Below are 72,089 nucleotides of genomic sequence, written 5' to 3'. Positions count from 1 at the left end.
GAGCATAGTATTAGATAGACATCGTGACATTATATCAGTAGTTAGAAAAGTCTATCCACCCGCACATTATGCTTTTTGTTGCTACCGCATGTCTTGCAACATGGTAACAGATACTAGTAGTAGGTCATCTTTAGGCTTGTTTTAGGCAGCAACACGAGCAACCACAACACTAAAGTATGATTTCATAATGCAGTCCATGCTTGAAAAATATTCAGATGCCCATAAGTGGCTTCAGAACATTAACCCTAAAAGATGGGCTAATGCATACTTTAGTAGGAGAAGGTACACAATGCTAATCACTAATTGCATAGAGAGTTTAAATGCTTTGTTCGTATACACGTGAACTTTTCATAAACATGTTAATTGATAATATAAGAAGAAAAGTAGTTCAATAGTTCTATAACCGGAGTGAGACGGGCTCGAAATGGGAGGGTGCTTTGACACCTAATGCTACTATAGAAATGGATTCAAGGAGAGATAAAGCTAGACCATATAAAGTCTACCCCTACTCTCAATCTGAAATAGTAGTAGAGACCCGAGGTGCTTCATACATTGTTGATTTGAAAAGAAAATATTGCAACTGTGAAGAGTTTCAAAATTCTGGATTGCCTTGCCCACAGTTATTGCTGTAATAATTCATCAGAACATGGAGAAACTCTCATATTATGAGCATTATTTTCATTCATAAAATTGGAAGGCCACCTACATGGCTCATATTTATCTTTATCAAAGCAATGAATTTTGGCCTTGTGGTGTAAATAACTTTATAGTTCTATGTCCCCATAGCCTTGTGCAATCGGTAGGCAAAAGAAAGCACAGATTGAGTCAAAATATAACAGGAAGGTAAAAATCAAATGCAGTCGCTGTAAATAACTTGGCCACAATCGAAGGACTTGTAGAATGTCACCAACCCCTACTAATTGACTTACTGTTATATGTATGCAGGAATATTTTGTAAGCAGGAATATTGTGCTTAATTTATATATTTTATATGAAGGCAGAATGGATCCATATCTTTTGTATGTAGTACATCCTAGAAAATTTTGTATGTAGTACATCCATATATTGTTTTTACTGGTATATGTTTGCATGAATTTGAAGATAAATAGTTGTGTTGAATTTTGTAAATTTTATATCTCTAATATGAGAAGTGTCAATTGTCTAGATATTTCAAAGTGAATGCTTGTAAATTGGGTTTTATCTGTAAGTTATGACTAAATTAAGATAAGTTTCAGCTAGAACGTGTCAGGCCTATGGTGGGCCCGATATGGGACCATATCAGGACCAACAGTGGGCCTGATATCAGAAAATATCAGACCCACGGTTATTGCTGATGTGAGAATTGAATAATTGAATAATTTCCTGAATAACAAATAGGGTTGTAAATTGAGTTTCAACTCTAAGTTACAACTTAAAAAATAGGATTTGTTGTGCTTGTAAGTTAAAACTCGAAAGTATGTGATGTTCATTGAATTCCAGTAAGTGCACTGTTCCGTGCCAAATGACATGACATAATAACTTCATTGGCAGTGGTTATAACCAAGGTTGGACACCATATCTACCTTCTCCTCGCTCAACTCTTCCCATTGATCGATATTTTGGTGAAATATGACTACCCTAGGTCGATTAGTGGGTTTTGGTCAAAATCCACTAATGGACCTAGAGAGATTAGATTGCACCCAAATCAATTCCTATGGCATTCTCATGCATTAAGGACTCTGATGTTACCATCTATTGTTAATTTAGATCTCTCCGAAGGTGATGTAATCTTATGATATATTTCATCTAGAATGTGGGCCTAATTTGGAAACATATCAGGCCCAACGGTGGACCTGATATGGAAAAATATCAGGTCCACGGTTATTCCTAATAAGAGAATTGCATAGTTGAATAATTTCTTGAATAAAAAATAGGATTGTAAATTGGGTTTTAACTCCAAGTTACGACTTTAAAAAAAAGGTTTGTTGTAAGTTAAAACTTGAAAGTGGGTGTTGCTCATTAAATTCCAGCAAGTGCACTGTTCCGTGTCAAATGGCATGACACAATAACTTCATTGATAGTGGCGAGAACCTAGGTTTGACACTATATCTACCTTCTCCTCGTTCAACCCTTTCCATTGATCAAAATATTCGTGAAATCTAACTACCCTATATCCATCAGTAGGTTTTAGTCAAACTCCACTGATGGACCTAGAGGTCAGATTGCAGCACACAAATCAATTCCTGCGGCCTTCTCATACATTAACGACTCTAATGGTGCCGTCTATTGTTGATTTAGATCTCTCCAAAGGTGATCTAATCTCACAATACATTTTAGCTAGAATATGGGTCTGATATAGAAAATATCAAGCCCAATGGTGGGCTTGATATGGAAAAATATCAAGCCCACGATTATTTCTGATGTGAGAATTGTATAGTTAAATAATTTCCTGAATAACAAATAGGGTTGTAAATTGAGTTTCAACTCTAAGTTATGACTTAAAAAATAGGGTTTTGTTGTGCTTGTAAGTTTAAACTCGAAAGTGTGTGTTATTTATTGAATTTTAGCAAGTGCATTATTTCGTGCCAAATGATACGATACAATAACTTCATTGACAGTGATTAGAACCTAGGTTTGACATCATATCTACCTTCTCCTCGCTCAACCCTTCCCATTGATCGATATTTTGGTAAAATCTAACTACCCTACATCTATCAGTGGATTTTGGTCAAAATTCACTGATGGACCTAGAGAGGTCAGATTGTACCAAATCAATTCTTGTGCCTTTCTCATGCATCAAGGACTCCAATGGTACCATTTATTGTTTATTTAGATCTCTCCAGAAACGATCTAATCTTACGATAAATTTTAGCCAGAACATAAGCCAGATATGGGAAAATATCAAGCCCACGGTATTCCTGATGCGAGAATTATATAGTTGAATACTTTTTTTGAATAACAAATAGGGTTGTAAATTAAGTTTCAACTCTAAGATATGACCTAAAAAATAGAATTTTGTTGTGCTTGTAAGTTAAAACTCGAAAGTGTGTGCTATTCATTGAATTCCAACAAGTACATTGTTCCATGCCAATTGGCACAACACAATAACTTCATTAACAGTGGTTAGAACCTAGGTTTGACACTATATCTACCCTCCTCGCTCAACCCTTCCCAATGATCGATATTTTGGTGAAATCTGACTACCCTAGGTCTATTAGTGGATTTTGGTCAAAATCCACTAATGGACCTACAGAGGTCAGATTGCACCCAAATCAATTCTTATGTTTTTCTCATGTATCAAGGACTCCAACGATGTCATCTATTGTTGATTTAGATCTCTCCTAAAGTGATCTAATCTTACGATAAATTTTCTCCAAAACGTGGGCTTGATATGGGAAAATATCAAGCCAACAGTTATTCCTGATGTGAGAATTATATAGTTAAATAATTTTCTAAATAACAAATAGGGTTATAAATTAAGTTTCAACTTTAAGTTATAACTTAAAAAATAGGGATTTGTTGTATATGTAAGTTAAAACTTGAAAGTGTGTGCTGTTCATTTAATTCTAGCAAGTGCACTGTTCAGTGTCAAATTGCACGACACAATAATTTCATTAATGGTGATTAGAACCCTAGTTTGACACCATATCTACCTTCTCCTAGCTCAACCCTTCCCATTGATTGATATTTTCATGAAATCTGTCCATCCTAAGTCTATTAGTGGATTTTGGTCAAAATCCACTGATGGACCTAGAGAGGTCAAATTGCACCCAAATCAATTCTTGTGGATTTCTCATGCATCAAGGACTCCAATGGTGTCGTCTATTGTTGATTTGGATCTCTTTGAAGGTGATCTAATCTTATGATACATTTTAGCCAGAATGTGGGCATGATATGAGACCATATCAAGTCCAACAAGGTATGAGATCATATAAGGTGAAGTCGTGCCTGATATTTTCTCATATCAAGCCCACGTCGAGCCCGATATGGGCTAATATCAGGCTTGACATGATTTACATAAGACATCTCTTTCGGCGCATCTTCTTTCTTGAAATTAGGTCAACTAAATTGCTAGTGAGGCGAAAACTTAACATTTTACGAACCTCTTGTGGCTTAGGACAATCATCATCTTTTGTCTTGAATGTACGTAGTTGTATCTCCAATGCTTATTTAGTTTTTATTTCACCTGGGGTTATCGTTAGTGTTTAGAGTGACCAGATTCGTTTTGATTGTGACTGCTGGTTTATGCTTGCTCAGTTCGAGATGACTTCAAAAATAGAGTCCTCAAGTGGAGGTGCTGCTCGACCCAGTTATCCTAGTTATAGATTTAATTCTAGTAGAGTCTGAACTAATTTTGGTACCAAATTAGTCTCCTCCAACTCAAGGACCAGATCTAAATCAACAATAGACGACACTGTTAGAGTCCTTGATACATGAGAAAGTCACAAGAATTGATTTGGGTGCAATCTGATCTCTCTAGGTCCATCAATAGATTTTGACCAAAATTCACTGATGGACCTAGGATAGTAAGATTTCACTAAAATATTGATCAATGGGAAGAGTTGAGTGAGGAGAAGGTAGATATAGTGTTAAACCTAGGTTCTAACCACTGTTAATGAAGTTATTGTGTCGTGCCATTTGACACAGAATAGTGTACTTGCTGGAATTCAATGAACAACACATACTTTTGAGTTTTAACTTACAAGTACAACAAAACTCTATTTTTTAAGTCATAACTTAGAGTTGAAACTCAATTTATAACTCTATTTGTTATTCAAAAAATTATTCAACTATATAATTCTTGCATCAGAAATAACCGTGGGTCTGATATTTTTCTATATCATGCCCACCTTTGGGCTTGATATGGTCCCATATCAGGCCGAGCGTGGGCATGATATATCACTATATCAGGTCGAGCGTGGGTTTGATATATCACCATATCATGCCCACGGATGGCCCTGATATGTTTTCATATCAAGCCCACGTTCTGGCTGAAATGGATTGCTAGATTAGATCACCTCCGGAGAGATTTAAATAAACAATAGACAGTACCGTTAGAGTCCTTGATGCATGAGAAGGCCACAGGAATTGATTTAGGTGCAATATAACCTTTCTAAGTTCATCAGTGGATTTTGACCAAAATCCACTAATAGACCTAGGGTAGTCAAATTTCATCAAAATATTGATCATTAGGAAGGGTTGAGCGAGGAGAAGGTAAATATGATGTCAAACCTAGGTTCTAACCATTTTCAATGAAGTCACTATGTCGTGCCATTTGGCACGGAATAGTGCACTTGTTGTAATTCAATGAACAACACACACTTTCGAGTTTAAACTTACAAGAACAACAAAACCCTATTTTTTAAGTCATAACTTAGAGTTGAAACTCAATTTACAATCCTATTTGTTATTCAGGAAATTATTCAACTATACAATTCTCACATCAGGAATAACCTTTGGGCTTGATATAGTCCTATATCAGGCCCACCGGTGGGCCTGATATGTTTCCATATCAGGCCCATGTTTCGGCTAAAATGTATCGTAAGATTAAATCACCTCCGAAGAGATCTAAATCAACAATAGATGACACCGTTGGAGTCCTTGATACATGAGAAAGCCACAGGAATTTATTTGGGTACAATTTGACCTCTCTAGATCTATCGGAGGATTTTGACCAAAATCCACTGATTGATTTTGGGTAGTCAGATTTCACCAAAATATCAATCAATGTTAAGAGTTGAGTGAGGAGAAGGTAGATATGGTGTCAAACCAGGATTCTAACCACTGTCAATGAAGTTATTGTGTCGTGTCATTTGGCACGAAACAGTGCACTTGCTGGAATTAAATGAACATCACACACTTTCGAGTTTAAACTTACAAGTACAATAAAACCCTTTTTTTTTTTTAAGTCGTAACTTAGAGTTAAAACTCAATTTACAACCCTATTTGTTATTTAGGAAATTATTCAACTATATAATTCTTGCATCAGGAATAACCTTGGGCCTGATATGTTCCCATATCAGGCATACCATGGGCCTGATAGTTTCCATATCTTAAACTTATCGTAATTTAGTCATAACTTATAGATGAAACCCAATTTACAAGCACTCACTTTGAAATATCTAGACAATTGTAGCTTTACATTCCCTACTGAACTTTTTTTCATACAACAATGGATGTAATACATACAAACATGATCTAAGTAACAACACTATATAAAAATATAGATTTACATTAGAACACTGGATGTACTACATACAATACATACAAAGATGATCAAAGTAACACCACTTTAGAAAATTGTAGCTTTACATTCCCTACCCAACAATTTTTCTTACAACACTAAATAATTAATTTGATTTTATCCAGAACCTGTCTCTCAAGATTGATGCTAGTACATCAATTCTAAATTTTTTCATGTCTCCTTGTTTGAAGTTCATCTCTAATCATATAGTAGACATCGAATGTATTGCATCACAAAGAAGCCACAATCAATGTTGTAAATAATATCAGCAATTTAATCTTTGATATTTAATATGTAATTGTTATGTTCATATTATTTCTCATTTACTTACCTAGTTTTTTATTATAGACATTCTATTGTGAGACAGACCTATTTGTCCAATGGATGATGACTTTCTAAATATAGATGAATATCAGCAAGTTGCTTATGAGTATATCATTTTGTCTTTGACACCTGTAAGAATGAACAAACAATTTATCAAATAAACATTAACTATATTTTTTAATTTATACTGCAATACTAATATACACAAGGGAATTATAACTATTGGATGTTCATCGCTGATTCAAACTCATATGTCAATTTAGAGCTACTTGCAAGAGAATTATAATGATTAAAAATTATTGCTTTGGCGTCCACCACCATCAAGTGAAAGTGTGCACTATCAGTGGACAAAGGTATAAAATTATACTTAACCCCTTCATCTTCAATATATGTCTTTATCACTTGTTGTTGCATGCCAAACTTCATTGTGGACTTTATTGCCAACTATAAATATGAAAAGGCATATTTACTTAAGAAAATAATAGAATATCATAAGATATTATATATTATCAAATCATTAAAATTCATTACAGTGAAGAAGGTGGAACAATATATAGACTTGTTATATGACCTACCAAACGAGGATGCCCCCCTAAACAAAATTTTACAATAGGTGCCAATTAACTCCCCTTTTGTAAATACCTCTCCATTCACACCAGATAAGAAGGAAGTCATAGTTAAACCAAAGGGTGTTTCCTCCCAAACAAAATTAGTTGTACACTTACAAAGTAAATCAATTACTATAATAAATAAAGGAAGAAACCATATAATTTTCATAACTTTTCACTGAATTAAATAGAGTATGTATTTCAGAATTCACACTTCGAAGAATTCTGAAATACATCTTTAAGTTTTCCAAGTGTTTTAACAGGTAGACCACATCTTTGTCTTGTTTGTACTTCTTCGAAGTCTTAAATTGCTTCTTCGAATACTACGACCATAAACATTAAACACATTTAATTAATAATTTAAATCTAACATCTAAAACTAATTAATAAGTATATACACACTTATGATAATAGCTTATTTTCTCATTTTATTGAGTTGTGCAATCCTAAGTGCATCATTTTCTGTCTCTTCTTTAGAATTGCTTTTCAATATTGAAATAATATCTGTTTCTTCTTGCATATCATCCCCATCAAGTTTTTCTTTGCCATTGTACATAACATTTTTAGCTCCACCTTCTTTTACAATTTTTTCAGTCTTTTACTGTTATGATACTCTCGATAGACTTGCATATTTGTATTTTGCTCCACTTCCTCTTAAGTAAAAGTTTTTGCCATAATGGACTATCACTTGGAGTATCCCTATAATCATATCAACTATGATCACGTACTCTCCTACTCCTTGTTCCAAAAGCAATTGGGTCTTGTGGGTCGACTACATGCTCACTTGATTGACCTTGTATGCCTTTATTTTCTATTATTTTGATTAATTCTTTCACCCTTTCATTCAGATGCATGTTCTCTAATGTTAGCTCCTTGATTCGGTTTGCTTGAATGATGCATTTACAACATTCCTTATTACCTTGCCATCCAACTTCAGTGTCATCTAATTGTGGTGTCTCCATTGGACGTGGAATATCATCAGCCTAATCAAGGTTCTCAACCAATATTTTTTTAAATTGGGTAAGGATTAATTCAATCATAAACTGTATAATTATAAAAAAAAATGTAATAAACTGTATATTTACATTGAATAGGTGACAATCTTCAATATTTACCTCTTCAGGTGATACTCGGTCTAACAAGGTCCTCACCTTACTAATATGTGAAGGAATATTTTTCCACTTATTTATTCGTGCTCCTTCAATATTATATGATTTTTAGAATAGAACATGCTCCAAAACTATACTTGATTCATCATAATAAGTGTTACATAATCATAAATACCCACAAAATATTATCAAATTTAACATAAAAAATATACTCACAGGCAAAAGACCAGCAAATCCCTTTAGGCAAGGGAATGTGGTGGTCTTGAGGCCATATGTCTGAGTTGATGAAAATAAATCTTCAGTCGTAACTAATTGTGGAGCCATAAATTGATGGATAATTGTTGGTTAATACTCGGAATATCGTACCGGTTCCCCTGTACAAAAATTTTGTACAAGTCCTGAACCATTCCTAACAACCTATTGTGTTCTTTAAAAATTAAATTTGGAATCGCAAACGGAACTTAACATTATTGATTCCAAATTCAACTTATCTGTTCTTAGAGGTTTAAACTTGGATCGCAAACGATACTTAACATTATTGATCCAAATCCACCTATGTTACAAATTCAATTAAATATTAATTTCAGAAATCGGCTTCCAGGTTAAACATGGCGAGACACTAGACCTTCTTGGGTATGAGAGCATCCACCACTTCCTAGACAAAGCCTATCAATGAAATTTAATATTTAATTTCCTTATAGTAACTCTAGGTTTAACCAAAAAGAACAATCAAATCACAAGATTGAAAAAATAAAAGAACACAAACTCAAATCACAAATTCGAAACCTAGAATCATATGCCTCTTGTGTTTGGTATTTCAAAATCTATACAAAGAAAACTAGTATGATGCAGAATAGAATTACTAGTTATACCTTTCTTTGTAAGCAACAATCTCTTGATCTTCTATCGTATTCCTCTTCTTATCTCGGACGTTGTGTGGGCAACGATCTACCAAGATGAGAACCACCAAGACACCTTCCTTCTTGCAAGTTTCGACCACCAACCTTCAAGCTCCAAGGGATGCTAGAACAAAGCTTCCTTTCTCTCCTTCTTCTCCTAGCAAGAACCGACCACCACAAGAACTCCAAGAGAGGGATGCACCGACCACTAAAGAAGAAGAGAAAAGGAAGAATATAGGGCCGACCACACCAAGGAAGAGAAGGGAGAAACAATAGAAGATATGTTGTGAGGTGAGGCACCTCTACCCTCTTTTTTATATTCCTTGGTCTTGGCAAATAAGGAAATTTAATTTTGATTAAAATTCCCTTATTTTCCTTGCCATTGGTTAATAAGGAAATTTAATTAAAAATTCCTTTTAACCCTTCTCATGGCCGACCCCTACAAGTGCTCCAAATAAGACAAGTTTTAAACACAAAATTAAAACTTCCTTATTTGTTTCCGAAAATTTTAAAAATAAAATTTCTCTTTAAAAATTCCCTTCATGGTTGGTTATAAAAGGAAACTTTTATAAATTAAAATCTCTCTATTAAAACATGTGGGTGATTACAAAAAAGAAAGTTTTCTCAAAATTAAAATCTTCCTTTCAATCTACAAATAAGAAAAGATATCAAATCTTTTTTCTTAATCTTTTGTAGAAACTATAAAAGGAAAGATTTAATTTTAAAACTCTCTTTTAAAATCATGAGGATGGTTACATAAAAGGAAAGTTTTCTCAAAAATTAAAATCTTCCTTTTAACTACAAATAAAGAAAGATATCAAACCTTTCTCTTAATCTTTTATAGAAAACTATAAAAGGAAAGATTTAAATTTTAAACTCTCTTTTAAAACCATGGCTTCCACATAAGAAAATATTTTAAAAAATAAAATCCTTTTATTTTATATGGCTGACCACACCAAGCTTGGGCTCCAAGCTATAGCCGACCACCCTACTTAGCTTAAGCCTTTGGCTTGGCCGACCCAAGCTTGGGCTCCAAGCTTGCTTGGCCGACCACTTAAGGGTGGGTAGGAAGTGGGTATTTGGTGGATATAATTCTTTATAAATAAGAGGTTACGATAGGGACTGAGAGGAGGAATTGGTTTTGGTCTCCTGATGAAATTAAGCTTCCCGTGTTCACCCCGAACACCCAACTTAATTTCATCAATAATAATTCATACCACTAAAGAATTATTATTGAACTACCGTACCAATCCCAAATTACATTTTGGGCTCCTTCTTATCATGAGTGTGTTAATCTCTCTGTGTTTAAGATGTTGAATGCCCACTAATTAAATGAGTTACTGACAACTCACTTTAATTAATATCTTGCTCCAAGAGTAGTACCACTTAACCTTATCGTCATGTCAGACTAAGTCCACCTACAGGGTTTACATGACAATCCTTATGAGCTCCTCTTGGGGGCATTATCAACCTAGATTACCAGGACACAGTTTTCTTCTATAATCAACAACACACACTATAAATAATATCATTTCCCAACTTATCGGGCCTCTTGATTTATCGAACTAAATATCACCCATTGATAAGTCAAAGAAATAAATACTAGATATATGTGTTTGTTATTATATCAGGATTAAGAGCATACACTTCCATAATAACAAAGGTCTTGTTCTTTTATTCAGTCAGTATAAAAAGAACTTACCTTTAATGGTCCTGCTCAATACACTTAGAGTGTACTAGTGTAATTTTATAGTTAAGATAAACTAATGTCAAATTATACTACGACTATTCTAATGGTTTGTTCCTTTCCATCTTAGTCGTGAGCTACTGTTTATAATTTATAAGGAATTGATAACATGATCTTCTATGTGTGACACCACACACCATGTTATCTATAATATAAATTAATCGAACAATTACACTTAGCATATAAATGTAGACATTTGACCAATGTGATTCTTTATTTCTAAATAAAATATTTACAAAAAGCTAGGCTTTTAGTATACACTCTAACAATGACTTCAACCCAGTTGAACCTACCAAGATTCTCAAAATCATCTACTATATCTATAAGACTTAAAGGAAGTTTATATATACTAGAAGAAAATAAGACATAAACAAATATATACAAAATGTAGAATTTGTAAAATAATAAATATTAGCATGTGTTTCAATGCTATTGGAATAAAATTTCATTAACTCCTTAATTCTTGATCTGGTTATGGGTTTGTTATTTGAGAAGTGAGCAAGAAAGAGGTCATCCGATGCTTGATTTGAATTCAAAGGAACCGAAGCACCTTGGTCTGCAATACCAAGCAATAAAGATACGTTAACAGGTACACCTGAAAGTTACAAATTAATAGTTATATTGTAAGATATTTTTTTGCATACCAAAATGCAAAAAAATAAAACATTAAATTTCTAAAACTATTTGATACTTAAGATTAAAAATTGGGAGTTGCACATAAGAATCTAAAGATTTGAGATGTTAAATCCCAATTTTCAAATATATTGATCAGTATACCACGGATATGATGGATTTCTTGTATGTCCTTGAAAACGTAAAAGGGAGACTGTTTGATCATTGCTATTTGTCGATCATGTAAAATAACAGCTCCATAATGCCTTCCTTTGATTGTGGATGGTCGAAAAAATTATTAAAGTGACCTAACACACTGTTCCAATGTAGTTTCTTTTTAAAATCAACTATAGCCTATAATTTTTACAAATTAAATTTATTAATAGCAAAATTAAAATGGGTGGAATGTTTTACAAATCGAGTTTCACACATTCTCGAGGGCCTGATATATAATCATATCAGGTCCATGTTGGGTCTGATATTTTACCATATCAGGGTCATGTTAGCCCTGATATTTTACCATATCAGATACACATTGGGCCTGATATTTTACCATATCAGGTCCTAGTTGGGTCTGATATTTTACCATATCAGACCCATATCATATCAGGGGCAATGTGATGATCCTATATCAAGCACTTTATGGATATATCCTATGATTTCTGGATATATCCTATGGGTTTCTAAGGTGATCAATAAGTTCATGATACTTACCTTTGCTGTAGCAACTTCTTGCTTTATTCTGAAAGGAGAGTATTTTTTGTGAACAAAACTCTAAACACTTGAATGGACACCTCTATGTGGATTTTGTTGGAGACCCTTAACGTCTGTTACCTTAGATGTGTAGATTTCTTCGAAAAGCCTTGACATCGCCTTAGAGGGACACACTATGTGGATTTCATCGAAACCCTGGATGTTGGGACACCAAGCCAAGGTCTTGGTGGGGATGATGACCATGGATTTCCATGAGGTAAGAAAGAGGGGAATGAGTCTCGCATGCATCCGAACCATTTCATTAATTTTAAATTTAAAACTAAACAAATGTGGCTCGGATGCATTGGAAAATGATATTTAGAGGAAGGAGATTTAGGAGGTTGGTGGGAAAGGTAGGAAGGGAATAACATTATTTTTGGTGCTCTTTTTGGTAGTTTTAAAACTAAGGTGTTTGTTTTCGTAAATAAGAAAATGAGACCGCTCCTTTTGATAAAAAGCCGGTAATACTATGATTCAAGTAGACAAAAACTAATTAGGGGGTGTAGCTAAAGCAGTCTGAGAAGCTTTTAAATTAAAATTCCTAAATTAAAATTCCTAGACGAGGTTATTAGAATTGCCGCTCAAGGTAATAATGTACTTAACTTTGCTATGCAATCTACTTTTGCTATGTAATCGGTAGACTTTTAACCATCAGGATGCAAATACAGGATTAGACTTATTAAAAAAATGCTATGAGAAATTTAAAATAACTCTAATTTTTCGATTGGAATTGAATAAAACTTGTTTGTAATGGCTTCTTAGTACTTACCGTCCTTACTATCGTATCATATAATTACTATAATCCTACCTTAAAGAGAAAGACTTTCAATTTAGACATCATATAACATAATCACTTCATCTTCTAGACAGAGGAAAAAAAGAAATTAGCAACGACACTTTTAACTGGACGACATAATTATATATCGTTAGGATTAATAATGTTTGAATTTAAAGGTCTATCTAGATTAAGAGTACGAGGGAAAGTCCTACTTTTTCTCTATGAGTCTTGTTTCTCTGACAAATATTTTCTAATAAGATTTATAGAACTTGACATGAATAATATGTAAGTACCCTGGTTAATTTTAGTATGGTTAACTAAGTTAAGTTAGATCCAGTCTATATTTGATTCTTATGTCTAAGTGTGCAAGAGCTTAGAAATACAAGAAGTCGAGAGGAAGACGCAACTAGCAAGAAAGATGACATGGGAAAGGAGTCGACGAGCTCGATCCATCTGAGGGATGAGGTGCTGCGAAAGAGTACATTGGCTAGACGAGAAGGATGCACTCCGCGGTTCGAGGGACGAGAATTCGGGGAGGAAGGCTGCTCAAGGAGAAGACTGGAAAATGAGTTCGGGTGAGCTCAACTCCAGATTGTTAGAGTGTATACTAAAAGTCTAGCTTTTTGTAAACATTTATTTTGAAATAAAGAATCACATTGGTCAAATGTCTACATTTATATGCTAAGTGTAGTTGTTCAATTAATTTATATTGTAGATAACATGGTGTGTAGTGTCACACACAGAAGATCATGTTATCAGTTCCTTATAAGTTATAAATAGTAGCTCACGACTAAGATGGATAGGAATAAACCATTGGAATAGTCGTAGTGTAATTTGGTATTAGTTTATCTTGATTATAAAATTACACTAGTACACTCTGAGTGTATTGAGCATGACCATTTGAGGTAGTTTCTTTTTATATTGACTGCATAAAAGAACAAGACCTCTGTTATTATGGAAGTGTGTGCTTTTAATCTTGATATAATAACAAGCACATATATTTAGTATTTCTTTTCTTTAATTTATCAGTGGGTGAGATTTAGTTCGATAAATCAATATGTCCGATAAGTTGGGAAATAGTATTATTTATAGCGTGTGCTGTTAATTATACAAGGAAACTGTATCCTAGTGATCTAGATTGATGATGTCCCCAAGAGGAGCTCATAAGGATTGTCATGTAAATCCTATAGGTGGACTTAGTCCGACATGACAATAAGGTTGAGTGGTACTACTCTTAGAGCTAGACGTTAATTATGTGAGTGCCACTAACTCATTTAATTAATGGACATTCGATATCTTAAACACAGGGAGACTAACACACTCATAATAAAAAGGAGCCCAAAATGTAATTTGGGATTAGTGCGGAAATTCAATAATAGCTCTTTAGTGGTATAAGTTATTATTGATGAACTTGAGTTGGGTGTTCAGGGCGAACACGGGAAGCTCAAGTTCATCGAGAGACCATAACCAATTCCTCCTCTCGGTCCCTATTGTACCCTCTTATATAAAGCCTTATATCCACCTAAAGCCTAGCCTCTTAGCCCATGCTAGGGGTCGGCCCCTATCTTTGCTTGGAGCCCAAGCAAGGGCTTGGCCAAGCCAAGCTTGGAGCTAAGGCTAGGGTCGGCCAAGCCTTGCTTGGTGCCCAAGCAAGGGGCCGACCAAGTGTAAAAGGGAAGAGGGATTTTATTAAAAATAAAATTTTGATAAAATCTTTCTTTTTATGTTTTTATTCACATAGTTTTAAAAGAGAGTTTTTAATTTTAAGATAATTCCTTTTATAGATTTTCTATAAAGGATTAAAAGAGAGATTAGATATCTTTCCTTATTTGTAGATATCTATAATGTTAAGAGAAATATTTTAATTTTTAAGAAAACTTTCCTTTTTTGTAACCAGTTTTATTTTTAAATCTTATCTTTTATAGATATCCATAAAAGAATTTAAAAGAGAGAGATTTTAATTTATAAAACATTCCTTTTATAGCTAACCACAAAAGGGATTTTTAAAAAGAGAGATTTTAATTTTTGTTTAAAATCTGTCCTTGTTTGTTTAAACATGGTTTGGCCGGCTATAGAGAGGAATAAAAGGAAGTTTTATTTTTGTTATAAAACTTTTCTTTTTTGGATTCACCAAGGATTATAAAAGAGAGGGAGAAGTGCCTTCATGAGACACACAACCTATTCTATTGTTCATCTCTTCCATCCTTGGTGGCCGACCCTTCCTCTTCTCTTTCTCTTCTTCTTTGTGGTCGGCGGCATCATCTCTTGTGGAGCTCTTGGTGGCCGGTTGCTTGGAGGTGAAGAAGTAGAGAAAGGAGGCATTGTTTTCTAGCATCCCTTGGAGCATTGTGGTGGTGGCCGAAACTTGGAAGCAAGGAAGGCTTTGGTGGATTTCTTCTTGGTAGATCGTCACCCACACGACGTCCAAGAGAATGAGAGGAATACAATAGAAGATTAAGAGATTTTTGTTAACAAAGAAAGGTATAACTAGTTGTCTTGTTCCACATCATACTAGTTTTCTTTCTACGGATTTTGAATTACCAAACACAAGAGGCTAACGATTCTAGGCAATTGAATTTATGCTTCGATTTTGTTTTTTGATCTTGTGATTCGATTGTTCTTAATGGTTAAACCTAGGGTTACTATAAGAAGATTAAATATTGAATTTCGTTGAAAGGCTTTGTCTAGGAAGTGGTGGATGATCCCATACCCAAGAAGGCCTAGTGCCTTGCCATGTTTAACCTAGAAGACGATCTTTGAAATAAATATTTAATCAACTTTGTAACATGGGTGGATTTGGATCAATAATGTTAAGCATCGTTTGCGATCCAAGTCAAAACTTCTAAGAACAGATAAGTTGAATTTGAAATCAATAATGTTAAGTTCTGTTTGTGATTCCAAATTTAATTTCTAAAGAACAAAATAGGTTGTTAGGAAAGGTTCAGGACTTGTACAAAATTTTTGTACAGGGGAACCAGTACGATATTCCGAGTAGCAACCAACACAGATAACCGAAGCATCACCCACGAAGAAGACTAGCTTGATATGCTCTGTAGAAGACATCTTCCATGGGCTGGAAGAGGCCTTCAATGCCTCATGGAAGACACCTTCCATCATATGGAAGGCACCTTCGCTAGTCATTGGTCGAGGATAAAGTTTTATCATCGGCGGATAAAATCTATCCGATGGAAGTCGCATTGGACCACTTTGAACGTGCCTTTAAGCTACAAAAAACCCCTGGACCTAGGAATTCAACAACAACTTGAACAACAAGTCTTGTACTATTTTCTGGTCTTTCTTTTGAGTTGTCAACTTCTGTAGGAGACTTTTCGACCTACAACAAAGGAGAATTTTAGTGGAGCACTTTCAGAGTCTTGGATTAACAACCACTTAAGTTGTAACCAAATTAATTTTTGGCCTTCTTACTTCTTTTAGTTGTTCATTTTTAAGTTTGATTTAATTATGCTACTAATCTAAGTTGGAAGATCGGTAAAGGTTTAGTTTTATTTTTTACAGGTAATTTACTCCTCTCTCACCGGTCTCGCTGCACCTACATAATAACTTAACCATAATTTATTTTTGCTCTAATTTCAACATGACCATAAGAGTTTTCATAAAACATATTTAAAAAGTTTTTTTTTTTGAAAAATTATGGCACTCATATGATTAAAGCACTTATTTGAAAAGAAATTTATCTTAGAAATTTCCATTTAGAAACCCTAGCAGTTTTATAATAGAATATCAACTTAGAAAATACTGAATGAATATTTATAATTTCATAGTTGTATAATACATATTAAACTATCTTGTTCATCTATTATTCACATTATAACAACTACGATTTCATAACTACTGAAACTTGTATTCAATTGCTCATCAAATATTCACGTTGTAACAGCTACGAAATCATAATTGTTACAATACAAATGGTTTCATAATAGCTACAATGCACCCGATTAATTCGTGGTTCAACATATGGGGTGGAAACTTAAAAATAATTATATTATTTTACTGTGAGGTAAAGTGCCTTTTTTTGCTAAACGATAAATTCGACGGGCCAAAATCTTAATTTATCTAGCTTAAAAATTAATTAAATTAGTTTAAAAAATTAAGTAAATATTATTAATAAAAATTAATCAGGTATTATTTTTAAAATTAAATATGAAAAAAAGATATAATTAACTCATAAAATATAATATTAGGACATCTTTAATAATAATCTTAAAAATTAAAAAAAATATTTTAACTGATTAAATTATAATCATTTAATATTTCCCTTTGCTAAAAACATAAAAAGGATTCCCTTTGATAATTTTAAACACATAATGATGCTCTTTGTATTTTTGCTCATAATTATTTGCATTATAATCATTCAAAAGGTCAAACATGTAATTCAGTGCATCAACCGCCATTCAAATTCACCATTTCAACCTTCCAAATTACATCCCTAAGCCTAATTTTTCACACCCAAATTTAACATATAACCATAAGTAAATCACACATTTTATGCACTCCATTCATGCCTCTCTCACTTAAACCCTTGTCGCCCTTCCCAATCTTTCCCTCACTATCTTCACTCCCATGTACCTGAAAAAAAAGAACACAATAAGTTCAGAGTTTCGAGTGTCGTGTGCCGACTTAACTAGTCACCCGTGCCATGTCTTAATATAATTCGATTGTGTTAAAACTAAGATGTTCCGTGTCTATTAGATTATGTGAATAAATGTGATGAAAATATAATGCTTAGTTAAGATATATAAAATTTAGATTCATACTGTGAGAAAATATAATCAAGGATGAATCTATATAATCGTTAATCCTATTTAAGATTCTCAATTGTACTTTAAGTAAAGATACAATTATGCTAAATCTTAAACTACTAGAACACTATAGGTTTGAAATGATACGCTAATTGATCGATGTAAGCTCGAGTCATGTTTGGCTCGATCGGGTTTAAGATTTAGGGTTTGATTTATTTTATATTAATATATAAATTTCCTACCAAAAATGGGGTTTCAAAGTTTTCCTTTACCTGCCCAACATCATGACGGTGGCCTGAGGATTTGTTCCCGGGGATTTGATAAACGTGGAACCGTCGATCACTCTGAGGCCACTGACGCCGTCCACTCTGTAGTCTTTGTCGACCACCTTGCCGACGTGAGCGCCGCCGTGGTAGTGCCAGATGGTGATCACGGTGTCCCTGCAAAACTGCTCCACGGAGGCGGTGTCGTTGGTGTGTTTAGGGACCATGTTCAGGTTGGCCTGGACGCTCATGTTTAGCAGCGTCGCCATCGAGTACTCATCGTCTCCGGTGAGCGCCGCGATGTGGCTCGTGCGCACGATCCTCTCGATCGTGCGTATCCCGCGCACGCACCGCCGCAGGTCGCGCAGGTCGCTGAAGTAGTTGAAGGTCACGGAGGGGGTGGTGTCGACTTCGGCGTCGACGAGGCGGAGCTCGCCGGTGGAGAACGGGCCGTCGATCTTTTCTAGGATGAAGCCGCCGCGGAAGGCTTCCCAGGGGAGGTTCCGCTTGTTCCTGGCGTACTTTTGGGCGGCCTCTAGGGTTCGCTGCTTTGGGGGGATGGTGGAGAGCTGCCCTATCTGTGAAATTCGCAGAGATTTTTTTTTTTCCTTTTAAATTTTTATCAAGACACCAATTTCCAATCCGTGGTTGGTAAATGTAAGCTGAAATTGTACCTCGCCGGACATTATGCCGTGGTGATAGCGGATGCTGTCGGAGGATTGGCTGAAGCCGCTGGTGGCTTCAATGAAAGTCCCCATCTTGGTGATGCCCACCGTCTCCACGAGGGATTGCCGCACCGGCTTCTTCGTCGGAATGAAGATGGTGTTCATGGGGTTATCCGACATACCTTTCCCCACATATTGGTTGTCGAGAATCAGCGGAATCTTCATCTTCTCCAGGTCCTTCCGGGGGCCAATCCCGCTTAGAAGCAAAAGCTGAGGACTTCCTATCGCGCCAGAGGACAATATTACTTCGCCTGCTCCATTCTTGATGGTTGCTTCATGTCGCCGGCCATTCTCGTCCTTGAACACCACTCCTATTGCCTTTGGTTTTGCTCCTGCATTAGGTTTCATCTTTAGCTACATGCCCCTCAATTGACTGATAACAATGCCTCAGACATATGTTGCATTCATTACCTTGAGTATTGAAAACAATCTTTTGCACAGTGGCGTGAAGCAAGACGTTGAGGTTTTTGGGGTTCCCGGCTGCAAGTAGATCAGCAGCAGTGTGCCGGAAACCTTTCCTATCAAAAATGGTGCCGCCAACCTTGGTCCCGTACAAATGGTCGTAGGTATATCCATTGAAAGGTGAGACTCCAGCCTCCAGCAGCCCATCCCTTAGTGCAGCTTGCCATGGTGCAATTTTTGGCCAGAAAACTACCCTCTTCTCCACCCAAGGATATGACTCATTTACTAACTGAGCATCCCACCCTGCTGCATTCACATAACTGCAGATGAAGCTTAATCAGAGTTTGGCATGAACCAAGTGACAACTGAGGTATGCATAAGCACACCTTGATTTATCTGATGTTGTTAAATATAAGTAATAAAAAAGGTCTATGGATCAGGATTGGAGATGTCAAACTATTAATTAACCTTTTAAAATCATTCATATATAAATTAAGTCCTTTCCTGTCAACTTATTGTAGCACCAATATCATAAATTCATGAAGAAAACCATCAATTACTTCTATTATGCTGCTCAGTCAAGCTTGCTGTCCTATGTTCCTATGATTAAGTAATGTTCTAAGCTTTGAACTTGAGATGATGTTAGAGATTATAGTCCTGTCTTGTGACATCATAGATATCTAACCTCTTCCCTGGTAAAATCTTGACAAGATACATGTGCATTTATTTCACTATTTGGATGTAAATTGAAACAGTAATCTATTTGCTATCTCTCTGCACATATCATTTGGATTAATTTTGACTAATGCAAAGGGATAGGTAGGGAATGTCTCTAGTTGTTGGAATCTGTTGCCTGGTAGGTGAGCACATTATCTAGTTGGCTGCTTGAACTGGGTAGAGCGTTGGTACGGACCATGCTCATTCATGCATTTGTGTCCATGAACCATGCTTGTGAACAAGCCCATGCTCTCGTCTGAATAAACCATATCAATACTTACACTGCTCAAATAGTTTTGGTTAGTAATTTCTCATTTACTGAGAAATTTATTTATGATGATGGTGCACTCGCAAAATAGGTCATCTAAATCCTTATTCAATCACTTGGTTTACAAAAACCAATTTCCAGTATCTTTGACCAGAGACTTATAGATTAGGGAGGCGACTATGTCTGTACTTAATTGTAGAGTAAAGTCATTTATTTTGATGCATTGCTCAATTGATTTTTATCTTAGTTTTATCTTAGGGGTATGGAAAAGAATATAGAATTAGCATAATGAGTTTATTAGTTTATGTTGAATTTGATATTCGATGTCATCAAGACCAACCACTAGTAGCTCCAGCACACTTCATCTCAATTCAAAACCATATTTCAAATGTGGGATGCATGCCAACCTTTTTATGTCTTTTTCAGCCAACTTTAGTTTTTGCATAAAGAGTGTTGTGTTCTAGTTGGGCACCAAACTAATTCTGAGTTGTCTCCATTGTCTGTGAAAGGAACATTAATCAATAATTCCAGACTTGGTTTAGATTTTGTGAGTATAATTATTTGGAGGAAGTACTTCACTGAATTGTTGACATGGAACTATAAAATGAACAATCAAAAAGGAAATTTTGTAGACATGGCAATTGATAGGCAACATGAGACCATCTTTGATCAAAGTATACAAAATAAAAAAGTTAATTATTCATATACATAAAGGGTGCAAATTGAGAGTATGGTCAAACCATACCTTGGGCTGGCCCTAGTGTAGAAGCCAGCATTGATGCAACTCCCCCCACCCAGGACTCTAGCTCGGGTATTGATGACCCCATCAGTAGAAATGAATGGCTGTGAAGGAGAAGATGGGGAGGTATCCGCTAGAGAGATGTGGAAGTTCTGCAAGTGGGAGACGTTGAGGTTTCCATACGGAGAGCTTCCTCTCTCAAGCAGCAGAACCTTGAACTTTTGTGAGAAGGTGGCAGCCAGTGGACACCCTGCTGTGCCGCCTCCCACTATGATGTAGTCATATCCTCTTTCTGATGAGGATGAAAAGCTGCTTGCTTCCTTCAGATAAGGGTGCCTCTTTCTCACGTTGATGAACTCACTACCTGAAGTGACAAACATCAACATTTTTGGTATGTAAATTGTAATTAGTTCTCAAAGAATTAATGAAATTCGACTGATGTGCAAAATAATTGCACAACAGAGGAAGTCATAGATCATAGTAAGCATAGGGTGCCTTTTTTGTTGTTGTTGGTTATATTTCACAATCACCTATAAATAACTAATAGCACCCACATCCTTTCAGACATAATAAGCCCAGTTTTAGACAAAGTGATGCAGCAAAAGAAGGAAAATATTTCTGAAGAATATTCCTGAAACTAGACCTTGCCACTTTTGGAACTGGTTCAAATGCTGCACTTAATTTTGACTATTTTCTTAGACTTGATGGTTTGAAGAAATATCCCTGACCATTAACCAAATGGGTTACAGTAGCATAGTAACATCTCCTTGAGTGTGTAACAAGTTAGTGAAAAAAAAACAATTTAAGATGAATTGGAAAGAAAACAAAATTTGTACCACTATGGGGAGAGGGAGAGAGAGAGAGACCTTGGGATGATATCAATACGCTTAGCAGCAGCAGCATTCTTATGAGAAGCTCTTCTTTCTTGGAAGCCATGATGATCTCTAACAAAGCACCAAAGTAGTGCTTCTCTCAACCAGTACCACCTCCTTTTATAAGTGAAATCAAAGTCTCTTCCCTCCTTGGATTTTCAAGAATTGGAGACATTACGAGATCCAATTAAATGCAATTTCTCTGCATTGAAGTTGGTAACCCACACCATGGGAAACATTTAATGGGAAAATTAACACTGCTCTGCTAAGGAGTTTTTAAACATAGGAAATTACATTACTTCTTCTATAACCACCCCACCTCTACTGGCTGGTGGAACTAACAACTTATGTAAGATTATGGATGAAATTGACTCTCTCCAGATTTCTTTTTTTCAACAAATCTTCACTTCCTATAACTCTCCACCTCCTGCTGTTTTTGAGAGTGATAACATTCTAGACTAGTAAATGAAACCTTCACGAGTACTATTTTATCTTGTCAGATAGGAGTTGCTTGACTCTTGTGATTTGGCTTTGAGTTAGGTGTGAAACAGTACCACAGTTACTACTGCTCAAGATCCAAGCTAGCAGGTCTTTTGTCATTGTTTTATGTTGCCTGGCAACATCCAACACCTTCAATTTGAACTTTATGAGCTAATTTAGTACCCATTATTCTTCCTAATTTGTTTAGTTATTTTCTTACGATGCTTTGTGTATTTTGTGTTTATTTGTGTGGATATTTGAGTTTTCAAATTTCAGCACAACAAGAAAGCATTAAGCTTATACCGTTTGCTGCTGCAACAGATCCAAAGGAAGGTACTGATATTGTTTTAGACTGACAGGGGAGTTATCGTGCACTCGATGTTGTTTCTTAAACAAGCCATTAGTTATTGCACCCCTGACAAAACTTTCCACAATAACATTTTCAATGCAGCTAACGAGAATCCCTTTTACTTTCCAGGGAACACTGCATTACTGCATCCCAAATTACCCACACAAGATCATAATCCATTTCTCTCTTGCATCCCCCCTTTTGAAAGCTGCCAACAACTTACCATCTCCACCTCTCCATCCCTTCATTCTCCATTGCTAGCTAAACATATAAAAGAAGCTCCTCAGGTGCAGACTTTTGCATGAACTTAGGGTGACTGACCAAAATGTCTCAATGCAAACTTAATAAAGTTGCTTTGCCCATCTAGCTGGCAAGATTTCTGTGACCGGCTCAGTCCTTGAAATACTGGTGGGGAAGAGGGCAACCACCTTTGGTCCAGCCATTAACGAAACAAGAGGAGGTGGGATGGAAAGCTTTTGGGTACCAGTATAAATTTTCTCGGCATCAGTTATTTCCTGTACAGAAGGCTGGCAGCCCTTAATGAATTCCACATGCTTGAGAATCAGAGGGCAAATCAACTGATGGTATAGCGTTGAGAAGTTTCCTCTGTACTAGAATCTATGCCTCTATTAGACAAATACAAGGAGTGAACTGAACTTCACCATTGCTACAAGTAAATCTAACTATTCTGTGATTTTTCTTAGGAGGCCATCTTGAAAGGGAAGTTGGCAGAGTGACTAGCAGTGAACTATGTATCTTACCACAAGATATTATTAACTTCATTGCAAAAGAGAGTTTCTGATTCAACACCACTGCTGCCAGCATCTTGAGCTGACACATTGCACCTATAATGTGGTGATAAAATAAAGGAAGAAACAGTGAGGTAGGTAAAACATGGCATGTAGGTTAATTTGGACTGCAGGCATATGATGACTGTGTAGAGATCATGGTAGCTGAGTGTTTCAATAGGAGTGTTGTAGTGTTGCTGCTCAGGTATTAATTGTTGGATCCAACCAACCACCATACAAAGCAAGAACAACTTTTTTTTTTTTTTTTACTCAGTTTTTGGCAACTTCTGAAACATCCATTAAACTGATTCACTCTTCTAGTTTTTACAATAATAAAGTTTGATGATGGTTGCCATCGTGTTTGATCACTTCTTGAATGCAAGGGTCTATTTACTGTCACATGTGATATGGTGGTGAAGAGGGGTCCCTACTAAAGAGGGGTCAAAGCGGGGAAGAACAGATGACATGGAGGTCAAATTTAAAATAGTCAAAAGCTTGACTATAGCAGGCGAAATTGGTTGAACGGGCCCTCAAAGCTGGTTGGACGTGACTATCCGGACGATTATCCTCTCAAAACTTACGACTGGAGTCAAGAGGCAAATAGCAAATCTCTATCACCGTTCTTGCCGACTAGATGGTATGTCCGGTCGAACAAAAGGTGACCCTCCGACAATAGGAAAGTGAAGGAAAATAGCTCTGTTTAGTACGACCAGCTGAGACATTCCTACCGAGTGGCTTCCGGCAGCCTATAGTGGGATCCGCTTACATATCTCATCATACCCTTTTGAAAGTTTGTATCACTAACAACAAAGTATGTCTAGCAGACAAATCGTACTTTAGAATCTTCCAACTTGTCATATCAGATATTTATGTGCTCGTTTAAGGAAAGATGTCAAGGACATTTTTTGACTTGTCTTTTTCTAAGACACTTTGGAAGGCGTGCATACGCTTTGAGATGTGTACAGATGATACAGTGACATTATAAAAGGGGGTTTTTATCTATAGGAGGAGGTATGTGATATCTTGTTATTTTACATATTTTAGTTACTATCCATACTGTTCTTCTCCACTGAGTCGAGGACTGACTTGAGTGTCGGAGGGTCAACGCCGGGAACCCTTTCTCGGCCCGACACTAACGCTCCTGGTTTGGTAGGACAGCGAAGGGTCTCCATCAAGTCAATTGTAGAGTCATGTTCCCAGCTTATCATCTTCTTTGTTTTCAGACAGGATCATATTTGACACTGTTTATGGGAACTTCACCTGTATCTCAAACGTGAAGATGGAAGACGCTAGATGACTTATCACCGTGACGCTAATCTAGGAAGATTTAGAGATGCTGATAAGTACCAGGGCTGCAAAGATGGCGCAGTAGCAACAAGAGACAGTAGCCGATTGGCAAGCGTCGAACAACGCAGTAGCATTGGTAGCGTTGGTGACAGGCCAACGAGCCGACCCGAGAGCCCAAGAAAAAGATCCTGTCGGTCGCAAGACAAACAACATGCCGATTGGAGCCTTCCGGGAAGCACTGAACGTGCTGATCCCATATAACTCGGCATTATTCTGCATGCCCTCAGAAGAGCAAGGCTGAACTGAAAGGACACAATGATCCTCTTCCAAGAACGTGCCCGTCCGGGATAAGTGGAGAGGCAAGGCACCCTGATTTGATGACTCTCGAGCGAATCAACGAGCAGTTCTCCTAAGAAATCCTCGACGATCAGTTGCCACCTCACTATAGGTCTCTGATGATTGGAGAGTACATGAGGTCAACTGACCCCGAAGACCATCTAATCAAGTTCGATAACATGACCACACTCCACCAGTACACCGACGGAGTCAAGTGTCGAGTATTTCTCACCACGCTCTTCGAATGGGTGCAGAGGTGGTTCAAACACTTGTCGATCGGATCCATATGTAGCTTTAAAGACTTCAAATGACTTTCCTACAGCATTTTGCTAGCAGTCACCGCTATTAGAAGACGAACATGAACCTGCTCGCGGTCAAACAAGGGCTTAAGGAAGCATTATGGGCTTACATTAAGAAATTCAACCAAGTAGACATGGACGCCCCATCGGCCACTCCGAAAATCTTGATAAATTCTTTTTCCCAAGGACTTACAAATGGAAACATCTTTCACTCACTGATCCGGAAGCCCCTGAAAGACTTTGACCATCTGTTGGGGTGGGCCACTAAGTACATCAACGTCGAGGAGGCTTAGTCAGCTCGGAAGAAGGAAGTGATTCCTGAGCCGGCGGTCGTCCCAGAGCCCCGAGTAACCCACATTCACCAATCGCTAAAGGGGCCCCGAGCGGGTGCAATTCAGCAACATTAGGAGCCTTAAGCCCAGGCAGTCCAACATGTGGAGGCAGAGTGGCCGAAATTTACTGAGCCCCGATAGTGGACTGTGCTCTTTTGCTCTTATCATCGTTTGGCAACCCACAACACGAGAGGTTGCTACTATCTCAAACCAAAGTCACACCGTCTGACTCCAAGATTTCGTTGTCGATCTCATCTCCTGATTACTGACATCATCATCGATCAAGTGGGCAACACGAGGAAGGCAGGCCTGCAACTGAACAACACCAATAGCAGCCCAGCAAAGAGATCATCAAAGGCTTGCTCGAGCATCTATCGAGCAGTCACGCTCGTCGGCCCGGGAAGAAGAGAATCGCTGTAATGCCGCTCAGGGCGACATCGACATGATCGCGGGAGGCTTGACCGACGGTGATTCCAACCGGATCCGGAAGTCACATGCCCGGCGGTTGAAAATCCATGATGTCGGATGTAACAAAGAGAGAGCGGAGGAACCAGAGATCAGTTTTGCCCCTCAAGATTTAGAGCGAGTAGAAGTCCCTCATGATGACGCCTTGATCATCAAGGCGATAATTGCTAATTATAATATTCACCGTACTTTTGTAGATACAGGTAGTTCGATGAATATTTTATTCAAGAAGCCCTTTGATCAACTCTAAATTGATCGGAGTGAGCTTCAGCCCATGATGACTCCGTTATATGACTTTACAAGTAATGAGGTGTTGTCGATCGACCAGACTCAACTGGCCATATCACATGGAGAAGAGACGCTTAATAGGACGAGGACGACAAATTTCATTGTAGTGGGCACGTCGTCCGCTTATAATGTTATATTGGGTCGACCAACACTTAATGAGTTCCAAGTGGTCATCTCCACGTTCTGTCAAAAGATCAAGTTTTTGTGGATAACTTGGTCGTCGAGGATAAGGGCGACCAGCTAGCAGCTCGCTGGTGCTATGTGGAAATAGTGAAGATTGAGTCGCGGGCCACTCGGAAGGCCCAACGGCTGGAGGTAAATGCAATTCTAGAGGAGCCTCCCATGTTGATCTATGAAGAGGAGGAAGTTCAAGTGTATCCCAGTCGACCGAAGGTCACAACCTTTATCGCGGTCGATTTGAGCATGGAAAAGAAGGCCAAGTTGGTTGAATGTCTAAGGCAAAATCATGATGTATTCGCATGGGCAACTCATAATCTCTCGAGTATCTCGCTAGCGATAGCGCAACACGAGCTACACGCCCGACCGGACACCTGGTCAGTGAAGCAAGAGAAGGATTTCAGCTTGGAGTAGAATCAGATTATCCGAGCAAAGGTGGAGAAGCTACTGGAGGCTAGGCACATCTGTGAAGTACAGTTTCTGTGCTGGCTCGCCAATGTGGTCTCCAAGCTGGGCAACAAGTGGTGGGTTTGCATCGACTTCGGAGATCTGAAAGTCTGCCCGAAGGACTACTACCCTTTGTCGCGCATCAATCAGATGATGGATTCCACGATGGGCTGTGAGCTGATCTATATGCTGGATGCATATCAGGGCTACCATGAAATTCTGCTCGCTAAGGAAGATCAAGAAAAGGTCAACTTTATCACGGCATACGGGACCTTCTGTTACAATGTCATGTCATTCGGGCTGAGGAATGCCTGGGCTACCTATCAAAGATTGATAAATAAGGTGTTTTGAAGGCAGATCAGTAGAAATATAGATGTATACGTCGACAACATATTGGTAAAATCTCTCCAAGCTACTGACCTTTGTGCAGATATAGAGGAGACATGTCGGGCGCTGAGAAAGTACGGAGTCAAACTCAACCCTAGCAAGCGCTTGTTCGGAGTAAAGAGTGGATGATTCATCGATTATATTGTAACCGAGTGGGGAATCAAAGTAAATCTGAGCAAAGTGGAGACACTCTAAGACATCCCTCCTCTGCGCAATTTAAAGGAAGTTCAGAGACTGACCAGACAGATTACAGCCTTGTCAAAATTCATCTCCAAGTCGTTTGATTGGAGTCATCCATTCTTCAAAGTTCTACGCCGAGCTACTAAGTTTCAATGGGATGCAGAATCCGACAAAGCGCTGGAGGAACTCAAGAGTTATTTAACTTCTTTACCTATACTAGCAAAGCTCATCGTTGGCGAGCCACTTTGGATGTACTTGTCGTCCATAGAGTGAGCGGTCGGATCGGCGTTAGTGCGACAAAATAATGCCGAACAATAGTCGGTGTACTTCTTAAGCCATTTATTGAAAGATGATGGATGCCGCTACACCTATCTTGAGAGGCTAGCATACGGGCTGGTTCTCGCTGCTCGAAAGTTATGCCCTTACTTTCTCTTGGATCCTTAATCATGTTAACTAACAACACACTAGGGAGGGTCCTCCTCAACCAAAGGCGCCCGAGTGGCTAATTAAATGGACTACGGAGCTAAGCGAATTGATATACAATACCAGCCCAGATCGACGATCAAGGCGCAAGACTTAGTTGATTTTATGACTGAAATACAGAATGTCGAGTCATAGGCAACTTGAAAAATATATGTGAATGAGTTATCCACCTGGTGGGGCGGCGGAGTAGGAATACTCTTAATATCACCACTAGAAGACAGGATGCAGCTATTCGTTCGGTTGGACTACCGGGCTACAAATAATGAAGCAGAATACAAAACTTTTATTGTTGGTTTGCAAGCAACTTAGCATGTGGGCGCCGCCAAGGTTCTTATCCGCTCATATTCTCAACTTGCAGCTCAGTAACTCTCAGGTACTTTCGAAATAAATAATGCTAGATTGAAGTTATTGTTGGATCGTTGTAATTCGATAGTGGGGGGGGGGTGGGGGGGGGGGTGAATATCGATTGAAAAATCGTAGAGTAAGTAGAGAAAAAATTGAGAATGAAAAAGTACAATGCTAACACAAACTTTTTTACTTGGTTCGGAGCCTTGGTCGACTCCTACTTTAAGGCCCGTACTCGTTGAGTGCTTTCGTTTAGCAATCCACTAGCAATTTGAATAATTGTTTTACAATTGAAAGTATAGTTGCTTTTAAATAAAGACTACCGACAATAAAAGAAATAAAATCGGGGCGCGTTGTCGGAAGAGCTTTCGCAGCGTTGCAGGAGCGTAGCACAGCAGAGCAATCGTTGGAAGATCTTGTTGTTCGTTGTTCTTTGCTCCAGGCCTCACCCTCCTTATATAGGAGGCTCGGGGCGCCCTGATCCCTTCCGGGCGCCTGGAGTGTGACGTAGCCTGTCCACACATGAAGCTCCACGTGACGATGTGGTTGGGGATAAGTTATGCACTCCGGGCGCTTGGACCCCTTCCGGGCGCCCAGACCACTCTTCTCCAAAAAGACCTTGTCCTGCAAGAAAGAGTTAGTCCAAGGTAAAATACAAATAATAGTATCCTGCAAAATAAGATGCTAAGACACTTATAACAAACAAACAGAGTATTAATTAGATTCCGTCTCCTCGAGATCGGAATCTAATCATGATCTCAATTTAGATTTCCGAAATGGATCTAAGTTGGATCGACGTCTAATGTTCCCTTCCCGGGAACGCGTCTTCATAGTTACTCCCCTCCAGTGACTTACCTTAACTTACCTGTCAGACGCCCGGTCCGCCCTTCGACCTATCTGGACTTCGTGCCAGCTATCTGGTCAGCCCTTTGACCTGGCTGGACTTCGTGTCAAACGTCTGGTCAGCCTGTCAACCCGTCTAAGCTTCATGCCAGCTATCAGGTCAGCCCATCGACCTACCTAGACTTCGTGCCAGAGGTCAGGTCAGCCCTTCGACCCGTCTAGGCTTCTTCTGTGCACTTCGTAGAAGTGTTAGATCAATATGAAACTAACTTAAGCTACTTTGTCATTCATCAAAACTTTAGTTAGACCGTTAGTGCTAATCGCACCAACAGTTATATGCTGAAGCTTTCAAAAAAAAAATTAAAGGTAGGATTCCAAGAGGTGATCGTACAAAAGATCCCCCATCTGGACAATTAATATGTGGACGAGCTAGCCAAGGTAGTAAGTTCTTTAAGTCCTGTAGTGTTGGATAAGCCGATCGAGCAAGTGATGTTGGTAGCTCATATTGAGAGAACAACTAAGAGAGCATCCCCAAGTGATTGGAGGACACCTTTAATCGGGGTTCGTTCGATCGGGCAGTGTGCCTGCTGACCAGGAGCAAGCTCAATTGATTAAAAGAGAATCGGGCAGTTCACATTAATAGGAGACCACTTGTATATCTTGAGGTTATTGCTCAAATGCATCGGACACATGAAGTACACCAAGGCTCTTGTGGCAGTCATCCTGGCGGCCGTTCGCTAGCTTGTAAAATCTTACTAGCTGGATATTTTTAGCCTATCCTGCAAGCAGATACTGCTTAGATAGTGGCAACTTGCTTATCTTGTCAGAAATACTAGAACATACTACACCTAAGAGCTGAAGGTGTCCATTGTCTTTTGCCCGTTCGATCAGTGGAGCATGGATATCGTTGGACAATTTCCCATGGTGACCATTTAGACAAAATTTTTGCTCATAGTTGTGGACTTTTTTTCTAAATTGGTGGAGGTCGAACCGCTCGCCAAGATAACCGAGCAGATGACTATTAAATTCTTATGGCAGAATATCGTGTGTCGGTTCGGCGTTTCTCACAAGCTCGTCTCTAACAATGGAAGACAATTTTAAGGATGGAGGCTTAAAGAGTGGTGTGTCGGATATGGTATGCTGCAGACCTTCACTTCAATAGCCTACCTTCAAAACAATGGTCAGGCGAAAGTCACTAATAGAGAAATCCTTAAAGGACTCAAAACTTGGCTCGATCACTTCAGAGGAAGTTGGGTCAACAAACTTCCAAGTGTATTGTGGGTGTACTGCACCCCTCGAGAAGTCACTGTATAATTCCATTTCACTTGATGTATGGAGGAGAAGCGGTAGTGTCGATCGAAATAGGTGTAAAGTTCGATCGGAGACAATTGTATTATGAAGACAACCCGAGCGACATCTTATGTAATTAGATTTGATTGAAGAAATTGGAGATAAAGCAGCCATTCAGTTAATGGCATATCGACAAATGATGAAGTAGAAATACAATCGGAGGGTGATTCCTAGATCATTCGAGGTTGGTGACTTAGTTTGGAAAAGAGTCAAGCCGGTCGGCGATGTTAGCAAGCTGGAGGTCCCATGGGGTGGACTGTATAAAGTGTTTCAGAGGCTCAACTTGGGATCTTATTATCTACAAGATGAGAATAGAAGGAATATGGAGCGACCTTAGAGCACAAACCATCTGTAGCCCTATCGGGTCAGGTAGTAAGTTTACGATTGAATTTATATAAATTGTAAAAAAATATTTGTTCTATGAATGTAAGAAAGTTTAAATGAAAAATTATTGAGTAATCTAGACTCTTGAGCTGTTTTGCCAAGTTATAAGTGAGCAAAGTCCTCGCGCTAAGTGTCAAAGACTCACACCGTTTGGTCGAGTTTTAAGTGAGTTAAGCTTTCACGCCTCCAGACTCTTGAGCCGTTCGACCAAGTTATAAGTGAGCAAAGTTCTTGCGTTAAGTGTCAAAGAATCTCGCATCGTTCGGCCGAGTTCTAAGTGAGTTAAGCTCTCACACCTTCAAACTCTTGAGTCGTTCGGCCAAGTTATAAGCGAGCAAAGCCCTCGCGCCAAGTGTCAAAGACTCTCGCGATGTTCGACCGAGTTATAAGTAAGCTAAGCATCACGCCTTCACACTCTTGTGTCGTTCGACCAAGTTATAAGCGAGCACAACCCTTGCACCTAAGTTTCAAAGACTCGTACCGTTCGGGTGAGTTATAAGTGAGTTGAGCTCTCACGCCTCTAGACTCTTGAACTGTTCGGCCAAGTTATAAGCGAGCGAAGTCTTCGCTCTCAATATCCTAGAATAACGAGCCGTTCAGCCGAGTTTCAGATAAACTTAGTTCTCATGGCTCATATTGCTCTCATGATAAGTAAATCGAAGAAGTTAAATCTCGGAGACGAAAAGTAAAGGATAACATGAACTAGAACTCTAAAATGTAGAACAGACAAACATCGAGTTAAAGTTAGTAAATTTTTACAAAAAATGCTGCATTGATATAAAAGGAGGTGGATGAAGTTGAAAGAAAATCATGCTAGATCGACGGTAACATCATCTAGGAGCGAATCCACTACCTTCTTCCTCTAGATGAACTTGTCTAAGACCTCGGTGGAAAGGTGGCCGTCCTCCTTCAGCTGCTGAAGGGTCCCATCAATGCCATAATCGAATAATCGGCAGGTCCAATTGGTCAGTATCTGGTTGAAAGCCTCCGAGCGAAGGTACTCGACTTTGAAGGCCTTTAGCCGACCCAACTCTTCCTCCTTGAACATGGTAAATTGGGCCTTGGACGTCTCCAACTTGGTCGTCAGTGATTGCAGCCTGGCATCTTGTTCAGTGATTGTCTGTTGGTGTTCCTCGATTTGGAGCTCACTAGCCATCTGTTCCGCCGTTCGAGTAACTTGCTCTGTAACCAGAGCTGCCTCCACCTCTTCAAGCTTTTTTGTTAGAAGTCAGGCCTCTTTATTTTTTGATGTCCATGTCTTCAATGGCCCGACGCTTCCTAGCATTGGCAAAGTTAATCTTTGACTCAAAATTATGAGCCTGCTTGGTTAGCCAATTGAGTTGAAGGGCTTGGTCGTGATTCTTGTTCTTTTCCACTATCAGCGCTCGCTTGGACCCTAGCAGCTGTTCAGAGGTCTTCTCCAGGTCTTCCTTTAGTTGAGTCACCTCCGCAGTGAGCTGATCGACCATGGCTTGTGAGGCACTCGACGCCCCGGTCGGAGCTTGTAGCTGTCTGTTTTCATGTTCAAGGAAGGCCAGTCTTTGGCACATGGCCAAACTTTCTACCCAGAACTACAAGTAAAAGAAGTCAGTTACGACCGATCGAGAAAAACAAATAAGAAATTCTAGATAAGCTTACTCCAGTGGATTTCTGACTAAAGTTGTCAGCAAGCTCCTCGGGCGAAATTAACGCCGCCCTAGCCCTAGCATTTGCCCAGGTCTAGGTTAGCGGACCTTGTATCCTGATCTAGTGTTCTGGGAAGCATGACTTGGCATCTTCCAGATGGTCATAAGTAGAGCTGTCAGACGGGCCAGCCCGTGGCGGGCTAACCATTTGGCGAGACGGGGTGGACCAACCCGCCAACTTGGCGGGTTGAGAAATTTCCAACCCAACCCATTCTAAGGCGGGTTGCGGGTTTGGCGGGCCAACCCGCGAACCCATAAAAATTTTTAAAAAAATTAGAAAATATTTCATATCTTCAACATTTTACTTCGAAAAAATTTTCTACAATTAAATGTATACATAAACATATATTTTAAATATAAATGAACACAAACGAGTACTTATGTTGGATGAAAAGTACTATTTTTATTTCAAAATTATAACAAAAAATGATAATAAATTGGTCTAAAACTTAACTTACATATGTTTTTCAACCCGCGGGCCAACCCAAGCCCGAGCGGGCCGACCCGCGCGGGTCGCGGGCCTAGGCGGATCGGCCTACGACGGACTTGCGTTGATAAAATTCCAACCCAACCCGCTTAAATTGTTTGGCGGGGCGGGTCAACCCGACGGGCCCAACCCAAATTGACGACTCTAGTCATAAGTTGGTAATTTGATGATGATCATAATATGCCTATGGCCGCTCAGGTCTGAAGGCTCCGAAGTAGCCTTGCCCTTGGACTTGGACATTGTGGAGAAACGAATAATTGAAGTAGGGGCCGCCGGATCGGTTGGTGGCAGCATCAGGTAGGAAATCGGCAGCACTATCGTCGTCCCAGCTGGCAGCTTGGATAAGGAAGGGGTCCGATCGGACGATGGCGGTGTCAGCAGGTCGTCCGTCCTCTCAAGGACGGTGGATGAAGAGCTTGTTGGGGCAATTTTCCTAGGTCAAGGTTGACCAGTTTGACTAAGCTTGAGTTGAGTCAAGCTTGAGTCAGGATTTGAGGTTTGATGTTTGACAATATAAGGAGATTGTTGGAGCAATCATCTGGTTGTGGAGATGGTCAAAGGATTGACCAGATTGATGAGAATACAAGTCAAGTAGGTCAAGGTTGACAGGAGACTTGACTGGGTAAGTCCTAATTGCAGGTTAGACATTTGGAAAGTCTTGATGAGGAGCCAGACAATTGGAAAGTCCTGGTGAGAAGCTAGGCAAGTGGAAAGTCCTGGTGAGGAGCCAAACAGTTGGAAAGTCCAAGTGTGATATTGGCAAAGGAGAAATTCCTGGTGAGGACCAGGCAATTGGAAAGTACAAGTGTGATCTTGGCAAAGAGTGTAAGTCCAAGCATATGGTCTTGGCAAGGTAAGTCCTGGTATGACTTGGCAAGGAAGACCCAACAACTAGGATGACGCCGAAGGAAGCTCCTGAAGGCAAGACGTGAAGGATGAGGAGATATCCGAGGGACGTAAGGCTGATGGAGGAGGCTAGAAGGCTAGTTCGAGGTTGGTCGGGTGTGGCCAAATGCTAGGCATGGAGACCCAACAGGTCACGGTTGACTGGAAGTTGTGTTTGAGACTTTGGACTTGAGTTTGAGTCAAGTTCAAAGTGTTCAATCGATCGGGCGATCGATTGAATAGGGTCCAAATCGATCGGTCGATCGATTTGGACTATGTTGCGATTGTGGGAAGGCTCAATCGATCGACCTATCGATTGGGATATGAAATCGCAAGCATAGAGGCTTTCCCAATCGATCGGGCGATCGATTGGGAGCTGCCAATCGATCGGTCGATCGATTAGGCAGCAGAAGCTCTCACACGGATATGAGAGCAAAGAAAGGTTCTGAATCGATCGGGCGATCGATTCAGGAAGTCCCAATCGATCGGGCGATCGATTGGGAAGTGACCATTGCGCAAGATGCAGGTGATGGACAGCTGCGATGGAGCGGTGTTGACGTTGCAATCGATTGGGGATGAATTTAATCGATTGAGAGCATTGTTTAAAGCCTGGGCGGAGCATTTTCTTCTCCAAATTTTTGCAATCTTCTTCCTGCGATTTTTCAGCGATCTTTAGCGACTTTCTCCGATTTTCACCGCCAGTTCTTGAAGGCTCTTGGGAGTGTTCTCTCAAGGTTCAAGAGACAACAACAAGCAACAAGTAAGCAAAAAGAAGGGTGTATTGTAGTTATATCGTGTATTTTATTCTTGTGTGAGTTGTGTTGTTATGTGTGGATTTGTACGAGGCTTCTCCGCCTCCGACTGCGACTGAGAAAGAGTTGTTCATAGTGGAGGAGCATGTCGTGTGTGGATCCTTGGATTAGTCACCGCTTTTTGAGGTGGATATCAAGTAAATCTTAGTTGTTAGCATTGTGAGTGTTTGTCTTCGAGTATTCCGCTGCACAACAACAAGACGAAGCAAACTGACCCAAGCGCGACGAAACGCTATTCACCCCCCTCTAGCGGGCACATCGGTCCCAATAATTGGTATCAGAGTGAGGTCGCTCTTCTACGGACTAACCGCCAAGAGAGCAAGAAGCTAGAGGAAGATGAAGATGGAGATTGAAGGACTGCTCGGATGGGATATCCGAATTCCACCTCCGTACGACAAAGAAGACTTCAATTATTGGAGGACGTGGTTGGAGACATGGTTTCAAATGGATTAGAACTAATGGGTTGCATTGGAAGACCCATTTGAAGCCCCTAAAGATAAAAAGGGGAAACACCTCCGACCTCGACATTGGAGCGAGGAGCAACGGGAGCAAGCGGAGGTGGATAAGGAGGTAACAAAAATCTTGTTAAATTTATTACCTTCTAATATCATTGTGAGTGTAGGTGAATGCACAAGTGCATGTGATCTTTGGAAAAAAAATCATTGCCTATCATGAAGACCTATCACAATTCCAAGGAGTAGAGGAGCCTAAGGAGAAAGGCTCATTGGTCCAAGACGAGAAGGACCAATCCGATGTTGATATAAGGTCAACATTCGAGGAGAAGAAGGAAGAAGATGAGAGATCTTCTACATCTTCAAGAGAGGAAGAGGTGGAAGTATCCACATCCTCAAGAGTTGAAGAGGTGGAAGCACCTACATCCTTAAAAGGAGAAGAAGAAGATGATGATGATGCAACCTCCACAATTCAAGCTACATGAAATGGAGAATCAAGCATCATCCCTACAAGAAAAGATATAAAAACTTTAATTGTAAAAGATAAAAATCATATCATTTGCTTTGAGTGTAGGGAGCATGGGCACTACAAGAGCAAGTGTTTTAAGTTGGCCAAGAAGAAGAGCCAAGTAGCACTCAAGGGCAAGGAGAAGCCCAAGGAGACAATCCCCACAACAAAGAAGAGCAAGAAACACATTGTGTGTTTCTTGTGCAACCAAAATGGACATTATCGAAGTCAATGTCCAAAGGGGAAGAAAACAACCAAAGTCAAAGGAGGAATCACAAGTCTAGGGGGAGCTTCCAAGGTAAAAACCAAGGTATCATTTAATGAATCCATTCCTTTGACACATGATAAAAAGCATGCTAGAAATAATCCTTATCATTTTAATGCGAATTATCATGAAAGTAGGAAGCATGATGGCACTAAGGATAAATATATTCTTCCTCATGCTAGAACTACCACACCTAAGTTTAGGAAGGTAGATAGTATCTTAGGCAATAACTCTAAGGATTATAGATATATGCCAAAATATAGAAATGCTCATAGGGGTCAAGAAAAATCCAAATCTATGGATTTAATAACGGAGAACCAAGTCTTGAGGTCAAAACTTGATAACTTAGAAAGGAACTTAGCAAGAATGAAAAATATTTTTAAGGGTCAAAATGAGCAAACCCTAGGGATTATTAGACAAGAGCCATTCAATGACTATAGAGGTTTGGGATACAAACCTAAAGTCAAGAAGGATGTGACTTCTTTTCATAGGGTTCCATATAGTTATGGGACCAACCCTAGGTGTAAAGGTCAAGTCAAGGATACTAGGGAAGGAATCCCTAAAGGTTCTTTTGGCAAGACCAATGTGACTAAGACTTCTAAGAAGTCTAACAAAATCACAAAGAAGGTCACAAGGGAGGTCATCTCTAAAGTTGATCTAGTAAAGGTGACTAAGGCTCCAAAAATGCCAAATAAAGTCACAAAGAAAGTTACAAGGGAAGTTATTCCTAGGAGTGACCTAATAGAAGTGACCAAGGCTTCTAAGAAACCTAGAAAGGTCCTTAGGAATGTGACTATGGAAGTTATCCGTAGTGAGTACCTAAAGCATCCAAGGAGCACCAATATGTTTTGGGTTCTTAGGAGCATATTCTCTACACCCTAGATGGGTCTAGAGAGTGTCAACTCTATTTGGAAGGGTAGTGAACCCAACCTTGATAAAGTTAACACTTGAGAGCATTTTCAAGGTTATTGTTAACCTTTGAAAATGAAAAGGATTATTGGGTTACTCTTTGAAAGAGTGATATATGTGCCAAAATTTGAAGAGTTGAACTTAATCTAAATTGGCATACTTAAGAAAAGTATAAGAAAAATTGAGTTAGAATTTTGATACTTTCTTAAGGAATTAAGAGAAAACTTATGCTTTAATCAAATATGATTAAACCTTGAAGAGCAAAAAGGTGCCAAGTTTTGAAGATTTGAAATTAGGTTAAATTGGCACACTTGGGATGCAAAAGAAATGCCAAATTGGGAATTTGGCATTTTCTTATGGAATTAAGGGAAATGTAACCTTAATCCAAATTGTCACTCTTAGAAAGAATAAAATGTGCCAAATAAACTTTGAGGATTTAATTTTTAATTTCAATTGGCACAAATAAAAAGGGTAGAAGAAATGTGAAGTTGGGTTTTGACATTTCCTTAAGAAATAGGCAATCTAGGTTAATTTTAAGGTTTAGCTAAGAATTAAAGATACTTAGATAGATTATCTAGATATATTTTACTTATGCTAAAAATGTCATGATTGATTGTCTATCATATGTCATGACATCATGTGTTGCATTCATTTCTATTATGAAAAATATAAAAATATCATGTCATGTCATACATACATCATGTAGCTATAGCTTGCTTTTCATTTTGAAAATTGCTTATTTTGATGTATGTCATGTAACATCATGCATTATGTTAATTCCCTTGCTATTAAGGACAAAAGACATTTATCATGAATGGTAAATATCTCAACAAGTGGGATGACACCAAGTGATATCCTAGGTGGATGATCATAAGTTTCATAATGCCTAGATAGTTATGCATGATCCTTTAGTTTAGGACAAAACCAAATATACATCTCACAAAGAACCATAAGGTGACTTGTATGTGTTTTAGTATACATTAGATACAAGTGAGATGTTAAGATGGTGAACAAAACTTAAGATATTGATTTAGTGCATTTGGTTGAGTTTTAGGTTCATCAAAACACATAGTTATGTGTTTTCCAATCATTGGGAAAGTTAATGTACAAGTCATGTGCATTGAGCCCAAAGAACATGGTTGGATATTGGTTTTTAAAATGTTTTTTAAAAATGCTTTTGAAAACCTTGGTGAAGATTATCTTTTGATAGTATTCATCATTGAAAAGTTAGACATAAACTAGGAGAAAACATTGAAGTTTTCAAGAGTTTTCAAATTTATGTCAATCTTTGAAAATAGGAAGTATTTTCATAGAAAATTATTTTTCCTTGATAGAATATACCCTAAATAATGTCTACATGAGTTTTCATGATTTTTAGAGGTTTGTAGAATGTTTGGGGAGTTTCTGAAGTCTGCTGAAATTGAATTTTAGATAAATCAGAAACTCAATCGATTAGCCGATCGATTGTAATGGTTTTAATCGATCGGTCTATCGATTGGAAAGCCAATTCCCATGAACAGAGAGTCAGTGGATCGATCAGCCGATCGATTCGGAGGGAATTTCTACATGTAGTATTTTGTGGAATCGATCAATGGATCGATTGAAGTGATTTCAATCGATTGAGTCCCAACTTCAATCGATTGGGAAGTCTGATTTTGGCCTGAAAAACCTGATTTCAGCACTTTAAGCCACTTCAAGTTCCAATAACCATTCCAAATTCCTTGGAATACATTTGTATACATTTAGAGGGAGCTTTCTTGATGAAAACATGTATGAATTGGTTAAGATAAATCAAAGTGAAGTTTAGGATGGGGTTTAGTTTCAATTTCGAACTTTGGAATCTCAAAACTTTAAGTTTTGGTTTTCAAGGGGCATTAACCATTCCTAACCTTTTGGAATACACTTGTATACATTTAGGGGGAATTTTCATGATGCAATCAAGTATGGATTGGTTAAGGTAGACTTAGGTGAAGTTCAGGTTGAGGTTTAGTTTTATTATTGAATTTTGAATCTCAAAACTTCAAGTTTTGGTTTTCCTAACTATTTAGGAACTCCAAGTCATTGTTGATGTAATGACAGAAGTTTGACCATATTTTTAGGGGGCGTTACTTCTTGAATGCATGAAAATATACTTTCAAGGACCTTGAAAGGGGGTTAAACCTTCGTGATGGATAATACTCAGGGTCGAGTATTGAGGAACAATGGAAGATTGGTTATCTTCATTACTAGGATGATAAATGCTCTCAGATGAGTATTGTGGAGTAGATTACTACTCAAGGGGGAGCATTGGATTAATGAAGGGAATCGGACCTTCATTGGTAAAGTGAAAAATGCTCTTGGATGAGCATTGAGAAGAAGATTACTGCTCAAGGGGGAGCATTGAATACAATGAATGGGAGTTTCATTGGGAAGTTTATGCATGCTCTAGGATGAGTATTGTGAAGTGAAGTAGAGCTCAAGGGGGAGCTTTGGCGGCAATGAAGAATATGAGATATTCATTGTGGGGTTGTTAACAACATATGAGGTTGTAAACAACGTAGAGTTAACTCTTATGGAGAAGATTTTGTTTTCAGTTTTTGATGTGTGACAAATGGGGAGAATGGAAGGTTAAGTTAGGCCTTCATCCCAAGCAGGGGGAGTTTACCCTCTAGGAAAGGGAGAGAATGAAGGAAACCTTCATTCATGCCTTGTCATGAAAGAGGTTAAGGTTATGAGATTTAGCCTTGTGATAAAGAAGAGGTTAAGGCTATAGGATTTAGTAGTCTTGGTATAAAGAAGAGGTTAAGGCTATGAGATTTAGCCTTGTGATAAAAAAGAGGTTAAGGCTATGAGATTTAGCCTTGTGATAAAAAAGAGGTTAAGGCTATGAGATTTAGCCTTGTGATAAAAAAGAGGTTAAGGCTATGAGATTTAGCCTTGGTATAAAGAAGAGGTTAAGACTATGAGATTTAGTCTAACTTAGAGGTATTGTCAAACATCAAAAAGGGGGAGATTGTTGGGGCAATTTCCCTAGGTCAAGATTGACCAGTTTGACTAAGCTTGAGTTGAGTCAAGTTTGAGTCAGGATTTGAGTTTTGATGTTTGACAATATAAGGAGATTGCTGGAGCAATCGTTCGGTTGTGGAGATGGTCAAAAGATTGACCAGGTTGATGAGAATACAAGTCAAGTAGGTCAAGGTTAACAGGAGACTTGACTGGGTAAGTCCTAACTGGAGGTTAGGCATTTAGAAAGTCCTGGTGAGGAGTCAGGCAATTGGAAAGTCTTGGTGAGGAGCCAGGCAAGTGGAAAGTCCTGGTGAGGAGCCAAACAGTTGGAAAGTCCAAGTGTGATCTTGGCAAAGGAGAAAGTCCTGGTGAGGAGCCAGGCAATTGGAAAGTCCAAGTGTGATCTTGGCAAAGGGTGTAAGTCCAAGCATGTGCTCTTGGCAAGGTAAGTCCTGGTATGACTTGGCAAGGAAGACCCAACAACTAGGATGAGGCCGAAGGAAGCTCCTGAAGGCAAGGCGTGAAGGATGGGGAGATATCCGAGGGACGCAAGGCTGATAGAGGAGGCTAGAAGGCTAGTTCGAGGTTGGTCGGGTGTGGACAAATGCTAGGCATGGAGACCCAACAGGTCATGGTTAATTGGAAGTTAGATTTGAGACTTTGGACTTGAGTTTGAGTCAAGTTCAGAGTGTTCAATTGATCGGGCGATCGATTGAATAGGGTCCAAATCGATCGGTCGATCGATTTGGACTGTGCTGCGATTATGGGAAGGCTCAATCGATCGACCGATCGATTTCGATATAAAATCGCAAGCACAAAGGCTTTCCCAATCGATCAGGTGATCGATTGGGAGCTGTCAATCGATTAGTCGATCAATTGGGCAGCAGAAGCTCTCACACGGATGCGATAGCACAGAAAGGTTCTGAATCGATCAGGCGATCGATTTAGGAAGTTCCAATCGATCGGTCGATCGATTGGGAAGTGACCGTTGCGCAGAATGCAGGTGATGGGCGACTGCGATGGAGCGGTGCTGACGTGGCAATCGATTAGGGATGAATTCAATCGATTTGGAGCACTATTTAAAGCCTGGACGAAGCGTTTTCTTTGCCAAATTTTTGTAATCTTCTTCCTGCGATTTTTCGGCGATCTTCAGAGACTTTCTCCGATCTTCACCGCTAGTTCTTGAAGGCTCTTGGAAGTGTTCTCTCAAGGTTCAAGAGGCAACAACAAACAACAAGTACGCAAGAAGAACGGTGTACTGTAGTTATATCGTGTATTTTCTTCTTGTGTGAGTTGTGTTGTTGTGTGTGGATTTGTACGAGGCTTCTCCGCCTCCGATTGCGACCGAAAATGAGTTGTTCATAGTGGAGGAGCGTGTCGTGTGTGGATCCTTGGATTAGTCACCTCTTCTTGAGGTGGATACCAAGTAAATCCTAGTTGTTAGCATTGTGAGTGTTTGTCTTCGAGTATTCCGCTGCACAACAACAAGATGAAGCAAACCGACGCAAGCGCGACGAAACGCTATTCACTCCCCCTCTAGCGGGCGCATAGGTCCCAACAAAGCTCTCGCCCCACTCGGATGGTGGTCGAGGAGCTGATGCGACTGTAAGAGCCAAGATCTCCTGGACCACTTTTGTGGTCCAAGGGATGTGCCATTCGTATTTACGGCCGGATCGTGATCGCGATCCGACCACAAATGGTTGCGATCCCTTCCTGGGTTTATCGTCCCCACCAGATATAGTTTTTGTTCGGAGCGGGCGGCCTTCGGCCACCCAGAGGATACCCTCGCTCGACGCCTAGTAACCTGGCCACTTATCCGCCACCGGAGGCCTCCGGGCGTCCTCCGGCCGCCCGCTCCGAACAAAAATTATAACCTGATAGGGGCGATGACCCCAAGAAGGGATCACAACAATTTGCGGATGGATTGTGGCCACGATCCAACCGTAAATACGAGTGGCACATCTCCTGGACCACAAAAAAATGGTCCGGGAGATCTGTGCTCCGACTGTAGAAGGTTGCGGATTTGAGGCCTCTGAGTGGGAGGAAGCCTTCGATCAGAGCCTCTTACTGTGTTGGCGCTAGATCAGGGGCTCGTCGGAGGTGGTTGACTCGGAAGGAACTGCTACTGGGACCATGGAGGGCCAGGCGGGTGAAAACTTGCCTGTGGTAGCCGAGGAGCTGCTTCACGCTGCTCAGGTTGCTTCTCTGATCTGCTCCTCTGATGTGCCGACCGGCAAGCGCCCACTGCTTTCCAGTTTGACATCCCCCTTAGCGTTGATCTCAGCATCAGTTAGCTTGCCCCTGTCGCTCAATATTGACTTAAACATAACTTGGGCTGCAAAAGAGAAAAAGAAATTTATTAGATTTAAAAACGACAGAGAGACAAATGATTTGCCAAAGGAGTCGAGCAACCGAGCTTGGATGAGACTCAGCCTAAACATATACAGAATGCCCTCCAACAATAACTTGTGGATGCGATATTTCTAACCCACCAGGTACGCGGTTGCTTGGAGATAGGTTGGCTCCCATCGATATTTTTCCAGTGCAGGGGATTTTGGCAGCTTCATTTGCCAGTCGGTTGGGAAAGCAGGTCGGTCGGGAAGTCGGACAAAGAAGTAGTGATCCTTCTAGTCCTTATTAGATATGGATATCTTTTCAAAGTATACGACGCTCCCTCGGGCCTAGAAGAGGAAGGTGCCTGGTTCGGATAGTTTTGGGTAGTAAAAATAGTGGAAAATGCGGGGCAAAAGAGGAATTCCGTATACACGGAACAATATCACAACCCTGCATAACCTAAATGAATTAGGTACCAACTGTTGCAAGGGAATGTGGAAATACCTATAAATTTCAGAAAAGAATGGGTGAATAGGAAATCACAGATCGACATAGACTTGGTCTTTGAAGAAAGAAAGAAAGTCGTCTGGAGGCGTATGAGGGCTAGCATAGGCGAAAGGGATTGCGATTTGATAGTCGTCGGGAATATCATAGGTCATCTTCATTTGATCGACCTCATCATCGTTAAAATCGGACGCAGTGGAGGTAAACCACAACTCGAGGACAACCGGGGGTGGAGAAGGAGAATGCACCATGAGACAGAAGATAGATATCGAAGATCTAAAGGGAGAAAGGCAAAGGGACTTACTAGAGGAAGATCATCGGTGAGGAGCAGAAGGCAGGAAGCAAGGAAGACGAAGACGAGAATGAAAAAGCGATAAGGCGACGAAAGAAATTAAGAGTTTAAAAACCCTGTTGATGATTGCCCTGAGCCGTCTAATTAAATCCTTTGGAAAGCAAGATTTAATCTTAGTCGTTAAATTTGAAAAGGCAGCTATCACATTAGATCATAATAGTCACATGTCACATCACACATGTGACTGCAGCAGATCGTGACACGTGGCATTCAGCCACAGGTGACATTTAATGAGGACTGGAGGCGTATGATTAAAAGGTATGGTCGGTATGCTTTACATTAATGGCCAAGGATTTGAGCGATTTCTAAGAAATCATGGTGACGTCAACAACAATTAAAAGGCACTAAGTATAAGTGGTCGCTCGGAAAAGAGATTAGAAAGAAGTTAAAAAAAAAAGAGTAAGTGTTGTTCCTGTAGGATCTAAGCGGCATCAGCCTCAGAGTATGAGTGGCCTCTTGGAAAAGAGATCAGAAAGAAGTTAAAATATGACTAAGTGTCGTTCCCGTAGGATCCGAGCGGCATCAATCTTGAAGTATGAGTGGTCGATTGGGAGAAAGATTAGAAAGAAGTTAACAAGCGCCTAAGTATCGTCCATGTCATAGCCGAGCAACGTCTTTAAATCCTAGTACGTATGGTCGGGGAGAAATCAGCTTCCTAACGAGTAGCAGGAATAATGAGTGCATAGCTGAGCAGTGACTCTAAACCCTAGACACCCAACCGGGAAGAAGAGTTACAGAACATACTAATTGTCCAGTCAGTCGGATTTGCAGTCTCCCTCAACTAAATTTGAGGGGAAGACTTGTGATACGATGATGAAGAGAGCCCCCAAGAAAGAGGGGTCAAAGTGGGAAAGAGTGGCTAACGTGGAGGTCAAAATCAAAATAGTTAAAAGCTCAGGTCCATAGATCAGGCGAAGTTGATCGAATTGACCCTCAATGCCAGTCGGACGTGGCCGTCCGGATGGTCATCCTCTGAAAACTTGCGACTGGTGTCAAGAGCCAAATAGTAAATCTCCCGAACCACTGCTCCTGCCGACCATACAACATGTCCGATCAAACAAAAGGTAGCCCTTCGACAACAGGAAAGCCGAGTGAAGGAAAATAGTTCTGTTCAGTACGACCGAGCTGGGACATCTCCGTCGAGTGGCTTCCGGTCAGCCTATAGTGGGACCCATCTACATATCTCATCGTACTCTTTTGGAAGTTTGTGCCACTGACAACAGAGCATGTCCAACAAACATATTGTACTTTAAAAGCTTCCAGCTTGTCACATCAAAGATTTCTGTGCTTACTTAAGGAAAGACATCATATATGTGCTCACTTAAGGAAAGACATCAGAGATTTTTGTGCTCACTTAAGGAAAGACAACAGTGACACTTTTTTGACTTATCTTTTCCTATGACACTTTAGTAAACGTGCATACGCTGTGAGATGCGTGCACAGACATTAGAGTGATAATATAAAAGGGGGTTTCTAACCACAGGCGAAAGTATGTAATATCTTCTTATTCTATACACTCTAGATACTGTTCATACTGTTCCTCTCCATTGAGTCGAGGATTGACTTGAGTGTCAGAGGGCTAACGCTGGGAACCTTTTCTCGGTCTGACACTAATATTCCTGATTTTATAAGACAGCGAGGAGTCTCCATCAAATCAACCGTAGAATTACAATTTTAGCCTATCATATTCTAATCTTTTAGACAGGATAACATGAAAGATTGTATCTGGGTAACTCATTTGTTGAAAAAATTATAGTCTTTCTTTGTCATTGTTCAACACCCTTGTCTTTCACAACTTCAATGGAATGGTCAGAAGGGATGCGATGACGGTAGACGACGGTAACTCGATGTTAATAGGCGGCGATGATGGTAGACGACGGTAACTCGATGTTAATACTTTCATTGAGTGATCGAGTAACAGTGAATGATGGTGTGTTAATAATGTGCACATGGAAGAGGAGTGAAACCAGTGGGGATCAATGCAGTGACCAAGCAGTTGGAATCCTAATTGATGAGATCGGGACCATGGTTCGTTTTGGATCTTCTAAATTATTTCGGCAATAGATTCAGGCCGATTTTTGTCTTATCCTTCCATAACAAATTTCATTCTCATTTTTTTTAAAAATGGTAGAATTAATAAAGATTTCTTTTTTAATTTATCTTTGTAGTTGAAAACTTGATTAAGACTTTTTTTATCTAACCATTAGGAATTAATAGAAAAGGTAAATCTCTAATGATATAAGAGATCTGGCTCGGTTATTAATAGAGTGTTTAAAATATTATTTTTTGCATCATACTTTATACGATAAAACCAACTTTACAATATAAGGGGTAAAATAAAAAATCCAAAGAGTATGGTAGGTGAAGTGAATTATTTTCCAACAGCAGTTAGAGAGAGATCTTGCCCTTTTTATATTTTGGACCCTACGCATTTCAAAATCACTGTCAGAGTTAAATTCTCGAGGGAACGAACTCTCACCAAGTGCATTGATGTTTTGGACTGTTTAGATTTGGCGAGCACAGCTCGACCAAATGATCCAACCCATCCATTACTTTGAACATGTCGAGCCAAGTCTGGTCGTGATCGGTCTGACCCATTTAATAGATCAGCTGAACGTGTGTAAACCCCCTTCATCCTAGTTTTTCCCCAATTTAGACGGTTCATGGACATTACTATTTGATATATGATCCTGTCTAGAATCTGAATCAGACGAAGGCCGGATGAGCTGTCGTTAGTGTTGACGGAGAGGCGACTATGACACCCTTATCGTACGTGCCCCGGAGAATAGATCCCCATGTGGCGCTGACGGACGGAGGTAACTAAGCCAACGGTACTTGAGTTCTGCACACACTCAGACAAGCACACGGAACGTTAGAGGTCAGAAATCAGAGAAAAAGTCCCAGGAGCAGGCCCTCCGACGCTCAAGTCAGGTACTTTTTCATCAGAAGAACAGTGTACGAAGGAGAAAGAAAAGCAGAAGATAAGTACAAATATGCGAGAGAGAGTACCTGCTCAAGGGAGAGGACCTTTCCTTTTATATGGTCGTGCATACCTCTGGAGCCTGACCGATGTCAGAGTATGCCAGATGTCAGGCCTTATAGGGTGATGGAGGACGCGTGGTACCCTTCTATGGGACGGAAGAAGATTCCACTCGCAGATGATAGTCGACCCTTGGAATATTCCCTGACATACAACAATTATTATCTGACAGTCAGTTACGATTCCATGACCTTGTTGTCACTTAGTGCCTTCTGTCCCGCTCGAGTATGATTAGGGGCAACTCGGGATGATCTGTCAGGTATAACATTTGACCTAAGTCTTGAGGGGCAGGGAGAGCCGTGGTGAGATCACTCAAGAGCTGACCGAGAGTTGGCCTACTAGGAGAACCAGGCCTGGATATGTAGACCAAGCTGGGAAAACCCGACCAGTGGATCAGGTCAAGCATTACCCTCGGTTGCATATTATGTCTCAAATTTGGGATCCTAATCTACAAGCATTCAATCGGGAATTATGCAACTATGCGACTAATGACGTCAGATAGTCCCCCTTCTTCTTTCCCTAACTGCTGACTGTCACATCCTCCTAACTTATGACCACCACGTCTCCTTGACTTCTGACTGCCACATCCCCTTAACTTCTAACTGTCACGTCTCCTTGACTTCTAATTGCCACGTCTCCTTGACTTCCGACGGTCGGGCCCTACCATTATGCACCGTATCACAAGGTGTTGACGGAGAGGCGACCATGACACCCTTATCGTACGTGCCCCAGAGAATGGACCCCCACGTGGCGTTGACGGACGACAGTAACTAAGCCGGTGGAACTTGAGCTCTGTGCACACTCAGACAAATACACGGAATGTTAAAGGCTAGAAACCAGGAAAAAGTCCCTAGAGTAGATCCTCCGACGCTCAAGTCAGATATTTTTTTCCCCAGAAGAACAATGTACGAAGAAGAAAGAAAAGTAGAAGACAAGTGCAAATATGCGAGAGAGCTTACCTGCTCAAGGGAGAGTACCTCCTTTTTTATATGACCGTGTGTACATCTGGAGCCTGACCGATGTCAAAGAATGTCGAGTGTCAGGCCTTGTAGGGCGATGGAGGACGCATGACACCCTTCTATGGGACAGAAGAAGGTTCCACTCATAGATGATAATCGACCCTTGGAATATTCCCTGACATACAGTAATTATTCTCTGACAAGTAGTTACGATTCCATGATCTTGTTGTCACTTAGCACATTCTCTCCCGCCTGGGTATGACTGGGGGCAGCTCGGGATGATCTGTTAGGTATAACATTTGGCCTAAGTCTTGAGGGACAGGGAGAGTGATGGTGAGATTACTCAAGAGTTGATCGGGAGTTGGCCTACTAGGAGAACCAGGTCTAGATATGTAGACCGAGCTGGGAAAATCCAACCAGTCGGATCAGGTCAGGCATTACCCCCGGTTGCATATTATGTCTCGGATTTGGGATCCTGATCTATATGCACTCGATCGGGAATTATGCGACTATGCGACTGATGACGTCAGGTGATCCCCCTTCTTCTTTTTCTAACTATTGACTGTCACGTCCTCATAACTTCTGTCCGTCATGTCTTCTTGACTTCTAACTACCACATCCCCTTGACTTCTGACTGCCACATCCCCTTGACTTCTGACTGTCATGTCTCCTTGACTCCCGACGGCATGACTCCTCTGTGAAGTGTGTGACACCCCCTGGACTCTCCGTCAGTTCCACTACTTCTTTACCTCTCGTCGTCATAACGAAGGTCTTTTTCATCTCCAACCTTGCACTTGTACTACCTTTTTCGCTCCCCTCCCATCCTCAGAATAAGAATGGAAGGAGAAATATTTTTTCGTATGTTTCCCCATTGCCATGGAGTGGCTTACCCAATGATGATCAGCTTTTCCTTCGACGCCCTATTTAGGAGATTTCCTGACATACCCTAACTTTTGGAGGCCTTCGCGCAACTGGCAGGTTGGCGCTTTGACTTAATCATGCTTCTGACAAAAGACATGTTGTTTATGTTCAGGTTGAGTCGCATCCCTTCAGAGCTACCACACTCTTTAGGTAAGGCTTACTCTACCCTGACTTGTCTTTGCCCTCCTACTCTGATTCTGGTGCTCTCTTGCAGTGAATACTCTTACTCGAGCATCCTTGACCTGGCCTCTTCCCTTGAGCGATTTGGAAATAAACCGTCGGGGACGCATCATTTTGGATAGGAGGGGTCTATCTCATTCTGCTCTGTTTGCTCTAGGGGTGGCTGCCTCAACTGCTCCCCGTCCGGCCGCTCAAGTAACCCCGCATGTTCATCCTATTCCTAGATCTGTAAGGCACGCTCCTCCAACTCCTCTTGCTCATCGACCTAGGACCCCATCAGAGGAGTCAGACTCAGACGAACAACCACTTTCGCGCAAGCCAAGACGCAGACCTATGGGACCCGGTGTAGTATCTAAGGCCCAGACTGCCACTTTATCGTCCTGACCGACTTCTGCTTCCGTTGTCGATCCACAACTCTCGAGCGACCCTATTATGCCACCCAGAGTGTGGACAGGAGCTGAGCGAGGGAAGGCCTCGGTCGTTAAAGAAGAGATCGATCTGAGATGGAAATATAGATCCAGCGCCCTAATCAAACCTTCTTCCCCTCGACTGACCCCTTCCTCTTTACACGACCCTTCCATTCATCCTAGGCCCACCTCTTTTTCACCTGACCCCTCTACTCAACTAGGATCTGCTTCTACCCAACTTGGTCCCTCTACTTAATCAGGGACTACCTCTTCTCAACCTGTCCCTAGCGGGACTACTCTCGACTCCTCCCAATATCTCTATTCCTGCTTTCATGCTACTCTGCCCACAGAGTGGGGATTACGTCGCTATCTTGCTACCCCTGCTTGCCCTATCCTACTACAGGGTCGACTAGCAACTCAATGGGAGCAGACTATGAAGGCGATGGATACCTTCTTACTGCCTGCCCTAGTAGACATGTCCTCTGAAACTACCACTACGGTAAGCTTCTGCTTCCTCTTACGGCTTCCCTCCTCTTATTCTAACTTTCTGTTCTTACTTTCCTATTACTATGAATAGATGTTTGCCCAATCACTCTGCTTAAATAAGACGTTCTTGCATATACATCGATTGAATAAGATCTTAAAGGATCAAGTTGCTGACCTAGAGTCTCAAATCTCTGACCCTGCTTCAATCATGTCCCAATTAAAGGCAGAGGTGGAGACCTTAAAGAAGGTGAATGCCTCCTACGAACAAACCTTGGGGGAGGCCCAACTAGAGATTGACCATCTCCGAGATGACAAAAATAGACTTGAAGTTCTCCTATAGTCATCTGAGGCTAAGTGTCAAGAGGAGATTCCCCTCAAGGATAAGACACAATCAGAACTAATTCAGCAAGCTATAGCTCTGGAGGACTTTAAAATTATGCATAAGCAAGAGATGGACCGCCTGACCCAGGAGCTGGACTCCAAGGACATGTTTCTTATAGACCAGAGACGGGATCTGGAGTCTCAATCAACAGAGCTGAGCTCCTTGCAGGCAGAGCTATCTCAGGCCCAATCCGCCCTATTTAGCTCCATTATGGCCTTAGAGATTTATAAGGCCGGGGAGAGCGATCGTTTACAAGCGAGCTAGGAAGAATATTTACGCTCTTCAAAATTTGGCTCGTAAGCGGGGGATTGCTTCGTCAGATTTGTGGCTTATGGTGTGGTAGGAGCACTCCAACAACTTAAGGAGGGAGGGTATCTGCCCCTCGATCCTCCTGAGGACTTTCTGGATCATCGTCAGATCCTCAAAGAGATGCCCGATGATATATTCTCAGAATTTAAATAACCCTTCTTATTGTACATAAACATCTGCCCATTGTACCTTATAAAAATTAATTTTCACTATCCTTGCTATTATTTCCTTTTTAGATTTTATGCCTTTTCCTTAGCCCTTACTCAGTGGAGCTTGAGCTGTTTAGCCCTAGCACGGGGACTTGAGCAGGTCCTAAAGAAGATTTGTGCATGTTCTAGACTAAGTTATCTTGACCAGGCATTTCATGCCCGACCGGTTATGTTGTCCCGATCTAAAATCTTACAAAGGAGTGATTCACTTAAGTATAATAGGGCTGGAGGTAGTTAGCACTCCAAGGATAGTCCAACCTCCTACCTTGAGCATCTTGCAGGTAGTAGACATCTGACGCTAACCTTTTAACAATTTTATACGGCCCATCCCACTGAGGTGCTAACTTGGTTACCTCTCCTACCGGCTTTGTCCTTTTTCACACTAAGTCTCATTCTCTGAAGAACCGCAGAATAACTCTCCTATCATAATTTTAGCACATCCGCTACCTATATGCAGTTAATCTGGCAACTGCCCATTCTTGGGTTTCACTGATAAAGTTCAGCTCTAAAAGTCGTCGCTCGACATTTTCCTCGTCATATAGCAGCCTTCTAATGGATGGCACCCCGACTCCTATGGGCACAATCGCCTCACTACCATAGACCAGGTGAAAGGGGGTGAGCCCAGTGCTCTCTCGCGGAGTCGTACGATATGCCCAAAGGATGCTAGGCAACTCTTCCACCCAATCGCCGCCTACATGATTCAGCTTAACCTTCAACCCCCGCACTATCTCTCTATTGATGACCTCCATCTGCTCATTACTTTGAAGATAAGCCACAGACGTGAAGGTCTGGGTTATTCCAAATCCTCAGCACCATTCCTGGATCTTGCGCCCTTGGAACTGTCTTCCATTATCTGATACCTACTTGTGCGGTATTCCAAATCAGCATAAGATGTTCTTCTATAGAAATTGAATAACGACTCCCTCAATAATCCTAACCAGGACTTCTGCTTCCACCCACTTGGAAAAGTAATCCACCGCTATGAGCAAGAATCATTTCTGACTTGGTGCCATTGGGAACAGTCCTATAATGCTCATACCCCATTAATCAAAGGGGAATGATACTATTGAGGTTTTCAACGTATCGGTTGGTCAATCGGCCAGGTTTTGATGCTTTTGGCAAGATAAGCAAGTATTCACCAATCGCTGAGCATCTTTCTGTAGAGTGGGCCAGAAATACCGGGCCAATAGTACTTTTCGAGCCAACATCCTTCCTCTAATGTGGTTACCGCAACCCCCCTGATGTACTTCTTGCATAGCATACTCCGCCTCATCCATACCTAAGCATTTGAACAGTGGTCTAGAAAATGTCCGCTTGTACAGTTGATCCCCGATCAGAGTGATACGTGCGCTCTTTTCCTGATCAATCTAGCTTCCTCCGAATCAGCTGGTAAGATGCCCTGCTAAAGATAGATGATCATTGGGGCTCTCCAGTCGATCAGTTCCTCTACATTATCCTGTAGGCATATCTGAGCTATTAGGAAGGTCTGGGCTATCGACTTGTCTAACACCCAAATGGTCAAAGAGCTGGCCATTTTAGCTAGTTCATCAGCCCTTTGGTTATCTGTCTGAGGAATCGGTATAACTGCAACTTGTCACTATTAACCTCAAAGTTTCCTGCTACTTGCTGAGCTATGAGCTAAGTGTTGGACCGAGTAGGCCAACTGGAGAGGGTTGAGTTGCCTGAAACAGAAAAACTAAACACCTTCTCGATCTTTCAACTCAGGTTAGCAACAATAGAAAATAAAATTAAACAATAAGAAATTAAAGAAAGAGGCACTAGAATTTACTTGGTTACAATCTAGGTGGTTCTTAATCCAAGCCAAATGAAAGCTCTTAAAAAAGTCTCCTTCGGTGAAGGCGGAGAAGCCTCTTACACTCGTTAACATTTCAGACTATTGCTAGGAAATGAATACACAAGTTGTTCCCTCTTTCCTAGGTCTAGGGGTCTTTTTATAGCCCTTAGAAAATCTTATCCATAGGGAGAAGGCGCCTTCCATAGGGATGAAAGGCACCTCCAGCGAGGCGCTCATGGATAAAACTTTATCCACGGCTAACGACTCATTTCAGCCTGGTCGAAGGTGCCATTCATAGCCTTGGAAGGCGCCTTCACACTATTCATCGAAGGCGCCTTCCACAGAAGGTGCAGAGGCGCCTTCAATAGCCTTTGAAGGCACCTCCAGTAGCACTTGCAGCTCCATTTAGTTCCTTTGCTGCTGTGATCTCCTAGGTGACTTCGGCCACTAGAATAGGGCTCACCCGAACCCAATTTCCGGCCTTCTCCTCGAGCAGGCTTCCGCTTCGGCTTTTTGTCCCTCGAACGTCACACACATCCTTCTCGTCCATCGATGTACTCTTCCGCAACATCTCGTCCCTCGGACGCACTGAGCCCGTCGACTCTCTCCCGAGTCATCCTTCTCGCTAGCCGCGTCTTCCGCTCGACTTTCTGTGCTCCTAAGCTCCTGCACACTTAGACACAGGGATCAAAATAGAACAGGACCTAACCTGACTTGGTTGATCACACCAAAAATAACCATGGGGTTCCAACAATCGCCTCCTTTTTTGATGTGAGCAACCTAAATTAAGTTAGGGTAAATCAACCATAAAGTAAAGATAATAAAATTGCAATTATGTAATAAAGTGCAAAAACAATTTAAAATTTAATTTTAATTTGAAATTTAATTACTACCTCCCCTAGACTTAATCTTCCCTTCTCCCCCTTTGATCATATAAAAATTGGGATACAAAAAAAAAAATCTAAGGGTAACTTCTTCAGAAAAAATTCATATTTTCCAAAAAAATAAAAAAAACTTATCAAGTTTTTGACAAAATTTTGAAAATAAAAACAAATTCAACGTCAATATTTTTAGAAACTCTAAGTTTTTTTTTAAAAAAAAATTCTAAGTTATGAAATTGACAAAGATTGAAAGCATTAATTTAATTAACTGTTTCATGTTTATCAGTTTGTCAATTAAATATTCAATTTAGTAATTGACATCCAGGCTGTGGCGAGACACTAGGCCTTCTTAATTATTGGATCATCAACCACTTCTAAACAAAACCTCTTAAAGAATTCAAATATTTAATCTTCTATCTGAAAGCCCTAAGTCCAATTTTACTTTTAATTTATACAAGTTTTTGGAACCTAATATAGGTTTCTTCCAACTGGGTTAATTAGAAAGTTCTTTGGTATATATTTCTGAGAAAATTTTCTAACTTGTCCTTTATGGTAATAAAAATATCAATTTAGACCATTAAATTTTCTACTACTTGTATTATATGAGCATTCATGATTTTTCAAGTTCTTTATTTCTTTTTACAAAATATCATTTTCTAATTTTATTTTATCAAATTCTTCTAACAGACAAGATTTTGCTAAAATTATTTTTAATTCTTTGTTTTCTTTTTCAAGTTTGTAATAATCTTTAGTTAATAATTTCATAAATTTAAACAACTTGTCAGGTGGGAGAGATCGTACCAGACTTACCTTGTCGATCCCGCCATCTGTAGCTCCTCTTGAACTGTCGCTTTCTTCTGATGTAGCTTCCCCTTCATCGATGCTCATTTCGGACGAGCTTTCTTCATGTTCGTCTTCTTGATGACTTGCCATCAACGCAAGTCCGGAAAAGGCTTTGACCTCCGATTCGGATGACGTTTCGTCCTAAGTCGCTTTAAGGGTCTTGTGTTTATTCGTTTGGATAGGCTTCTTGTTCTTGCCTTTGTTCTTCTCGTTGATCCTTAACTTAGGGTAGTTATCTTTAACATGCCCTTCTTCATTACAGTGGTAGCATCTGATTGTCCTTTTCTTTCTACCCTGCAGATGACTAGATTTTCTAGATTTAATCAATTTCTTAAACTATCTTAGCATCATTACCATTTTGTTGTCATCGAGAGAGGACTCTGAATCTTGTTCGTCCATCTTTCCCTTAAGGGCAATGTCGTGCTTCGACTCCTTTATATCTGTACATCTCGATTCATGGACTTTAAAAGTTGAAAATAACACTTATAAGGTAACATATTCTAAATTCTTAGAGATATAGTAGGCATCTACTAATAATGCCCATATCATATTTCTAGGAAATATATTAAGAGCATACCTTAGCGAATCTCGATTACTTACCTTTTCTCAGAGGTTCGAAATTCCAGTGATGAGCTCCTTAATCCTTGAGTGAAAGTGTGCAATGGTCTCGTCCTTCTTTAAATTAAAGGTTGGTGAGCTGGTTGCGAAGTAGGTCCCGTCTCACAAGTTTTGCCTTCGAGGTTCCTTCGTGTAGTTCCAGGAATTTCTCCCAGAGTTCTTTTATGGACTTGTAGGCTCTGATTCGGTTAACTTCTTGTGACGGTAACATACTCAGTAGATGAAACTCTGATTTGTCGTTTACCACGAAGTCGGCTTATTCCTCCTTCGTCCATTGAAACTTTTCCTTGCCCTTAGGTGCTTCAAAACCAAATTCCATTATTAATAATAAATAAAAGTCTATTTTGAAAAATACCTCCATTCTCTTTCTCCAGCTCGCGAACTCCCCCTCGAACTTTGGTGGGTAGATGCTTGGTTCGGCCATCTTATGTGCTTCGTTCGGCGGTTAGTCCTCCTGAAGCGAACCTTACTCTGATACCACTTATTGGATCAGGTAGGCCAGTTGGAGAAGGTTGAGTTGCCTGCAATAGAAAAACTAAACACCTTCTCTATCTTTCAACTCAGGTTAGCAACAATAGCAAATAAAATTAAATAATAAGAAACTAAAGAAAGAGGCACCAGAATCTATTTGGTTACAACTTAGGTGGTTGTTAATTCAAGCCAAATGAAAGTTCTTAAAAAAGTCTCCTTCGGTGAAGGTGGAGAAGCCTCTTACACTCATTAATAGCTTAGATTATTGCTAGGAAATGAATACACAAATTGTTCCCTTTTTCCTAGATCCAGGGGTATTTTTATAACCCCTAGAAAATCTTATCCGTAGGCTGAAGGCGCCTTCCATAGGGCTGGAAGGCGCCTCCAACGAGGCACTCATGGATAAAACTTTATCCACGGCCAATGACTCATTTCAACCTAGTCGAATTAAGGCACCTTCCATAGCTTTGGAAGGCGCCTTCGCACTGTTCATCGAAGGCGTCTTCCAACCATGGAAGGCACCTTCCACAGAAGGCGTGGAGGCGCCTTGAACAACCTTTAAAGGTGCCTCCAGCAGCACTTGTAGCTCCATTTCGCTCCTTTGATACTGCGATCTTCTAGGTGATTTTGGCCACTGGAATAGGGTTCACCCGAATCTAATTTCCGACCTTCTCCTCGAGCAGGCTTCTGCTCCGACTTCTCGTCCCTCGAACATCGTGCACGCCCTTCTTGTCCACCGGTGTACTCTTCCACAACATCTCCTCCCTTAGACACACCGAGCCTGTCGACCCTCTCCTGTGCTGTCCTTCTCGCTAGTCGCATCTTCCGCTCGACTTTTTTGTGCTCCTAAGCTGCTGCACACTTAAACACAGGGATCAGAACATAACAGGACCTAACCTAACTTGGTTGATCATACCAAAAATAACCTTGGGGTTCCAACACTGATAATCTAAATAAATGACCACCCGGACGGCTCTGACATGCCGACATGCTTGCAGCCCTGCTAATAGCGCCTTATATTCCACTTTATTATTAGTTGCTTTGAAATTTAGCCTCACGACCAGTTGCATGATATCCTCCTGAGGGGATATCAAGAGTATCCTCACTCTGCTTCCCTGCTGGGTGGATGACCCGTTTGCATAGACCTTCCAAGTTTCTTCAGAATTAGGTTGATGGATCTCTATTAAAAAATTTACCAGGGCTTGCACTTTAATTGTCATTCGGGGCTGATACTGTATGTCATATTCTCCTAATTCAGTTGTCCATTTGATGAGATGCCCATATATCTCCACGTTAGTAAGAGTCTTCCCCATGGTGTTGTTGGTCAGAACTGTGATGAGGTGTGCCAAGAAGTAAGGTCTTAAGCGGTGAGCCATGAGTACCAATCCATAAAATAATTTTTCCAGTGCCGTATATTGGGATTCAACCCCTTTCAATAAGTGGTAGAAGAAGTACACATTTCATTGTACATCATCTTGATCTTTTACCAACACCGCCCCCACGACTTCAGGGGTGGCTGACAGATAGACCCAGAACGACTCCCCCCGCAATAGGTTTAAACAATGAGGGCAAGGTCTCCAGGTGCTTTTTCAATTATTTGAAGGCTTGGTTGCATTCTTCATCCCATTAAAATTTGGCCGCTCTCCTGAGCACCTTGAAGAAAGGCAATGCTCGATCTGCAGACTGAGATATAAACCTGGATAGTGTAGTTATTCTACCCACCAACTTCTAGGCTTCCTTTAGATTTTGAGGTGATTTCATGTCTCAGAGTACTTGAACCTTTTCCGACTTAGCTTCAATTCCTCGCTCGGTAACGAGGTATCCTAGGAATCCCCCCCCCCCCCCCCCAGGTTCAAACAAGCACTTCAATGGATTTAACTTTAGCCCATATTGCTGTAGTGTGCCGCAAGTCTCTTCTATGTCAGCAATCAAATTTATGGCTAGAGTGGATTTGATGAGGATGTCATCTACATAGACCTCCACGTTCCATCCTATCTGCTCTTGGAAGATCTTATCCATCATTCTCTGATAGGTAGCTCCTGCATTTCACAATCCAAAAGGCATGATGGTGTAACAGAAAGTACCATCTGCGATGATGAAGCTGACCTTCTCCCGATCTTCCCGTGCCAGAGGGATTTGGTGGTACCCTTGGTAAGCGTCGAGCATGCAAATCCTTTCTCAGCCCGAAGTCGAGTCTACCATTTGATCAATCTTGGGTAGTGGGCAGTAGTCCTTGGGGCTGGCACAGTTGAGGTCTCAGAAGTCAATGTAGACTCTCCACTTATTGTTGAGTTTAGACACCAGGACCACATTAGAGGGCTAGGGCGGGAATTGTACTTTTCTAATGTGCCCTACTTTCAGGAGCTGATCCACCTCAGCTCGGATGATCTTATTTTGCTTGGCCGAGAAGTTATGCTTCTTCTGCTTGCCTGGTCGAGAATCAGGCAGAAGATGTAGTTTGTGTTCAGCCACCTCGGGCTTGACTCCGGGTAGCTCTTCAAGGGACCAAGCGAAGACGTCCCTATCGTGCATCAAGCATTTGACCAGATCTGTCTTGATCTCCATTGGCAAGTCACTCGATATACGAGTGAGGCTTTCCGGATGTTCAAGATAGAGTTGGACCTTTTCACAAGGGATGAGCTCCTCTGCTATAGGCAAAGGTTCTTCTTGGATGACATGGATCTTGCCATCCTGGGCTCTCTGAGCCTTACGAGCCTCCACTTTCACCATGTCGATATAACACCTGTGAGAGATTAATTGCTCACCTTTGACTTCCCCGACCTAGTCTCCCACAGGGAATTTAATCTTCTGATGGAAAGTGGAGATTGCCACCCAGAACTCGTGTAGTGTCGGTCTCCCCAAGATGACGTTATACAAGGATGGTGAATCCACCACTATGAAAGTGCTTCTTCACGTCCACACTAGGGGCTCACTACCCAATGATATGGCTAGCTTGATTTGACCCATGGGTCTTACTTCATTGCAGGTGAAGCCATATAATGAAGTGCCTACGGGCTGGAGCTCACTGACGTCGATTTGCATGCCATCAAATGCGCTCTTGAACAATATGTTGACAGAACATCCAGTATCCATGAAAACCCTGGCCACACTACTATTGGCTATGATGGCTTTGATTATTAGGGCATCATCGCGAGGGAGCTCCAACCCCTCCAGGTCTTGCGGCCCAAAACTGATTACGGGCCCGGCAGCTTGCTCTCGGCTGTATCCTACAGCATGTATTTCCAGGCGACGCTCATGAGATTTTTGAGCCCTAGTAGAATCTCCATTTGTGGGCCCCTCGGAGATCATGCCGATCTCTCGGATAACTGCATTTCCCCTATTCTCATCCTCTAGGGATTCCCCTGGCTCCTTACTGTGGCTCGACTGCTGGCTTCCTAGACCTGCGTTGTCGAGCTGGGGCTTACTTGACTTACCTGCCGCGGCCTACTGGCCAACCATCAACCTCTGAAGTTTGGGCACAATCTTAGGTGGAGATAAGCCCAGTTTCGCAACGTGTCGTGAATCACGGGCAAACTGGAAGCAACCCCCAGTGTCATGTGTGGGACCTATGGTAAGTGCAATAGCTAGACCCCCACTGATCCGACCTTGAGACTTGGACAATTGCCACACGTTGGGCCGACATGGAATCCTGACCAGGAGGGAATTGTTGTCGGGCATCCCGGGCGCATGGAAGAGGCTGAGTTGGCGGTTGGGGTGGCCTCTTTTCCAATTTGTTGGTGGGAGCAGACGCTTTGTCTGATTTCCACCGAGTCGTATGAGATTCTTCTACATTGATGTAACTGACGACCTTCCCTAGCATCTCATCAAAGTTCTTCACGGACTCTCGGATGAGGGCTCGGATGAACTCCCCTTCTACCAACCCATGGGAGAAGGCACTCATCGATATTTCAGAGGTAGCGGACGGAACGTCCTGGGCTACCTAGTTGAAGTGTTTGATATAACTTCTCAAGAGCTCGACAGACCCTTGCTTGAGGGAGAAGAGATAGTGGTATGTCTTCTGGTACTTCCTGTTGCTGGAGAAATGACGCAGGAAAATATTCTTGAAGTCATGGAAGTAGGTGAGGGACCCACTCGGTAATCCATCGAACCATTTTTGTGTCGAGCCAGACAAAGTGTTCAAGAACACTCGGTAATTGATGACATCGCTGTATTAGTGCAACAGCGCAGCATTCCGAAACTTTTGGAGATGATCCTCCAGATCTTTGCTATTGTCATACTCTCTGATAGCTGGGGGCTTGTACCCCTTCGGTAGCTTCTCCTTGAGTACCCTTAGAGAGAAGAGCACTTACTCCTTAGACTCCTCCCGGGGCTCCTCCCAAAGGACTATGACCTTCCCTTTCTTTGAGTCCCTAGGTGGGGAGCTTTCTGCCATGGAGGTCTGCGGTTGCTCTTTCTTATTATAACAGTCCGGGCCCTTGTGGTAATAGTCCAGACTAGATTCTCGATAGAAGGTTGGGGGAACTCCTCGGGTTGTTTTCTCTTAGATTCTCTATCCGAGACGTGAGTATGGAAATTGCAAGCATCTTGTACGGGCGCGAAGCAGTGGTCTATTTTTTGGAAGCCGCCCGCCTCTTGGCCTCCTTGAACAGTTCATACTCCCCTATCATGATGGTCACGTTGATTCTTTCGGTCTCCTCCATCTTCACACTCCAGAATAGATAAAGGAAGTTCCCACAGATTGCGTCAAATTGATTCTGTCCGGAATCTGAGTCAGATGAAGGCCGGATGAGCTGTCGCTGGTGTTGACGGAGAGGCGACTATGACACCCTTATCATACGTGCCCCGGAGAATGGACCCCCACGTGGCGCTGACGGACAGCGGTAACTAAGCCGACAGTACTTGAGCTCTGTGCACACTCAGACAAGCACATGGAACGTTAGAGGCCAGAAACAAGATAAAAGTCCCCGGAGCATGCCCTCCGACGCTCAAGTCAGGTATTTTTTTCCCCAGAAGAACAATATACGAAGGAGAAAGAAAAGTAGAAGACAAGTGTAGATGTGCAAGAGACCGTACCTGCTTAAGGGATAGGACCTCGTTTTTTATATGATCGTGCGTACCTCTGGAGCCTGACCGATGTCAGAGAATGTCGGGTGTCAGGCGTTGTAGGGCGATAGAGGACACGTGACACCCTTCTATAGGACGGAAGAAGGTTATTCCCTGACATATAGCAGTTATTCTCTGATAGACAATTATGATTCCATGGCCTTGTTGTCGCCTAGCGCCTTCTGTCCCGTCCGGGTATGACTAGGGGCAGTTCGGGATGATCTGTCAAGTATAACATCTGGCCTAAGTCTTGAGGGGTAGGGATAGTGGTGGTGAGATCACTCAAAAGCTGATCGGGAGTTGGCCTATTGGGAGAACCAGATATGGATATGTAGACCGAGCTGAGAAAACTCAACCAGTTGGATCAGGTCAGGCATTACCCCCGGTTGCATATTATGTCTCAGATTTGGGATCCTAATCTGTAAGCACCCAACCGAGAATGCGACTATGCGACTGATGATGTCAGACGACCCCTCTTCTTTTTTCCCTAACTGCTGACTGTCACGTCCTCCTGACTTCTGATCGTCACACCTCCTTGACTTCTGACTATTACATCCCCTTGACTTCTAACTGTCACGTTTCTTTGACTTCCGACTGCCACATCCCTTTAACTTCTTACTATCATGTCTCCTTGACTTCCCACGGTCGGACCCTATCATTATACACCATATCAGTATATATCGACATTCTTGTCTATATGTAGCAGCAAACAATGCAATTCCTCTCTTAAAATACAACAAACAGTACTTTCGATCTGCTGAATCAATCTCGATTAATAGTTCTTGGATTCTAATGGAATTATGAAACTGGATTCAGACATTTTTAGGAGCAATTAATCTTAGAATTCAAGCTGATTGAGTTAATGAGCCACTCTGAAACAGGCAGAGAATGGCGATCGCATGTTTGTTCTCTTCTTCGGTACAGGAATTGGTTGTTGCTCCCCCTCTGCCTCCGCCGGCTTCCCCTTCTGCTGCGCGGAGAGCGGCACGGGGACGCTGTCGTCCGGCGGCGGCGCGAGGGCCCACTCGCCGTCGCCGCCGAGCACCATCCCCTTGTTCTTCTCCACCCACCACGACGCCGGAACCAGGAACTCGTCCTTAAGGTATTCCGACGACTTGTTCACCAGCGCCGCGCTCCGCTTCACCTGCAGCTTGAAGTCGCCGTCGGCCCCGTTCCACCCGGCCACCACGTGCAGGATCCCCTGCAGGTTGTGCCAGTCGCCGGGGTTCGTCGACTCCTTCAGGTACGGCGACTTCCGGCTGTCCACCTCCAGCACCTTGCCGGTGCCGGCGAAGCCTAGCAGCCCGCTCGGGTACCGCGGGATCACGTCGAGCTTGTTCTTCACGTGGAGGACGCGCAGGTTGGGCAGCTTCTCCAGCCGCTGGTTGAAGGCTTTGTGCCCGACCTGCGGGCTCCCGAACACCACCGCGCACACCGGGAACGTCTCCCCGCCGGGGCCGGTCTCCGACAGGCCGTTCTCCACGATGTCGAAGGCGCTCAGGATGGCGAGGGCGGCGCCGAGGCTATGACCGACGCACACTATGCTGAGGCTCTCGTCCTTGTAGAGCTCTACCAGAGCTTTAATGGCGGACATGAGCTGGTCCCTGGCGCTCTGCTTCGTGTACTGAGAGTTCGGGTTGCTCGATGTGTAGATCACGTACCACCCCTTCATCACCTTGCAATCCACCGCCGCCGCCTCTGCTTTAGAGGAGAGAATGGAGTCGATGTTGACGGGTTCCGGCAAGAGCACGTCGACCCACTCCAGCGTCCGGATCGTCCCCCGCCAGACCACGTAGATCTCCCGCCTCCCGGCGGTGGCAGTCGATACCGCGACGTAGCCTATCCAGTTGGAGTCCTTGCTCCAGGCGTGGTCGCCTGCGAGAGAGAAGCAGAGGAAATCGTCCGGGAGCGGGATTTCAGAGGTAGCGTAGAGGTAGTCGTAGACTGCATAGTCGTCGGCGCCGGGGAAGGAGACGTCGGAGAGGAGGCTGCGCTTGCCGTAGCGGCAGCTACCGCAGTACTTGGAGCGGGGGTCGCCGTTGAACGAGTCGTAGGTGACCTGGCACATGTCGCCGCACTGGAGGATGAGGCGGCGGAGGGAGAGGTCGAGGGGGTCGAGTAGGCCGGACCAGTGGTCGGAGCCCAGCAGCTCCGGCCACGTCGGGTTGCGCTGAGTCTTGCCGGCAGGCTTTTGCTCCATGAAGTGGGAGTGCCGCAGGGCAGAGGATCGCCGGAAATAATTATTATTAAAAGGAGAGTCTTTAAGATATGGATCGGTTGGTGATCTCCTTGATTGGACTAAAATATTAATCTTTTAAAATAATAATTATTAATTTTTTTGGACTAAAATATTAATCTTTTGAAATAATTATTATTAATTTTTCAAAAGCTAATTAGCTAAATACAATCTCTTTGTTTTTCTCTATATATTTTGCTCTTTAATATAGAAAAAGAGTTTATACACTGCGATTAATCTATCCATAGGGATGGCAACGGGGCGGGGCGGGGCCGGGTTTGCCATTCCCATCCCCGCCCCGTTTCCATTTTTTCGGGTTCGGGGATTCCCCGAACCCGAACCCACGGGTTCGGGGATTCCCCATCCCCGCCCCATTTCTAAATTAATTTATATTATTATTATTATTATTATTTAATAATTATTAATAATAATATTAATATTAATATCAATATCAATAATATTATTATTAATAATATTTTCAAAAATTTTAATATTAATATTAACACTATTATTAGTATTTTTTTAAAAAATCATATTATTATTTATTAATATTATTAATAATAATATTCGGGGCGGGTTCGAGGATGGGGATAGTATTCCCATACCCGCCCCAAACCCGCCCCATCCCCGAAAAATCGGGGATCCTCATCCCCATTTCGGGTTTTCCCCGCGGGGCCCCAAACCCGCGGGGAAAATTGCCATCCCTATCTATCCACTGTATATGAAACGTATTACCACTCTCTTAATACGATAAAATTGAAATAATAATGTTCAAATCGTATCATTCCATTTCCAGATGGAAAATAATCGTTAAATATTTTTTTAAAATCGTTTTTCTCTGTCATTCTCTTATTTTTTAAATATTTTTTTCTCTTTCATTCTCTAATTTATTACTGATACCATATCTTAAAATATTAGCAAAGATTTAAATAATATTATTTTAGTCCAGATCTAAAACATCAGCCAAACGGACACTGTCATCCAGGAAAGCAAGAAGACAGGCGGGACCACCATCGAAATCCTCCGTTAACTTCGGAGGCTAATTTTTTCCACAATTAATTATAAAATCATGATTCAATTATAATATTTTTTTTTAAAAATATATCATCCTTTTATATTATAATTTAAGTTTGGATGAACGATCGATGTTCGTTCATTGCCGATAGTGTATAAGTAGTTAGATAATCTAACGTCGAATGAGAGATACTATCCATTTTGATACAAATTATAATATAAAATAAAGATAAAATTTAATCGTTATTATAAATCATCCATCGTAAATTCATTTGTTTTTAATCAGAAGATCTGAGCTATAAAATTTTCCAGTGGGCCCGGAGCACAGCGGTAAGATGTTTCATGGATATTTAAAATTAAATTTTCGACAAGCAGACACGTATTCTATTTCTGAAGAAAAATGATGGAAAGTGACACCAAATCAGTTACCCAGATGGAGCATGGCGTGATGGGCCGATTGTAGAGGTTGACTGCGGATCGTTTTCAACGTGAGTATTTTTAAAATTTATACTGATAACCGATCCAAAATTTTTATAGGGGCGTGATTGATCACGTCTATGATTAATCGATTCGAATAAATTGAAAACGTAAATTATAAAAAAAAAACCGATCTCTAAAATCTCTAAATATGCCTAAGTTGTACTTCAAATTTTATTTTATAAGTGAATCAAGTAAAAAAAAACATCGGCAGTAGAGTTGAATTCTAAGTCCGTAAATCCTGTAGTTCGTATCTGCCGCCTTCTTTCTTACCAGGCACATTGCCGCCTAAGAGATGGACAAATGCATAGAGGACTAAATAAAGGAGCAACATATTTATATCTTGTTGATCATTATACACGGAACTAGTAAGATGGAAAGTCAAAAATACTGAATATGTTGGAGCACCTTCTTCACCAATTCGAGTTTGCCAGCACATGATAAAATTGTTAGTTATTATCTTTAATTAATGGATTTAATTATAAGTTATGCATATGATACAAACTAAATTCATTAAAGTGATATAACTTAAGTTTATTAGATTTCAGAATATCAGATATGAGTTGAATGTGTAGAACCTTTTAACCCGATACATTATCATATATGAGCTGATAATGAATCGATTACCTATATAAAAGGTGGCCCCTAAGGATTTAGGAGATTATATTTTGGCATAGTTTCGTATTCCCTATTGATAAAAACTTTTTGATGTCATCACCTCTAAATCCCTTAGAAGATCTTCGTTTGATTCCACTTCTTCTTCTTCTTCCTTAGGATCTTTCAAACGACACTAAAGGTGTGTTTGGTTCAAGTTATCATGTATAATCTTAGTTATGTGACTACTAGGTAATCACATAACCAAGGTTTGGGAAATAAAACATAATCAAATGTTATTTGGTTCAATCTAGGTAATGCAACAAAAATTTGTTTGTTTGAAGGTTTTAATGAATAACCTAGTTTAATATTTTACTATATTACCCTCGGTTACAAAACCAATTATACTTAATTCTACTTTTTTTACTTTTTATTTTTCACGTTTTTCTTTATATATATATATATATATATATATTATTTTTTGTTTTATTTTTTATTTTTTAAGTTATTTATTTATTTATTATTTTTTTTATAAATTTTTTAAATTTTTTTTACATTTTTTAATGTTTTTTTTTAAAAAATTTTTATGTATTTTACATTTTTTAATGTTTTTTTACATTTTTTTATTTTTTAAGTTTTTTTTTTAATTTTTTTTATGTTTTTTTGTTTTTTTTATATTTTTTATATTTTTATTTTTTACTTTTTCCCCATTTTTTTTTTTTATGTTTTTCCTATTTTTTTAATGTTTTTCTATTTTTTAAGTTTTTTTTACAATTTTTTTTAAATTTTTTTATGATTTTTTAAATTTTTTTTTAAGTTTTTAAAATTTATTTTTTATATTTTCCTATTTTTCCTTTATGTTTTTCTTTTTTGTCACATGTTTATCTTATCCGAGGGTATTTTGGGTAAAAAAATTCGTTGACCCCGGAATCAAGAAATACCTTAGTTTTCTGAGATTTTCCGATTCCTGGTTGCATGCCCCTTTTGCTGACCTGTCGGACATGGAACATTACTCGGGAATTATCAATTACCTAAACTAAATAGAGTTTTTATTGATAACCTTGGATGGATAACCAAGGTTATCCAGAATAACCCTCAACCAAACACACCCTAAAGGATAAGGAGAATGACTCTTCAATCATATTCCTTGTCGTTTTTGTTTATACTTATATATTATGTCATGTTTTCGATAAAACTAGATCGTATCATGTGTTTTCTCAATTCGAATTCTTATTTCACTCCTAGAATTCATGTGGTTAGGAGAAAAATTAAGTTCCATCAATTGGTATCAAAGTCTCGATCTGTTTCATCATTTTCATGGCAATAAAGGTTAAATTTTTCGTCAATTTGTTGTTTTAATACTAAATCAAGTTTTCCTAATATAACATAATTTTTTGATCGTCGAAAATCATATAAGAGATGTTGGCAGAAGATTCGAAACATTGCAAATGAACATTTGCAACATTAAATGTTGAGGAGATGATTGGTTCATCTCCCTCAATGTTTAATGCAATGAAGGCCATCAAAGCATCGATTACACACCGATGCTTTCTTCCTATATAATCTGGCGTCCAGGAACAATCGAGATGAAGAGAGAACAAGCGAGCAGGAACGATATCGGTGAAGAACATTCAAGCAGCAAAGGGTTTTGGTTCGTGAACCTTGATGAGAGCTTTTCGATATCGGTTCGTGATCGCTCTTTCGACATCAAACAATGACCAAGTTCGTCTCGGGAGATCACTGTGAGTTATTTACCGTTTTATTTTGTATTTGTTTCATACTGTTAGATACTACATTGGTATCAAAACCATTAGTTCTAAGTGTACGAAAACCCCTAGAATTTCCTCGCTCGCGATTTTGTTGACAAAATTGTGATCTGCGGCCGCTTAATGAAATCGTGATCTGCGATTAACGTAACGTCAGCAGGCCACAAGCTTCCGTGCGGCCACTGAACGAAATCGTGATCTGCGATTAACGTCAGCAGGGCACAGGCTTCCGTGGTCGGCGAACGCAGAGAATTATGTTTGAAAGGCTGGAGATCCGTTGGCCCTGCATTTGTTACGGGAAGAGGAGCATGGGTAAAAAAAAAGAAAAAGGGAAAACGGGGAAGATGAACAATATTTTTGATGACACAGTAATTTTTTCCATGTTTTAATCAATTACACAATTGATTCATTCATTTAAATCGATTGAAAAAAAATTTGAATCGATTAATTTCATGACACAGTAATTCATGTGTTTAATTGATTCATCAATCGATTGAATACGTGTCAAAAATTATTTTTATCATATTTTAATCAATTAATTAATTGATTCATTTAATTGAAAACTCAATCGATTCAAAAGTAAAAAAAATGAATAATGCTTTTGATGAAGCACAATGAGTAAGAAATTGTTTGATTTTTATAAATAAAAAAAGAAACGTCAAGTTTTTTATTAGTTGAAAAAAAGAGTAAATGACGTTTTAATTAGATTTTAAAAATATTTAATTAATTAAATGTATGTTTAATTAATTTATGATTTAATTAATTAAAAAATTGAACCAACTCTTAGTTGAATCAAATTTAGGTCTGGTTCAAACTATTGGTTGGTTTAATCAAATCAGTTTGATTAAGTAATACTTAGATCTGATTCAAACAATTGGTTGATTTAACTAAAACAGTTTATTATTGATTTAATTGAGATATTTTGATTACATGTGTCAGGCTAATCAAATCAGACCAAATTTATTCTAGTAGGTCAAATTTGATCAAATAAGTCAAATTACCTAATGAGTCAAGATTTGTTAAAATGAGTTAGATATAAACCAGAACAAACATAGATAAGACATTCTTGTCCAATTAGATTAGTTCTGATTGGAAAATAGACTGAACACAAGAGCTGGCCAACATATCCAATGTGTCAGTCACATAAGATTCCCCAAATAAAGAAAATTTATTTTTCTTATTTCATTATGTATTCTGTATATATTTGTTCTATGTATATGTGGGAATTGAATTTGACCGATTTTTGTTACCGATTTGTCGATTTTGTATGACATCATTATTTTCAATTTCAAATACCACGAACAATATATACGATGACAAGTCGATATGAATGACAACATAAGCTTTGGGAGGACATCAAGGAGCTGGAATATGACCCGGATCACGGAGTTGGTTGGCTTATTGGTTGGTTCAATCAGATATTCTGGAAACTCGAGCAAGAAGGGTATCCAGTTCAAGACAAAGACAGAAGATGGGCTCTTGTTCAGTCACTACTAGAACATCTCAGTGATATAGCATACTAACTATAGGATTATTCTGAAGGGCGCTTCTCATATTCAGAGATGTGTCGGCAGTTACTTCAATTAAAATGGAATCCTGAAGAATTCGAAGAGGATCCAGATCCCCAAGAAATGGATCCTGCAGAATCTGAGGAGGATTCAAATCCCACAGAATTTGAGGAGGATCCGGAAATGGACCTCGAAGAATTTGAAGAGGATCCAGAAATGAACCTCAAAGAATTTGAAGAGGATTTAGAAATGGATTCTGAAGAATCATAAGAAGATCCAGACGAGTGTGTAGTATATCTAGAAATAGATCTAAACCTGGATCTAAAGGATGATTCTGAGGCTGATCATGCCATCGTCGAGTCTGGGATGAATGGGATACAATTGCCCACTGCACTAGCATTTATCCTAGTGGGAGTAGTGCTAGCTTATCTATGTTACTAGTGTTTTGTTTACTGTCATTATGTACGAACAATATTAGCCCATTTAGTTTTTGAGTCATGTAATAATTTCTGTCGTTATGTACGAACAGAGTTATGTTATGAAAAGTTATGTTACGTGTTAACAAATTAATGGATGAACCGGCTGATGGTTCTACATCGTAGCACAGACGTGACCTTGATGCCTATAAGGTATGGAAAAGGAAGGACTCCATTGCTAAGGGAATATTGATTAGTTCAATGGTGGATGACTTAATATTTGAGTATGAGCTATTACCATCGGCTTATGCTGCCTGGGCAACCCTTAGAGAGAAATAGAACGGAGTAAATCTCAGTAAGCTCCGTCAATTAACAATTAAGTTTGATAGATGTAAAAAATGTTCGAATATTACCATAGTCCAACATCTCAGGGAGATGGGTAGCATGATTCGAGACTTAAAAACTGTCGGCCATGAGTTGACCAATGAACAACAGGTTCAGGCAATTATCCGTTCAATTCCTGATTCTTAGGAAACGATGAAACAGAATTTGACTCATAGTAAAAGTATCAAGACTTTCATTGAAGTCTCACGCTATATTGAACTTGAGGTGGAGAGGATTGAATCTACAAAGATCTTTGGTCAAGCTTTTGTAGCTGAAGGTTTTGGTTCCAAGAATAAGAAAAAGTGGTTTAAGAAAAGGAAAGGGAAAAAGGAAAAGAGGCTAGTGCTGTTGCTGCTAAAAACCAAATCAAGAAGAAAGGAAAGAAATATGGATAAAGACCTAAGAGAAAGTTGACTTGCTATAACTATGGCAAGAAGGGTCATTTTGCTTGAGATTGTACTGAGTCTAAAAAGGTAGATTCATCTTTATCTTCTTTCCATGAACATTATGTTGCAAGTGCAGTATTGTTAGTTGATTCTTATCCTTTGTGGATTGTAGATTCAGGAGCAATGAACCATGTAGCTCGTGATCGAGCTACATATGTGGAGTACCGTTGGGTACCAGCTAACAACAAATGGATATATATGGAAAATAATTCAAGAATTGAAGTCAAAGGAATTGGCACTTGCAAGCTCAACCTACATGGTGGACGAACCTTGTTTCTATATGATGTCCTGTATGCTCCTGAGATTCGACGGAATCTAGTTTCCATCACTTGTCTTCTTGATTTAGGTTATTATGTAAATTTTTATAGTTATTGTGTGGAACTTCGAATTAACTCTCTGTTAATTGGGCATGGTTATATAACAAATGATTTTATGGTTCTTGATGTGGAACTAAATAATAATGATAGTTATTTTTCAAACATTGCTCTTACTAGTAATGTTGATGTTAATGATGAAATTTGGCATACTAGACTAGGATATATAGGACAAGAACGAATGAATATATTAGCTAAGAAGGGCCTTTTAGGCACTCATGCTAAGATTAACTTGTCTATATGTGAGCATTGTCTTACTGGAAAGGTAACTGAGAAATTATTTGGTAAGACTATTAGGGCTAAATCACCATTACAATTAATTCATTTGGATATTTGTGGTTCAATGAATCTGAAAGTTAGAAATGAGAGTTCTTATTTCATTACATTTATTGATGACTTCACACATTTTGGTCATATGTATTTGATTTCTCACAAATATGAAGCATTAGATTGCTTCATTCGTTACTTGAACGAAGTTGAGAATCAATTGGAACATAAGGTTAAAACCTTGCGCACTGACCGTGGAGGTGAATATTTGTCTGATCAGTTCAAGACAATGTGTAATGAGAAAGGGATTATTAGACAACTAACTATCTCTAAAACTTCACAGTAAAATGGGCTTGTTAAAAGAAGAAATAGGACTCTTCTTGAAATAGTTAGGTCTATGATAGTGTAGGCTAATTTGCCAATCTTCTATTAGGGAGATGCATTATTAGTTGCGACCTATATGTTAGTTAGAGCCCTAGAGCCAATCATTTTATGATTGATGTATGGACTCGTTGTATCATATTCTTGTATATAAATAAATGCATTTGTTTTTGGTTATTATACTTACTTGTATTGGTGCCAAATAACTAAGTATAATAGCGTCCTTAAGTAGAAGGTTCTTACCTATATCAATCGATTGGTTGAATCGATAGTGAGATGATATAGGGAACACTACTCTTAATCATTCCTAGTCAAGTATTAACATTCAGGGACAATGTTAATGCGATGAGACTAGCATGTAGGTCAACTCGATGACGTGATCTCACAAGTCATGGATATAGAGATATCAAGTTGACACATGGGTATACATTGGAGAATGTATACTGAATGGCCCGCCATGAGAAACTATCATGGATCATTATATGAGTGTCATATAATTTCTCATGTGGCTATTAGTATGACTACTAGTCCTTGGACCTGAAGTCACCATGGTTCCCTATATAAGGAGTTACGTACTTTGGCTTCGTCAAACGTCACCCGTAACTGGGTGGACTATAAAGGCGATTACTGGGTATGTAACAAATTATGCGGAGGGATGTGAGTGATGTAGATGGGATCTATCCCTCCTATATGATGGGAGTGACATCGATATTCTTGATAGAGTGAGACCACTAAGTGCATGGTCATGCCCAAATGAGTCAATATGATATATTGAGCTCATTTGATTGAGTGAGTCTACTTGGAGTTCAAGATTTAGATTGATTAGAGGATGACACGGTCTATGCCTCATATTTATCAATCTAGATGTCTAGGATAGAAGGACAATGCCATATATTGTGAGGAGTCACAATTAGTAGTCACAAGGTGATGTTGGATCTCAACATTCTTGTAACATGGGTAGTAATGATGTGTTGCTAGATATCGCTCATTACTTATGCTTCTAAATGGGTTTAGGAGCATTGCCAACGTTACAAGAACCTATAGGGTCACACACAAAGGGCAATTAGATGGAGATTAGGTTCATTTGATGAACCTAAAGGATTAGGCTCATGTGATGAATCAAATTGGATTAAGAGTAATCCAAATTGGGCTAATTGAGTTGGACTCAATTTGGTTCATGTGTTAATGAGTCTAATTTGGACTTAGACTCATTTAATTAATTTAATTCAATGAATAGAGATTCATTAAATTAAAATTGACTTGAACCAATGGTTAGATTAGATCAACCAAGGGAGAGAAGTGGTCAAGTTTGACTTGACTTGAGAGGAAGATGAAGGGTCAAGTTTGACTTGACCATTTGCCACCTCATTGGTGAGTTGGCATTAAGTGGGCTTATGATGATGTGCCACATCATCAAGACCACTTCATGGTGTGCCACCTCATGAGGGAGATCAAGAGTTTTTGACTCTTGAAATTCTATGGAATATATAACCACTCACTTGAAGGTGGTCAGCCACTTTTGTGGAGTTACAAGCTTGAATTGATTTTTCATTCAAGTCATATTCTTCCTCAAGCTCTTCTCTTCTCTCCCTCTCCTCCCTTGGCCGAACCCTAAAAAGGTGCTAGCACACCTTTTGTTTGGTCTCTCCATCTCTTTCTTGTGTGGATACACATAGAGGAGTGTCTACTTTGACACTCTCGAGATCCGGCGAACTTTGGACGAGCGGGATTAAGCGAAGGGCTTCGCATCAAGGGTAAAGCTCTTCTCCTTTGTAGATCTAGTTTATATCTAGGTTAGAAAACTCATACTTGAAGTTTTACGAAATTTTAATCTTTGCACGGATCCGTGGCATGGGAATTTCGGGGTTTCCGCAACGCAAAAAGCGATTTTTACGGCTCGAAAAATCCAACAGTGGTATCAGAGCCACGTGCGAAGCGTGTACGAGTTTTAATTTGTATTTTTATGAAAATTACAGATCTATGAATTTCTGTAAGTTTGTGATTTTTATAGATTTTATGGGTAATTTTCTTGTAGAAGCGAAGCACAAGTGTTTAGACACTTGTAGGCTTCGACTACCGAGAAAATATTTCCGAAACGGCAAGGTTTCGCCCCAAATCATTTTGGGAAAGCGGGCTAAGGCGCTGTAGGATCGCTTAGGAATACTCGCGATGGTTATATCGCGAGTAGGGGTGCTGCCCCTGACCCCGCATGGGGCTTCGTTCCGCGATTGCGTCCGAAAATCGCTAAACGGGACCGCTGGGAATTTTTACTCATAAAAATTGTAAAAATTATAATAAATATTATAGAAATTTATAGAAATTACATAATTTAGAATTATATATTATTTTGTGATGGTCATGGCCCAAAGACCCAATTAGATTGGAAATTTGTGTTGTAATTTATATTATGGCCTGCGTGTCATTTTCTGTGATGTGCGTGTTGTATATGATACGCGACCTACGC

At 40.2% G+C, this 72,089-nt stretch overlaps 2 protein-coding genes across 2 annotated transcripts; both read right to left on the bottom strand.

The window, feature by feature from the left end:
• Positions 1-17,434: 17,434 nt before the first annotated feature.
• LOC121981091 (protein HOTHEAD-like) lies at positions 17,435-22,267 on the bottom strand. The gene is made up of 6 exons (XM_042533439.1): positions 21,794-22,267; positions 20,934-21,291; positions 19,213-19,523; positions 18,751-19,133; positions 18,086-18,654; positions 17,435-17,640 (listed from the first exon to the last, which is right to left on the bottom strand). The coding sequence occupies exons 1-6, from the start codon at positions 21,861-21,863 to the stop codon at positions 17,586-17,588; spliced, it is 1,746 nt and encodes a 581-aa protein (XP_042389373.1). The 5' UTR covers positions 21,864-22,267; the 3' UTR covers positions 17,435-17,585.
• Positions 22,268-60,517: 38,250 nt separating this feature from the next.
• Positions 60,518-61,994, bottom strand: LOC121983034 (phospholipase A1-II 5-like). Its single transcript, XM_042536021.1, has one exon. The coding sequence runs from the start codon at positions 61,960-61,962 to the stop codon at positions 60,622-60,624; it is 1,341 nt and encodes a 446-aa protein (XP_042391955.1). The 5' UTR covers positions 61,963-61,994; the 3' UTR covers positions 60,518-60,621.
• Positions 61,995-72,089: the final 10,095 nt, after the last annotated feature.

The sequence above is a fragment of the Zingiber officinale genome, chromosome 5A (genome assembly GCF_018446385.1).
Source record: "Zingiber officinale cultivar Zhangliang chromosome 5A, Zo_v1.1, whole genome shotgun sequence".
Classification (NCBI taxonomy): Eukaryota; Viridiplantae; Streptophyta; class Magnoliopsida; order Zingiberales; family Zingiberaceae; genus Zingiber; species Zingiber officinale.
The sequence above is the reverse complement of the archived record's forward strand: the minus strand, read 5'-3'. Positions and strand labels throughout refer to the sequence as shown.

Coding starts and splice junctions, on each gene's coding strand:
- LOC121981091 (XM_042533439.1), bottom strand. CDS start 21,863: ATGGCTTCCAAGAAAGAAGAGCTTCTCATAAGAATGCTGCTGCTGCTA. Junction 21,292..21,793: donor CGTATTGATATCATCCCAAG/GTCTCTCTCTCT, acceptor TTGTCACTTCAG/GTAGTGAGTTCATCAACGTG. Junction 17,641..18,085: donor ACCGTCATGATGTTGGGCAG/GTAAAGGAAAAC, acceptor CTTTTTTTTCAG/GTACATGGGAGTGAAGATAG.
- LOC121983034 (XM_042536021.1), bottom strand. CDS start 61,962: ATGGAGCAAAAGCCTGCCGGCAAGACTCAGCGCAACCCGACGTGGCCG.